The following is a 72,089-nucleotide window of genomic DNA, read 5'->3' on the forward strand; positions in this document are numbered from 1 at the left end:
GGAGGCTGAGGGTCAGGAGGAACAGATGTCTCTATAAACGATGTCCGTGCTTTTCTAAGTATGAGAAGTTGCAAAAACTGGGTTCAAAAATTTTCTCTGGGAGTTATCTAACTCTCTGCTGGCCTGCTGTGTCAGTTTTCCCAGCCTCGTTCCTGATCTCCCCTCTTAACTCCTATCAGGGAGTGCTGGAGGTCAGGGACTGCAGTGGGTATAGTGACTTCATTCGTGTAGAACAAGATGGCAAATGACATTTTAGTTGTCATCCTGAAGGAGAAACATCAGAGCTAAAATGGGTAGGTGCTTTTTCTTTGTTCTTAAAACTCACTGGAAAAGTCAAGAGTTAAAACGACAAAGATTTCAGGAGTCAGTCAGCTCCTGTAGGTTTAATAACATTATTTCACTAAATTTCATTGATGAAATAACTCATAAAATCTTAAGAGTTCTTGCTGTGTGGCTTGTGGGATCTCAGTTCCCCAGTCAGGGATTGAACCCGGCCTGCAGCAGTGAAAGTATAGGATCCTGATGACTAGACCTCTAGGAAACTCTAGGAAATGCTTTCTTTTTCTTCTTCATTTGGCAGAAATATCTAGTCTACTCTAACTACACAATAGTGATTTTGTGTTTTTGATTAGAACTTAGTTCTGTTCACTCAGACCACACCCGAATCACCCCACGAAACCATAGACAGTACCCTTTGGCATTTGTAGTGGATTAGGGCCCTCTGTCGGAGAAGGCAATGGCACCCCACTCCAGTACTCTTGCCTGGAAAATCCCGTGGACGGAGGAGCCTGGAAGGCTGCGGTCCATGGAGTCCTTGAGGGTTGGACATGACTGAGCGACTTCACTTTCACTTTTCACTTTCATGCCTTGGAGAAGGAAATGGCAACCCACCCCAGCGTTCTTGCCTGGAGAATCCCAGGGACGGCAGAGCCTGGTGGGCTGCCATCTCTGGGGTCACACAAAGTCGGACACGACTGAAGCAACTTAGTAGCAGCAGGAGCAGAAGGGTCCTCTGTTGTCTCACTCTCCTGGATCTACTTATTTCGCTCATTCCTAAATATCATCTTCAATTGAACGCTTGACTTTTTTGATGGGTTCTTTAAGAAAAATCATTGTAGAGCCACCAAGGTGTTCCCTTGTATCTTTGGTACATTAGGAATAGTTCAGTTGTCAAGATTTATGTTTCTCTCTAGTTGCATGGCTGACTATAACCTAATAGTGTTAATGAGAGGACTGAGTTAAAATTTGAAAGAACTTAGAAAAGTGGCTAGTCCATTAGTAGCAAGCAATAAAATTCAGTTATTATTTTTTAATATCACAATTACTATTATCTAGAATAAGATCAGAATCTTTAAAATCATCTAATTCCTTCCTTTTAATTCCAGCTTTCCCAAACATCTTCTCAGTGCCCAGGTGTATTTATCACCTACACAAATGCTCAGCAAAGCTAGATTCCATGATCTTGCCAGAGAGGGTTATTGTTCTAACAACTGGGTTCTGCTTGTCAGTCTCTTGTGAGCTGGTGGGTGTGTCTTATTCCTTCTTTCCTTATTACTGATCACATGTGGATTATATGAAGGAAACATCAAATGACTATTATACAAAGCTGAAAGCAGTCAATGGAGCCAGGGCTTGGCCTTTATTGAGCTTCTGTCAGAAGCAGCTGTGTCCCAGCCTTTCCTTGTTCACACTGGCCTCATCCTCCCCTCTGCCACAGCCCTGTCCCCAGCTGTGCTGCACTGAAGTTTGCTAGCTCAGAATACGTCACTGTGTCAAGGGAAAACCACTTCCCTTCTTCCACATTCATGACATTGAAGACTTACATTTGCTTTTTGTCCACAAAACACATCTCCAACTGCACTTTCTAGGCAACTTGCAAAGAGAAACAAAATCTAAAGTCTTGAAAGTGATAGAGATGCAGCCCCTATGCCTTTCTTTACTTTCCTTTATCTCATCATGAATTAGAACTAGATCAGGAGCACTGAGACAAATCTTGTCCAGTAAGTCACTAAGGGAATATAGGGTATTAAAAACTAAATGAAATATTACACTCAAGTAAAGGGGAAAAGGGTATTTCTCCTGACCTACTAGCCTGGTCCTCACTGCCCTGAATTCTCAGAGGAACAGAAATGCCCATGGAATTCAGCTGGCTTAATTCAGTTAGAACTGGACATGGATCAACAGACTGGTTTCAAATCGGGAAAGGAGTACGTCAAAGCTGTATACTGTCACTCTGCTTATTTAACTTATATACAGAGTACATCATGAGAAATTCTGGGAGGATGAAGCATAAGCTGGAATCAAGATTGCCAGGAGAACTATCAATAACCTCGATATACAGGTGACACCACCCTTATGGCAGAAAGTGAAGAAGAAGAACTAAAGAGTCTCTTGATGAAAGTGGAAGAGGAGAGTGAAAAAGTTGGCTTAAAGCTCAACATTCAGAAAACGAAGATCATGGCATCTGGTCCCACAACTTAATGGCACATAGATGGGGAAACAATGGAAACAGTGGCAGACTTTATTTTGGGGGGTTCCAAAATTGCTGCAGATGGTGAGTGCAGCCATGAAATAAAAAGACACTTTCTCCTTGGAAGAAAAGTTATGACCAACCTAGACAGCATATTAAAAAGCAGAGACATTACTTTACCAACAAAGGTCCATCTAGTCAAACAAAGCTATGGTTTTTCCAGTAGTCATGTATGGATGTGAGAGTTGGACTATAAAGAAAGCTGAGCACCAAAGAATTGATGCTCTTGAACTGTGGTGTTGGAGAAGACTCTTGAGAGTCTCTTGGACAGCAAGGAGATCGAACCAGTTCATCCTAAAGGAAATCAGTTCTGAATATTCATCGGAAGGACTGATGCTGAAGCTGAAACTCCAATACTTTGGCCACCTGATATGAAGAACTGACTTATTGGAAAAGACCCTGATGCTGGGAAAGATTGAAGGCAGGAGGAGAGGGGGATGACAGAGGATGAGATGGTTGGATGGCATCACTGACTCAATGGACATGAGTTTGAATAAGCTCCGGGAGTTGGTGATGGACAGGGAAGCCTGGTGTGCTGCAGTCCATGGGGTTGCAAAGATTCAGACACAACTAAGTGACTGAACTGAACTGAATGAACAAATGAAGCTCAACCCTTGGTTCTGTGAAATAGCTTCTAATCAGAAACAACATCATCATTGAATCTCCTACCTCAAGCTCAGAAAATTTCAGTAGAACAAGTGCTCAATAGTAAAAGGGTTGAATAATTAAATCTATACTTGGTCAAATAAAAATTATTTGTCTACTAAGGCTAGGACTTCCCTGGTAGCTCAGATGGCCAAGACTTGTTCTGTGAGGCAGGACACCCGGGTTCGATACCTGGGTCCTTTTTATTTTTATTAAGGTTAAGGGAGTGCAGTTGGATTAATTCCTCCGCTTACTTGCATGAATACACATTTGCTCTTAGCGTCTGAGGGCTGCTGACACTATGGACTCCTGAGGACACGGACCAGGAGAAGAGGAAGTCACCACAGAGTAACAGGGTCCTTCACACAAAGGGGAGGTCCTTCACTGCAGGGGAGAGGGAAGGGTTCTGGAAGATGAGTTTTTTCCCAACAAGTAAACAGGCCCTCCACAGAAAGGAGATTTTCAAGCCCTCAGGATTCTGAGGATTGAGCCTGCTCTCAGGGAGGGTATCCAGCAGGTTTGCAAGCAGACTCTGTCATTCTAGAGGACAGGATGAGGCTCCATGTCATCTCTCCCTTACGAGGTGCTGCTGGGAAAATACCATTGTCCTGGATTTAGAGTCTCCTCATCCATGTTCCCTGAGAAGAACCAGGATTCTGTTGGAATTATTGGCTCAGTATTGGAGGATGACAGGTCTCCATCAAGAAAATGGTGGAAAGAAAACGTGATGTCTGTAACAGTCCTGACCTCATGGTCCCCTGAAGCACAACCACAGGGACCTGCAGGAAATTGTTCTAGAAAGAACAGAAAGATGGAAAAAGATCTTGGACTCGTAATAATCAGCCTCTTCTGTAAATCAAACACTGAAGAAAACCCATCATTTGTTTTAAAGAGCTTAAATGCCAGAGTGATCTGGCAAATTCCTAATAAATACAGAAACCACAGAGCTGAGAGACACTAGATTCCCATGTAAAGTAAAAGGGGAAAATGGAGCCTAAGATAAGGGCTACAAATGTGTTCCTGGATAAGAGGAGAGCAACATTTATGCATTAGAGACAGTGAGCAATAATGTGTGTAATTACAGAAGTACATCTGACTTAAGACAAAGACTCTTCTTATTTCATTGATACATATTCACTTGGCTGGGAACATTTGAAGTTATTGGGAAATAGATAAAATTAATAGTTTAGATTCTTTTATTTGATCATATTGTGAATACTACTACTACTAAGTCACTTCAGTCCTGTCTGACTCTGTGCGACCCCAGAGACGGCAGCCCACCAGGCTCCCCCGTCCCTGGGATTCTCCAGGCAAGAACACTGGAGTGGGTTGCCATTTCCTTCTCCAATGCATGAAAGTGAAAAGTGAAAGTGAAGTTGCTCAGTTGTGTCCAACCCTCAACGACCCCATGGACTGCAGCCTTCCAGGCTCCTCCGTCCATGGGATTTTCCAGACAAGAGTACTGGAGTGGGGTGCCATTGCCTGTGAATATATACATGAAAATCAAAAAAAGGAAGTAAAAGTATATAGAAATGATTAGAAAATGAAAACTACCATGTTCCCTATTTAATGGCCTTGCTTAGAAAGAGTGGCATCAGAGAACCTACCTCAAGGTTCCACCAGACCCCGTCTCAGCCAGCCCAGCAGCAGCCTCATCTTCCCCATGGCCTTCGTGCTCTCTCTACTGATGGCCCTGGTGCTGGTCAGCTACGGCCCGGGAGGATCCCTGGGCTGTGACCTGTCTCAGAACCATGTGCTGGTTGGCAGGGAGAACCTCAGGTTCCTGGGCCAAATGAGGAGACTCTCCCCTCGCTTCTGTCTGCAGGAGAGAAAAGACTTCGCTTTCCCCCAGGAGATGGTGGAGGGTGGCCAGCTCCAGGAGGCCCAGGCCTTCTCTGTGCTCCACGAGATGCTGCAGCAGACCTTCAATCTTTTCAACACAGAGCATTCCTCTGCTGCCTGGGACACCACCCTCCTGGAGCAGCTCCGCACTGGACTCCATCAGCAGCTGGACGACCTGGACGCCTGCCTGGGGCAGGTGATGGGAGAGGAAGACTCTGCCCTGGGAAAGACGGGCCCCACACTGGCCATAAAGAGGTATTTCCAGGGCATCCATGTCTACCTGAAAGAGAAGGAATACAGCGACTGTGCCTGGGAAATTGTCAGAGTGGAAATCATGAGATCCTTGTCTTCATCAACCAACTTGCAAGAAAGGCTAAGAGTGATGGATGGAGACCTGAACTCACCTTGAGATGACTCTCACTGACTAAGTTGCCACATCATCCTTGTATACTCACCTGGGGTCATTTCAGAGGACTCTGAATTCTGCTTTAGCCTCCAAATTTATTGAATTAACTCAGCCAATACATGTCAGTAGTAATAAGCAAGATATATTACTTTTATATCCATAAAAGTAATCAAGTACAGGGATATCACTCCACAAGCGATGACGGCCCTGATGTTATTTATTTATTCTTTATTTAGTTAATGTAGTATTTTATCTCATCATATTTATATTTTCATATAAAAGATGTGTATGTTTACATTGTAGTAACATTTAGAAAATATATTTCCCTATTTCATTAAAATTGTTGTTTTACTTATTAAATAGTTATCAAGATAAATTTCTTGAGTTTTTATTTTGAAAACCTAAATCCTTATTTTGTCTACATATACCTATCACAAAATAGTATTTGTTCACTTTATACTGTGGAACATTTCTATTATTTTCTGGGAAATGTTTGTCAAAAGGTGAAATTCTGAGAGTTTTCTGTGGGTGCCATTGTTAGGACCCTGAGTTTTTCCTCAGGGAGCCTCGGGTAAGGAATTAAGATCCTCTAAGCTGTGGAGGGTGCCAAAAAAAAGTTAGAAAGGAAATTATGAAATTGTAGAAAAAGGTTAGTCTTGCTGTCATAGGCATAACCAATTTATACCCACTGATTAAAGAATGGTTGATAGACATATCTGAGGGAAGCAGTCACCTCCTGCTGGAAAGCTGATGCCATACGGTGTGGACTGGCTGCTCCTGACTCCTATTACTCTGCCTCCCACCTTCTCCTCAGCACTGCCTTACTGAGCAATTCATTCCCTTACACAATACCTTCACTGCCTCCACACAGGAGCTCTGTTCTGTGCTGGTTTCTTCTAGCTGCATGGTGTAGTCAGAGTGGAAGCCCAAGTGAAAGGAGAGTCCTAGAAATTCCAAAACCTCTGAATCCCAGCTCTGCTATTTACCAACAGTGTGACCCTGAAAAATCTCACAAACACAACAGGTCAGTTTCCTCATCTTTCATTTGAGGACAATAAGAGTAGTTTTCACAGGCTTACAGTTTGGATTCAATGAGTCCATATCACACAAGAGGCATCAAGCACTCCTGGCAGAAATCATCAGGACAGTGAGAATCACGGAGTGGCTGCCCTCAGGGAGGAGACAGGACAGCCACCCTGAGACAGTGACTGGAGGGCAGCATGGAAAGGTGCTGGCCCCTGACAAAGGTATTTTCTTTTCCACTTGGGTGCTAGTTTCACAGTGCTCTCAGTGTGAGAATGTTCCTTTGCTGTATGCTGAAGAGCATTCCAATTTCTGGGTTTCATACTTTTAAAAGCATTCCTATGAGTTCATAAAAAACTCTTTGAGAATGATGAATTAGTAGAAAATACTTGATCTAACATAAATACGATACTGGGCAAAGAATAGAGATCGCATATCAGTGCAGATAATCAAACATAGCAGAGGCAGGAAGGAAAGAGCAGGGGCTGTGAAGTGTGTGGTTCTGCTCTCCAGTTCTGGGCTGTCCCAGGTTGGATCCTAGTTCTCCTTTCCATAAAATCCCTTGTCCATACTTGCTGGCAATGTCACCTCCTGGAGCCTCTGTTCTGCTACTGAAAGAACAAAACCCAACAAATGGTTCAGAAGCCAGTTTTACCTCTTTTCATACTAAAGAAGTGAGAAACATGATTAATGAATGAGGTGCTTGATTTTCGGCAACCTCCAAGGAGACTCACACCAAGGGCCACCTTCCAGGATTGCTGCTGCTAGTACCCTTGTCCCCAGGGCAAGCCACTGCTGACCCACACTTCCCTAGGAGACTCCAACCTTAGGAGGTGGGTCTGGTTCAGTCTCCTGTGGGGTCACTGCTCCCTTCCCCTGGGTCTTGGTGCATGCAAGATTATGTTTGTCCCCTGCAAGAAGAGTCTCTCCCACAGTCCTGTGGAAGTCCTGTAATCAAATCCCACTGGTGTTCAGAGTCAGATTGCCTGGGGATTCCCACTCCCTTTGCAGGCTTGCAAGCATGGCATGAGGCTCAGAACCTTCACACCAGTGGGAGAACTTTTCTGGTATTATTGTTTTCCAGTTTGTTGGTTTCCCATCTGGCAGAGATGGGATTTATTTTTATTGTGCTTGAGCACCTCCTGCATCTCATTGTAGTTTCTTCTTTGTGTCTGGACATGGGACATCCTTTTTCGGCGGCTCCAGAGTCCTTCTCTGGATGGTTGTTCAACAGCTAGTTGTGATTCCAGTGCTCTTGCAGGAGATGAGTGCATGTCCTTCTACTCTGCCATCTTGAACCAGAAGCTAAGCCAAAACTTTGATATTTGACCATTTGAAATATGCTGAACTATCTCATTCACACCCACCATATATTTATTCACCACCACGGACATATGTGTGGCTAAGATTTGAACAGGGCATTAAAACTGGAAATAGGTATGTTGTCTGTCTTCAAACAGTATGATTTTCTAAGAAAGATTTTAAAAATCAATATGTCAATCTGCTGCACAGAAAACATTTTTATTGAGGTATATCCAAAAGTTCCTGCAGTAACAAGGGTTTATTTATAAAAATTGATCAACAAGGATCCCACCAATTTATACATTTCATTTACCATATTTCAACTTTATTATTTTAAGAATTTCCTATAATCTGTACTTTTCAAGATCAAAGTCTTTCTTTTCATTTTAAACACCCCTCTTCCACACACATCCTCCATCAGGACCTTCTAACTGAGAGTCACTTAAATGGGGAGGAATTGAATCCCCAGAGCAGGAGCAAGTCTCCATTTCTTATTCTGACCCAGCATCCTGCACAATGGTAGGATACTACTGGTCCTCAGGGTTGTCAATAAATTATAAGTGTAATAATGATAATAATAATAATGATAAGCTTAAAAGAGTTTTACCAGTTAAACTGTTGAAAATAAAAATCTTGCGGCATTTTTTTGTTTTTATTTTTTGTGGGTTACTCTTGTTTCTCAGGTGACCAGTATATTTGTTATCTGGGCACATCTTTAGTTTTCCCTCAATTTCCTGCATCATTTCGTCCAGTCAATTTTTCTGTCCTATGCTACTGTTTTCTCAGCTTTAAAATAAGGATATGGGAGTGGATATGTGTGTACTTATAGCTGGTTTACTTGTTGTACAGCAGAAATCAACACAACATTGTAAAGCAATTATTCTCCAATTAAAAACAAAATAGGGATAATGAGACTACTGTACTCCATTCAATATACCATCTCATGTTCTGTACTCTATATGATGTTAATATAACAACTTACAAAATTAACTTAAATGAGTAGATTATATAAAGCATCAGGGCCACATTAAACATGTGAGAGTTGTTACTGTGACAACAGTGTATATAAAGGTGTATACAAAGGTTTCGCCATTATTTCATGTCTACCCTAAAGATGATTATGCCTTATCTGTGCCTTGCTCAACTCTAATTTTTAATGCAAAAATTCTACCTCTGCAACTTAGAATAAGTTAATCTTTTCTAGTATTGTACAAAACATATCTATACATTTTGAAATTTTACTAGCAAATAAAATAATCACAGGAGTGTACCAAGCACACCGCGATGTTTAGTGGGCATCAAATCAATATGCAATCAGTGCATTTGGCATATAAGATGCTTATTAGGTAGGAAATGGTATGTTAAGTGTAAACCTACATTATGCTGAAATAAAAAACGTCTTGATTGTGAATTTTAAAGCACTTATCTGTATGAAATGACATTTTAAAAAAGTTAATAAAACTCTCCAATGCAAAACTATGTATAAATTTGAAAGCTTAACATAAGATCCTTAGTTAAAGGAAATGAAAAGAAAAAAAGATTTTGAAAATTGAGATTAATTATTTAAGGTATCTACTGGGTCATAAGTTTCTCAAATATGGCTTTCGCTCAGTTGAACTGAGATGAACAAAGAAGTAATTTTGAAAACATTACAGATGATTTTGCTTCCACTGAAGCAAGGAACTTAAAGTTTTGTTTTGGCATAAGGAATATTTAGATTTGGTGTGAGTTTCAGACTTCTTTATACATTTAAAAATATTTTCAACTACTTGAACGTTGCAGGAGAAATTAACCATTTATATTAAATAAAATCATTTTCCCTTTCCCCAGGGGCTCCTGTAAGTCTCAGTCTTGTTCTCAAGTCTTTCCACTGGATGGTCCCAATATCTAGATTACTGTCCAGAATGCATGTTGACGTCCATTAATGGACCGGAACCTGGTGGTCCGGAGTCGACCGATAAGAAAGTAAAGCAGAGAGAAAGAGGCTGATATTCCTTGGTTTACACAGAAAGCCAATAAAGTCCCTGACGCGGGGCTTGCTCTCATCACAGAGGCCTCAGGCGCCCTCTCCATGGGGTGAAGGCACAAGGCGCCTTCTCGAGAGGGTCTTAGAAGCCCGGGCAGACAAGTGAACTCAGAGAGCCTCTGCGCTCCAAAGAAATAGTCTGGGAGAGAGAGAGAGAAAGCAAGACATGGGGAGCAAAGCTCTAATGGATCAAGGATGTTTTATTCAACGTTGTGTAGGTATTTATACCATCTTACAAGATAGCTATTTTCAGCAGATATAAAAATCAAAACTTACAAGGAAACATGAGGTCATCCATATGAAAGAGAGAGGGTTGTAAATAACCACTTTTACCATACGGTTCATAAAAAGGAAGAGGGTACTTATCACGGAATAGAAAAACTAACTAAGGAAATGCCTGGATTCCTCGGCCCCCAGAAGAGGCTTGCCTCTCCACTAAATTCCTGAATATTCAGGAAATAACAAGGAACAGAGAATTCCTGACAGATCCAAAACAGCACACATGAAGCCTCCTGTTAAATGCGTTCTGACAAATGTAGATGCCTTTCCCCTTTCCCCCAATTAGTCTTTTCCCCCAGAAACAACCTGAAATCTGAAAACATACCACAATATGCTCAGATTTCCAGCCATCAGTCACAGCATAAATGGGCACCAGTGTAAACCTCTCTGGCTAAAATCTCCTCCCAGGAAGGGGAGGATGGACTCAGGGGCAGGTGCAGAAATCAAGTTCTGAGTGAAATCCCTGCAAAGCTCCCCTGGGCCATCTGGCCCAAAAGGAAGTTTCCTCACTGCTCCCGAGGCCCCAGGCTCTCCCTGGGCCTCAGCAGCACCTAGCTCAGCTGGAGGCTCCTGCCTACACAGACTCCCTGGTTCTCGGTTCTCTCGGTAGATGTGGCACTGGAGTTCCAGGCGGTGTACCTGGAGACAGGTCTGCTGGGGGAGCAAGGCCAGTTGCTCCATTTCAGGGAGTTCTGTGGTGCCCTCCCGGTCGCTGGGGCGCAGGAAAGACAGATTTGAGCATCTTGTTGAGCTGGAGCCGTGGGACCCAATTTCACTGAAGTGCTGATTTTGGTGGCTTCCTGGTCTCTCAGAGGGTGGCAATGGTGATGATCACCATTCTCCAGGGCTGGAGAACATCACCCTCCGTGTCATCAGGGAAGGGCTTGGCATCTGGTGAGCTTGGTGATGCTGCAGGTGTTGGGCTGTGTCAGCCTTTATCCAGCTTTTCCCAGCACCTTCCCCCAAATAAGATCTTTAAATAGGGCAGAAAGGTCACTTTCTACATTTTTCTCAATTTTGTCTCCACTGAAAACTTTTCCCTTCTATTCTGGGCATCAGAGAATGTCACAGCTTCGATGCTTCCTTTGTGTTATTACACTGGAAATGAAATATACTCATGGAAATGTCTCAATCCAAAAGGAGATATTCATCTATATGAGTCAACTCAGCTTGAAAGAAAAACCTGAGGCTCAATCTCTCTTCTTTAGTCTAAAAGAGAACTTAGAGGTGTGACTCCATAATCTATTGTGACAGTTTTTAAATTGCACCAATTTTTAAATTGCCACATCTCTCTGCATTTCCTTTTTACATGTCTAATACATAAGGTTTGAATTCTTCAGTTATTTACAGGACTATTGCTCCTGTGTTCTAGTGGTCTACAGATAATAGTGGCATAATAATGAACATGGGTTAATTCATAGAGTTCTCTTCATTATCTCATCAAACTGTGCTGACCACGTACACATATGTGACAATGTGCTTGGCGATGTGGATTCCAGGAGCATCAGGAGAGGATCATGACTCCTCTCCTGGGAGCAGGGGAGAAGACTTTGGAGGCAGGATGAAGAGGAATGAGGCAGCACGTGCTCAGAGCAGCTGAGGGCCGGTACTCAGAGCTGATGAAGAAGAGGGACTGGGAACAGCAGGAAGCTCTACTCTCACACAATCTAGGGCTCCTGAGTATAGCCAACACCGGAGGTTCATTTCGTTTTCTAAAACATCAAGACGACTTGAGTAGCAGTCACAGAGGACATCCTTTACTTCAAATAATACAAAGTTTACAAATTAGGCTGAGAATGTGGAACTTAGAGAATGATAGCAATCTTTCATGTCAATATAGCCAATAGTAACCTCTTTACTCCACCCTCAGTCCATCCAAGAGAAGCTTTGAGTGCAAGTTTCTTAACACAGTCAAGGGTCTGCATGTTGAATCCCTAAGTGTTCATTCTAGGAGAGGGAATGCCGCAGGACTATGAAGAGCCCAGGAGCCCAAGTTTCCTCCCTTTTGAGCAGGGCCTTGTACATAATGGAGAGAAATCCTACAGCACTTGAAGTTCTTTGCTGAGGAAGAAATTCTAGGAAAGTTGTCCACTCTCCTAGAATTTTGATGTCTTGTTCCTGGTCAGGGAACTAGATCCTACAGGCCACAACCAAGACTTCCCATGCCACAAGTAAAGATCCGATTTGAGGCAAGGAATATGGAAAAGCCAGCATGCCGCAACCAAGACCTGGCACAGCCAAATACATGCATAAAATAAATGCATTTAAAATTATTTAAAAAACAAAACAAAACAAAGAAACCCAACTCATCAATGTGATCATATCACAAGGTGGGATATTAGGGAGATTAGGGTTATAATCAATAAAATTCAGGTGTCATTTTTAATATCATAATTATTGTTACACAGATTAAGATCAGGATCTTTTGGAATCATTTCATTCCCTTTCATATTAGTTTTTTCAAAGCAACTTCTCATTGACCAGGTGGATTTGTCACAGATGCACAGCAAGGCTGGTCTCCTTGACCCTGTGAGAGAGGGTTAGTGTTCTAGCAGTGGGGGTTCTGATTGCTGTCTCCCATGAGCTGGTGCATGTGACTTCTTCGTTCTCCCCTTATACACACCACATATGGATTAAAGGAAAGAAAAATCAGGTGGCTGGTCTTACAAAGCTGAGGGCAGTCCACAGACTCAGGACTTGGCCTTCGTTGAGCTTCTGTTTGAAGCAGCCGTGTCCCAGCCTTTCTGTTGTTCATATTGACCTGATCCTTCCCCTCTGCCTCAGCCTAGGCCCCAGCTATGCTGCATGAAGTTTGCTAACCCAGAATACATCACTGTGTCAGGGAAAGCCACTTCCTTTCTTTCATATTCATGACATTGAGACTTACCCTTGTTTCCTAGTTGCCCACAAAACAACTATGGAACTTTACTTTCTAGCAAAATTGCAAAGAGAAACAAAAAAAATCTAACCTCTTGAAAGTGATGCAGCCCCTCTGCTTTTCTTTACTTCCCTTTCTTGTTCTCACCTCATACTGAATTACAACCAGAGGAGGAGCAGTGAAACGAATCTTGTCCAATAAGTCACTAAGTGAATATAAAAAGTTTAAATGAAAAATTACACTCAAGGAAAGAAGGCTATTTCTCATGATCTAGCATGCTGGGTCTCACTGCCCTGCATTCTCAGAGGAGACAGAGACAAAGGAACAGAGATGCCAGGTGGAATCAACTGCCTGAACAAACGGCTGTAACTCACTAGATACTGTTACATACGCTTCCAACAAGAGACAACACCAGCACTGAATCTCCTTCCTCCAGCTCAGAAACTCTGAGCAGAACAAGTGTTGAACAGTTTAAATAAAAGAGTTGAATAATAAAAACTATACTTGGCAAAGTAGATATTATTTATCTACTAAAAGCAAAGCAGAATGGGAAAGACTAGGGATCTCTTCAAGAAAATTAGAGATACCAAAGGAATATTTCATGCAAAGATGAGCTCAAGAAAGGACAGAAATGGTATGGACCTAACAGAAGCAGAAGATATTAAGAAGAGATGGCAAGAATACACAGAACTGTACAAAAAAGATCTTCATGACCCAGATAAGCACAATGGTGTGGTCACTGACCTAGAGCCAGACATCCTGGAATGTGAAGTCAAGTGGGCCTCAGAAAGCATCACTATGAACAAAGCTAGTGGAGGTGATGGAATTCCAGTTGAGCTATTCCAAATCCTGAAAGATGATGCTGTGAAAGTGCTGCACTCAATATGCCAGCAATTTGGAAAACTCAGCAGTGGCCACAGGACTGGAAAAGGTTAGTTTTCATTCCAATCCCAAAGAAAGGCAATGCCAAAGAATGCTCAAACTACCACACAATTGCACTCATCTCACACGCTAGTCAAGTAATGCTCAAAATTCTCCAAGTCAGGCTTCAGCAATATGTGAACCGTGAACTTCCTGATGTTCAAGCTGGTTTTAGAAAAGGCAGAGGAACCAGAGACCAAATTGCCAACATCCGCTGGATCATGGAAAAAGCAAGAGAGTTCTAGAAAAACAACTATTTCTGCTTTATTGACTATGCCAAAGCCTTTAACTGTGTGGATCACAATAAACTGTGGAAAATTCTGAAAGAGATGGGAATGCCAGACCACCTGATCTGCCTCTTGAGAAATTTGTATGCAGGTCAGGAAGGCAACAGTTAGAACTGGACATGGAACAACAGACTGGTTCCAAATAGGAAAAGGAATTCATCAAGGCAATATATTGTCACCCTGTTTATTTAACTTCTATGCAGAGTACATCATGAGAAACGCTGGACTGGAAGAAACACAAGCTGGAATCAAGATTGCCAGGAGAAATATCAATAACCTCAGATATGCAGATGACACCACCCTTATGGCAGAAAGTGAAGAAGAACCAAAGAGCCTCTTGAGGAAAGTGAAAGTGGAGAGTGAAAAAGTTGGCTTAAAGCTCAACATTCAGAAAACGAAGATCATGGCATCCGGTCCCACCACTTCATGGGAAATAGATGGGGAACAGTGGAAACAGTGTCAGACTTTACTTTTGGGGGCTCCAAAATCACTGCAGATGGTGACTGCAGCCATGAAATTAAAAGACACTTACTCCTTGGAAGGAAATTTATGACCAACCTAGATAGCATATTCAAAAGCAGAGACATTACTTTGCCAACAAAGGTTCGTCTAGTCAAGGCTATGCTTTTTCCTGTGGTCATGTATGGATGTGAGAGTTGGACTGTGAAGAAAGCTAAGCGTGGAAGAATTGATGCTTTTGAACTGTGCTGCTGGAGAATACTCTTGGGAATCTCTTGGACTGCAAGGAGATCCAACCAGTCCATCCTAAAGGAGAGCAGTCCTGGGTGTTCATTGGAAAGACTGATGCTGAGGCTGAAACTCCAATACTTTGGCCACCTCATGCGAAGAGTTGACTCATTGGGAAAGACTCCGATGCTGGGAGGGATTGGGGGCAGGAGGAGAAGGGGACGACAGAGGATGAGATGGCTGGATGGCATCACTGACTCGATGGACGTGGGTATGAGTGAACTCTGGGAGTTGGTGATGGACAGGGAGGCCTGGCGTGCTGCGATTCATGGGGTAGCAAAGAGTTGGACATGACTGAGCGACTGATCTGATCTGAAAAGCAAGATGATTGGATTTGGAAATTCTTTCACCAACTTACACAAACACATTTTTGCTCTCAGCATCTGAGCACTGCTGATATTTTGGACACCTTGGATCAGGAGAAGAGGAGGTCACCATCAAGAACTAGGGTCCTTCACAGAAACACTCCAGGGGAGAGGATGGGGTTCAGGAAGACAATTTATTTTCCCAACAAATAAACAAGCCCTACTCAGAAGGCGATTTTGAGGCCACAGGATGTGGTGAGCCTGTCCGAGAGAGGGAGTCCAGCAGGTGAGGAAGGGACTCTGTCACTCAGAGGAGAGGGGGTGGCTCCATGTGATCTCGCCCTTCTGAGTGAGGTGCTTCTAGAAAATCCTGGATGTAGAGACTCCTCACCTGCCAGGGTCCAGCCCCGGCTGATCCAGGGTATTCGAAGCGGGGATGGCGTCGGCGAGGATCAGGATACAATAGTTTCAATTAGATATTAATTAGAGATATAAAGAGTAATAGAATAAGGATAGCTCAGTAGGAAAATTCAGTGGAGAAAAGAGGCTGAGTAGCTTGGTCTACGCAGGAGACCAATAAAACTTCAAGATAAGAAGTTTGCACCACTTACGTAGGCCGCAGGCGTCCTTCTGTTCTCCTGAAGGAGAGGAGACACTGAGGCCTCCTCAGTCGGATCTTAGAAGCCCAGGCAAAATTAGTAAGCATGGCGGGTTCCGCGCTCCAGATGGAGACTCAGCCAGAGTGACAGAGAGAGCGACATGGGGAGACCAGTCTTTCGAGGAACTGATCCCAATTCTTTATTTTCCATGGTCTACTTTTATACACTGAGATGTTATGCAAAAGTCACGCAGGGTCAGCAGTCCTGACTTTTATCAAAGTCAGGTGCTTCATACAAATGTATACAGAGGTCTTAGGGGTGTTACATCATCTTCTGGCCAGGGGGCCTGCTGACAAGTTATTACCCTCTCCTTGTGACAGCGGTCAGTTAACCAGGACACTTATTTCTCCAGGGGTGATTATTCTTAAAACAGATGCCACCCAAATAAAGTAACATTCCTATAGGGTGAGGGTGTAGTGGGTTTTAGTTAAGGAAAGAATTTACTTAGCCTAAGGTCTAACGTGATTAATATCAAAGGTTAATACTTATTTCTTCTATATATTCATTAATGTGTGTAAGGGCAGGGGATGTGGAGACTTAGCAACAAACATTGGCTCAATAAATGAAAAACCTTTCACCAATACAATTTCTAATCAGCCCACTATACTTATACTAATAGTTTTCTAACTTCTCTAAAGAACCTGTTTTTTAGAAGGTTTAAAGCATCTCATGCCTCTCACGGTTGGGAGGCTGTGAGCAATCACATGTGGCCGGACAAGCCTGTCAGGCAGGCTAGAGAACCTTCAGAGGAGTTTGTAGGTTAAAACACTCTTGTCACGCCCAGGAGTTTTTATTAACTGGAGCTCTAAGTTAACTCCTTCTCCAAAAGAGGTGGTGGGGGACAACCCCCGTAAAGTCAGAGGTGTAGGTGAGAGCACAAAGTAGTAAAGTAGGCAGGCTCTGGTTATGGGGGTAGATGCTCGAGGATTTCCAGGGGGAATCCTGAGGCTCAATCCCGCCTTTGAGTATGTCAAGCCTCCTTCCTCATGACCTTTGCCACGGGCAGAGTGCCTCACGCTGGCCCCCAACACTCACCCATGTTCCCTGAGAGGAACCAGGATTCTGGTGGGGGTATTGGCCCAGTCTGTGGAGGACGACAGGTCTCCAGTAAGAAAATGGTGGAAAGAAAGGGTGATGTCTGTAATGGCCCTGACCTTGTGGTTCCCTGAAACACAACCACATGGACCTGTAGGAAAGTGTTCTAGAAGGAAGAAAAATGTGGGGTAAGCTCATGGACTGAAAATAATCAGCCTTTTCTCTAAATCAAACACTAAGGAAAATCTATCCTTTGTTTCAAAGAGATCAAGTGCCACAGTGATCTGGTAAATCCCTAAATAAATACAGAAACCATAGGGCTGAGGGAGCCTGGCTTCCTAGGTAAAGTGAGAGGGGAAAATGGAGCCTAAGATGAGGGCTACAAATGTGTTCCTGGAAAAGAGGAGAAGCACATTTATGCATGAGAGACAGGGAGCAATAATATGTGTAATTACAAATGTACTTCAATTCTAACATAAGACGAAGACCTTCTCATTTGATGATAAATATCCATTTGGATAGCACATCTGAAGTTACTGGGAAAAGGTAAAATTAATAGTTTAAATTGATGACAATTTCTTTGACCATATTCAGAATACTTAACAGAAAACCAAAATGGGAAGTAAAAGTGTATAGAAATGATTAGAAAATGAAAATGACTGTGTTCCCTATTTAATGGCCTTGCTTAGAAAGCATGGCATCAGAGAACCTACCTCAAGGTTCCACCAGACGTCTTCCCAGCCAGCCCAGCAGCAGCCTCATCTTCCCCATGGCCTGTGTGCTCTCTCTACTGATGGCCCTGGTGCTGGTCAGCTATGGCCCGGGAGGATCCCTGGGCTGTGACCTGTCTCAGAACCACGTGCTGGTTGGCAGGAAGAACCTTAGGCTCCTGGGCCAAATGAGGCGGCTCTCCCCTCGCTTCTGTCTGCAGGACAGAAAAGACTTCGCTTTCCCTCAGGAGATGGTGGAGGGCGGCCAGCTCCAGGAGGCCCAGGCCTTCTCTGTGCTCCACGAGATGCTCCAGCAGAGCTTCAACCTCTTCCACACAGAGCGCTCCTCTGCTGCCTGGGACACCACCCTCCTGGAGCAGCTCCACACTGGACTCCATCAGCAGCTGGACGACCTGGACGCCTGCCTGGGCCCGGTGACAGGAGAGGAAGACTCTGCCCTGGGAAGGATGGGCCCCACACTGGCCCTGAAGAGGTACTTCCAAGGAATCCATGTCTACCTGAAAGAGAAGGAATACAGCGACTGCGCCTGGGAAATCGTCAGAGTGGAAATCATGAGATCCTTGTCTTCATCAACCAGCTTGCAAGAAAGGTTAAAAATGAGGAATGGAGACCTGAACTCACCTTGACATGACTCTCATTGACTAATATTCCACATCACCCTTGTACACTCTGGTGTTGTCATTTCAGAAGACTCTGGTTTCTTCTTTAGCCACCAGATTTATTGAATTAGTTCAGCCAATATATAGTAATGCTGTATTAGTAAGCAAGTAGATGTAAAAGGGGTATCAGTCCATAAGCAAAGACTGTTTGATGTTATTTATTTATATTTTATTGATTTAATGTATTACTCTATCTCAATGTTATATTTTCATATAAAATATGTATATGCTTACATTGTATTAAGATTTAGAAAATATATTCCCCTTTCTATTTCATTAAAATTATTTGTTTTATTTATTAAATACTTATCAAGGTAAACTTCTTGAGTTTTTTTTAATTTTAAAAACTTAAATCCTTATTTTGTCTATATACCTATCACAAAACAGTATTTGTTCCCTTTATACTGTGGAACAGTTCTATCACTTTCCAACAAATGTCCGTCAAAAGGTGGACTTCTTCAAGTTCTCTGGTGGTACAGTTTTTAGGACTCTGAGTTTTCCCTCCAGGGAGCCTCCGTTAGGGAACTAAGTTCCTACAAGCTGTTGAGTGTGCCAAAAAGAAAACAGGTAGAAAGGAGATTATGAAATTGCAGAAAATGGTTAATTTTGATGTCATGCTGCTGCTGCTGCTGCTGCTAAGTCGCTTCAGTCGTGTCCGACTCTGTGTGATCCCACAGACGGCAGCCCACCAGGCTCCCCCATCCCTGGGATTCTCCAGGCAAGAACACTGGAGTGCATTGCCATTTCCTTGGTGTCATCAGATCAGATCAGTCTCAGTCATGTCCGACTCTTTGCGACCCCATGAATCGCAGCAAGCCAGGCCTCCCTGTCCATCACCAACTCCCCGAGTTCACTCAGACCCACGTCCATAGAGTCAGTGATGCCATCCAGCCATCTCATCCTCTGTCATCCCCTTCTCCTCCTGCCCCCAATCCCTCCCAGCATCAGAGTCTTTTCCAATGAGTCAACTCTTCACATGAGGTGGCCAAAGTACTGGAGTTTCAGCTTTAGAATCATTCCTTCCAAAGAAATCCCAGGGCTGATCTCCTTCAGAATGGACTGGTTGGATCTCCTTGCAGTCCAAGAGACTCTCAAGAGTCTTCTCCAACACCACAGTTCAAAAGCATCAATTCTTTGGCGCTCAGCTTTCTTCACAGTCCAACTCTCACATCCATACATGACCACAGGAAAAACCATAGCCTTGACTAGACGAATCTTTGTTGGCAAAGTAATGTCTCTGCTTTTGAATATGCTATCTTAATGTCATAGGCATAACTAATTTATACCCACAGATTGGTATCTGTGGGTATAAATTAGTTGATAGAATGGTTGATATACATATCTGAGGGAAGCAGTCACCTCCTGCAGGAAAGCTGATGACATACGGTGTTGACTGGCTGCTCCTGACTCCTATTACTCTGCCTCCCACCTTCTCCTCAGTACTGCCTTACTGAGCAATTCACTCCCTTCCACAATACCTTCACTGCCTCCAACACAGGAGCTCTGTTCTGTGCTGGTTTCTTCTAGCTGCATGGTGTAGTCAGAGTGGAAGCCACAGGAAAAGAGCCCAAGTGAAAGGAGAGTTCTAGAAATTCCAAAACCTCTGAATCCCAACTCTGCTATTTACCAGCAGTGACATCCTAAAAAATATCACAAACACTGTAGATCAGTTTCTTCATCTTTAATATGGGGACAGTAAGAGTAGTTTTCACAGGATTACTGTTTGGATTCATGAGTTTATATCACACAAGAGGCATCAAGTGCTCCTGGCAGAAATCATCAGGACTGTTAGAATCACAGAGTGACTGCCCTCAGGGAGGAGACAGGACAGCCGCCCTGAGACAGCGACTGGAGGGCAGCACTGGAAAGGTGCTTGCCCCTGACAAAGGTATTTTCTTTCAACTTCGGTGCTGGTTTCACAGTGTTTTCTGTGTGAGAACTTTCCTTTGCTGTATGCTGAAGAGAATTCCAATTTCTGGGTTTCATATTTCTAAAAGCATGAGTAGAAAATGCTTTGATGTAATACAAAGACGAATAATGGGGAAAGTATAGAGATCTCATATCAATGCAGAAAGTCAAACACATGCAGAGGCAGGAAGGAAAGAGCAGGCGCTGTGAAATGGACTTCTGCCCTCCAGTCCTACGCCGTCCCAGCTTGGATCCTAGTTCTCTTTTCAGTAAAGTCCCTTGTCCATACTTGCTGGCAAGATCACCTCCAGGAGCCTCTGCATTGCTACTGAAAGACCAAAACCCAACAAAGAGTTCCGAAACCAATTGTTACCCTTCTCATACTAAAGATGGGAGAAACATTATTAATGAATGAAGTGTGATTTTCTGAAACCCCCAGGGGACTCACGCCACGGGGCACCTTCCAGGATTGCTGCAGCTAGTGCCCTTGCCCCCACGGCAAGCCCCTGCTGACCCACCTCCACAGGAGACTCCACCTTTAGCAGGTAGGTCTGGTTCAGTCTCCTGTGGGGTCACTGCTGCTCAGTTCCCTTGCGTCTTGGTGCTTGCAAGATTTTGTTTGTCCCCTTTGAGAATGGAGTCTCTTTTCCATAGTCCTGTGGAAGACTTGTAATCAAATCTCCCTGGCCTTCAGAGTCAGATTCCCTGGGGATACCCAGTCCCTATGCTGGATCTGCAGACCCGGAAGACTGATGTGAGTCTTAGAACATTCACAACAGTGAGAGAACTTTTTTGGTAGTACTGTTTTCCAGTTTGTTGGTTTCCCACCTGGCAGATATGACATTTATTTTTATTGTGCTTGAGCCCCTTCTACTATCTCGTTGTAATTTCTTTTTTGTCTTTGGACATGGGGTATCTTTTTTGGGTGGGCTCCAGAGTCCTCCTGTGGACAGTTTTCAACAGCTTGTTGCGATTTTGGTGCTCTTGCAAGAGATGAGTGCATGTCCTTCTACTCCACCATCTTGAAACAGAAACTAAGCCAACTTCAATACTTGACCATTTGAAATATGTTGAAGCATCTCATGCACACCCACCATATCTTTTATTCAGCACCATGGACCTATGTTTGGCTGAGATTTGAACAGGAGGTTAATTACTGGAAATAGGTATATTCTCTATCTTCAAACAGTATGATTTTCTAAGAAGGAGTTTAATAATCAATATGTCAATGTGATGCACAGAAAATATCATTACTGAGGTATATCAAGTTCCTGCAGTAACAAGCCAGGGTTCATTTACAAAAATTGATCAACAAAGATTCCAGCAATTTATACATTTCATTTACCATATTTCAACTATTATTGTTTTAAGAATTTCCTACAGTCTGTACTTTTCAAGATCAAGGCCTTCCTGGAGAAGGAAATGGCAACACACTCAGTGTTCTTGCCTGGAAAAGTCCATGGACAGAGCAGCTTGGCGGACGGCAGTCCATGGGGTTACATGACTGAGCATGTGTGCATGAGGGTGGAGGGAGATGGGTTGGTAACAATAAACTGGTAGAACTAAAAGGAAAAAAAAAAAGATCAAGGCCTTGCTTTTTAGTTTTAAACACCCCTCCCCCACACACATCCTCCATCAGGACCTTCTAACCGAGAGCCCCTTGAATGGTGAGGAATTGACTCCCCAGAGCAGGACACGTCTCCATTTCTTATTCCCACCCAGCATCCTGCACAATGGTAGCATACTACTGGTCCTCAGGGTTGTCAATAAAAGTGTAAGTGTAATAATGATAATAATAATGATAAGCTTAAAAGAGTTTTACCAGTTAAACTGTTTGAAAATGACAATCTTGCTGCATTTTGTGTGTGTGTGTGTGTGTGTGGCTTACTCTTGTCTTCTTATGTGACCAGTAATTTGTTATCTGGGCATCTCTTTAGTCTTCCCTCAACTTTCGGCACTATTTAGTCCAGTAGTTTTTTCTGTCCTATACTACAGTTTTCTCAGCTTTAAAATAGGAATATGGGAGTGGATATATGTGTATTTATAGTTGATTTACATTGTTGTACAACAGAAACCAAGAAAACATTGTAAAGCAATCAGTGTCCAATTGAAAATAAAATAGAGATAATGAGAATACTGTACTCCATTCAATATACCATCTCATTTTATGTGCTTTATATAATGTTAATATAACAACTTACAAAGTTATCATAAATAGTAGATTATATAAAGCAGCAGGGACACATTAAACGTAACTCTGAGAGTTGTTCTGTGACAGGTGTATACAAAGGTTTCACCATTATTTCATGTCTACCCTAAGAATGGTTATGCCATATCTGTGCCTTGCTCAGCTCTAATTTTTAATGCAAAAATTCTACCTATGCAAATTAGAATAGGTTAATCTTTTCTATGGAGATAGAAATGGCAACCTACTCCAGTATTCTTGCCTAGAGAATCCTGTGGATAGAGGAGCCTGGTGGGCTGCTGTCCATGGGGTCGCACAGAGTCAGACACAACTGAAGTGACTTAACATGCATGCACTGGAGAAGGAAATGGCAACCCACTCCAGTGTTCTTGCCTGGAGAATCCCAGGAATGGAGGAGCCAGGTGGGCTGCTGTCTATGGGGTCACACAGAGTCAGACATGACTGAAGCGACTTAGCAGCAGAAATCTTTTTTTATATTGTACAAAGCATATCTATACATTTTTACATTTTACTAGCAAATTAAATAATCTCATAGCTGTACCAAGCACAGCGAGATATTTACTGGGCATCAAATCAACATGCAATCAGTGCATTTGGCATAAAAGATGCTTATTAAGTAGCAAATAGTATATTAAGTGTAAACTTACATTATGTTGAAATAAAAAACATCTTGATTATGAATTTTAAAGCAACTTATCTGTATGAAATGACATTTTAAAAAAGTTAGTAAAACTCTTCAGTGGAAAACTATGTATAAATTTGAAAGCTTAACATACAATCCCAGATTAAAAGAAATGAGAAGAAAGAAAGATTTTGAAAATTGAAATTATTTAAGGTAGTTAATGAGTCATAAGTTTTTCAACTACAGCTTTTGCTCAATTGAACTAAGATGAACAAAGAAGTAATTTTGAACACATTGCAGATGATTTTGCTTCCACTGAAGCCAGAACCTTAAAGTCTTGTTTTGGCTTAAGGAAAATATTTAAACTTGGTGTGAGTTTAAGACTTACCTATACATTTAAAAACATTTTTCAACTACTTGATCATTGCAGGAGAAATTAACCATTTAAATTAAATGACATCACTTTCCCTTTTGAGGGGCTCCTTGAAATCTCAGTCTTGTCCTCAAGTCTTCCCACTGGAGGGTTCCAATATCAGGTAGATGCCCTTCCAGACTGTAGATGCCTTTCAACTTTCCCTGAATCACTCCTTTCCCCAGAAACAACCCTGAATCTGAAAACACACCACAATATGCTCTGATTTCCAGCCACTAACCACTGCATAAACGGGCACCAGTGTAAACTGCTCTGGCTAAAATCTCATCCCAGGAAGGGGAGGATGGATATAGCTGCAGGTGCAGAAATCAAAGGCTCTGAGCAAAGCCACTAAAAAACACCCCTGGGCAGTCTAGTCCGAAAAGAAAGTTTCCTCACTGCTCCTGGGGCCCCACGAGCTCCTGGGGCCCCAGCGACGCCTTGCCCTGGCATGAGGCTCCTGTCAACCGGGACTCTCTGGTTATCCTTGGTGGTACCCATGCTCAAGTTCAAGGCTCTTGACCTGGAGTCGGTTTCCGCTAGGCGAGCAGGGCCAGTTGGTCTGTTACAGGGAGATCTGCGGTGCCCATCCCAGCCACAGAGGTGTAGGGAAGGCAGCTTGGAGCTCCTTGTTAAGCTGTAGCACTGGGACTCAGTTTCACTAAAGCTCTGAGTTTGGTGATTCCTCGTCTCTAGGAGGATGGCAATGGTGATGATCACCATTCTCCAGGGCTGGATAACTTCACCCTCTGTGTCATCAGGAAAGGGGTTGGCATCTGGTGAGCTTGGTGATGCTGCAGATGTCAGGTTGTGCCAGGCTTTATCCAGCTGTTTCCAGCAACTTCCTGCAAATAAGATCTTTAATAGGTCAAAACTGTCATTTTCCACACTTTTCTCTTTTGTTTCCACTGAAAAGATTTTCCCTTCTGTTCTGGGCATCAGAGAATGTCACAGCTTCGATGTTTCTTCTGTGTTATTACACTGGAAATGAAATATACTCATGGAAGTCTCAATCAAAAAGGAGATATTCATCTACATGAGTCAACTGAGCTTGAAATAAAAACCCAAAGCTCAATCTAATTATCTTCTTTAGTCTAAAAGAAGACTCAGAGGTGTGATGCCATAGTCTATTCTGACAGTTTAAATTGCACCAAGATAAATCCTGCCACAACTCTCTGCATTTCCTTTTTAAGATGTAATATATAAGGTTTGCATTCTTCCACGATTGATAGGACCATAGTTCCGATTTTCTGATGGTCTACAGAAAACAGTGGCATAATACTCAGTTCAGCTCAGTTCAGTCACTCAGTTGTGTCCAACTCTTTGCGACCCCATGGACTACAGCATGCCAGGCCTCCCTGTCCATCACCAACTCCTGGAGTCCACTCAAATTCATGGGCATTGAGTTGGTTTGCCATCCAACCATCTCATCCTCTGTAGTCCCCTTCTTCCCCTAATTTCAATCTTTCCCAGCATCAGGATCTTTTCCAAGGAGTCAGTTCTTCACATCAGGTGGCCAAAGTATTGGAGTTTCAGCTTCAGTATCAGTCCTTCCAATGAATATTCAGGATTGATTTCCTTTAGGATGGAGTGGCTGGATCTCCTTGCTGTCCAAAGGACTCTCGAGAATCTTCTCCAATACCATAGTTCAAAAGCACTAGTTCTTCCACGTTCAGTTTTCTTTATACTCCAACTCTCACATCCATACATGGCTACTGGAAAAACCATAGGCTTGACTAGATGGATCTTTGTTGGCAAAGTAATATCTCTGCTTTTTAATATGCTGTCTAGGTTGGTCATAGCTTTTCTTCCAAGGAGCAAGCGTCTTTTAATTTCATGGCTGCAATCACCATCTGCAGTGATTTTGGAGCCCCAAAATAAAGCCTCTGACTCTTTCCATTGTTTCCCTATCTATTTGCCATGAATGATAGGACTAGATGCCACGATCTTGGTTTTCTGAATGTTGAGCTTTAAGCCAATTTTTTTATTCACCTCTTTCACTTTCATCAAGAGGCTGTTTGGTTCTTCTTCACTTTCTGCTATAAGGGTGGTGTCATCTGCATATCTGAGGTTATTGATATTTCTCCCGACAATCTTGATTCCAGCTTGTGCTTCATCTAGTCCAGTATTTCTCATGATGTACTCTGCATATAAGTTAAACAAGCAGGGTGACAATATACAGCCTTGACAGACTCCTTTTCCTATTTGGAACCAATCTGTTGTTCTATGTTCAGTTCTAACTGTTGCTTCTTGACTTGCATACAGATTTCTCAGGAGGCAGATCAGGTGGTCTGCTATTCCCATCTCTTGAAGAATTTTCCACAATGTGTTGTGATCTATACAGTCAAAGGCTTTGGCATAGTCAATAAAGCAGAAGTACATGTTTTTCTGGAACTTTTCAATGATCCAACGGATGTTGGCAATTTGACCTCTGGTTCCTCTGCATTTTCTAAAACCAACTTGAACATTTGAAAGTTCACGGTTCACATACTGTTGAATCCTGGCTTGGAAAATTTTGAGCATTACTTTGCGAGTATGCGAGATGAATGCAATTATGCGGTAGTTTGAGCATTCTTTGGCACTGCCTTTCTTTGGGATTGGCATGAATTTTATACTTAGTTTATAATTTTTATTTTTCATTAAATTCTTACTATAAAAACATTCTTTATTTCTTTTTCTTTAAAACGAAACGCCAAGCTGAATGCATAACTTGATTAAACAATTCATTTTACAAGTCCTTGACCCCCTTTTTTGATTTTCAGATTTGAATAAAAAATACACTTCCTTTAGCCAGGTTGTGTGTTGCTCTCAAGACCTAGATGTAAATGTAACTAATTCAGTCATTTTTGTAGCTTTGATTTTTTAAAAAGAAATTAACCTCAAATCAATAATCAGTTAATTCATAATAAAATGTTCACTAAGGTCCATCTAGTGAAGGCTATGGTTTTTCCAGTGGTCATGTATGGATGTGAGAGTTGGACTGTGAAGAAAGCTGAGCGCCAAAGAATTGATGCTTTTGAACTGTGGTGTTGGAGAAGACTCTTGAGAGTCCCTTGGACTGCAAGGAGATTCAACCAGTCCATTCTGAAGGAGATCAGCCCTGGGATTTCTTTGGAAGGAATGATGCTGAAGTTGACACTCCAGTACTTTGGCCACCTGATGCGAAGAGTTGACTCATTGGAAAAGATTCTGATGCTGGGATGGATTGGAGGCAGGAGGAGAAGGGGATGACAGAGGATGAGATGGCTGGATGGCATCACCGACTTGATGGACATGAGTCTGAGTGAACTCGGGGAGTTGGTGATGGACAGGGAGGCCTGGCGTGCTGCAATTCATGGGGTCGCAAAGAGTCAGACACGACTGAGAGACTGAACTGAACTGAATTAGTAGCAGAAATGAATATCAGGTTGAATGCTACAATGAAATGGAGAAAACTGGAATTCTGCCAGTAGAATGTGGAGCAAGATGTGACAGGATATAAAAAGTTAACTACTACAATTAATTAGTAAACATTTCAGTGAAAATGCCCACTGGATGTTGGAGATGGCAATTTACAAGCAATTTCATGAAATGTAAAGCATGGAACAGAAAAACTGATCAAGTGGGAAATGAGTATCAAATGGGAAAAAGACTTCAAATTGAGTCCTATGACCTCAACCTTCAAAGGGAGGGAATGCCCCAACGGAAGCAGAGATGGAATGGCCGTGTGTTAGCAACACAAGAGAGAGTGGTGAAAAGACAGAGATGGAAGGGTTGCAACCCCTTAAGACTCAATGCATTCGTGGATATGTAGATGGAAAGTTCTTCCTACTTGGGAAAAGAGATGACACTGACCACCTTAGTGAGAGCTTGCTTGGTAGAATTAATCAACAGAAACCAGCAGGTTTCTTAATGAAGAAGGAATCAATGATGTGTTGAACATTATGGAAAATCACAGCACAGGCCCTTTAGGTTTACATTTTTACTTTCCTATTAAGCTAGGAATCTCAAGATGATACACAAAGTGGTTCAGAAGAAGCAAGACAATAGCAGCAAGTCCTCAGGACATGGAACAATACAGATGAGCAGAAATGAGGCAAGCATTTCTCTACAACATTCCTTTCCAGAGAATGAGAAGACTGAAGTGGATGCTGAGAGCACAGAGACAGCATGAAAGCCTAGCTACTAGCTGTGCCTCCAGCACAGGTGACATTCATACCACAGCAGGCTTCAGAGTCTCTGAAGGGAGGAGGGTCACGCCCATCACAGTTGCAGACTTGCTACCTCCTTAGGACCCAGCAAGTTATCACAGAGCAGGGCAAGACGTGCCTGGGGACAATGAAATGCAAGGAAGTTCTTTAACTCCATCATGATACCTTTGCCTCTTTCAGAGACAAGCAAAATTAAACAATCTTAAATAGAAGGGACACAGGCAGCGATTTTAATACACTTAGCAACTAGCGTGACAGAGCCTTCCTGAAAGGACACATATCAGTAATGTACACTCTGGAAGATCACAATTCCTAAAAGTAGCAAAGATCTTTGTGGAAATTCATGTATTTAATGTAGGCAATTTGGAAAAAGGACATTGATGAATCAATCGTCTTTTTCTTGTTTCCAGTTGGTACAAACAGCAGTGAGCAGGAACATTTAAAGTCAGTTCAGTTCAGTTCAGTCCAGTCCCTCAGTCGTGTCCGACTCTTTGCGACCCCATGAATCATCAGAGAGACATTTAAAGTACATTTAGAGGCTTGGAAACCTGTCTGAGGAATAGGGTCCTAAAAGAAGCAAAAACCATTCCTATATTACTGTTAAAATATCATTTTATTAACAAATGATTTCTTAAACAATATTTTTATTAAAGTTCTACAGTATTATTTTATAATGTTTAATACATTGAGGCTAGAACTTTAAATAAATTCAACTATACAAAACCATGAGGCTGACCCTGGAGTCCAAGGTAGTCTCTCCACGCTAAGGAGTCCTTTCAAAACCTTCCATAATTCTGTCCAGGAAGTATGTATGCTCTTCCATCTTGGTAATACATGAGGCTTTCTCAGTACCCACATCTGAATTCATGGTTGGAAAAATAAAAAAAAGAGGTTCTTCACTGGACTCTATCAGTAAACAATAGGATGACCCATCTGGACTGGAGGTGAGAAATGCAGGTGTCTTCACTATGAATGAGACCAGCAAGTTGACCTGAGGAGGTCTTCTGCAAAGGGTCCTTGTCAACTGAAAAATACTGACAACATGACTGCCAGAGTTCAGTTTTTTTGGAGGACTAGTGAGGACTATAACTGGAGGACGAACTCTCCTCAGCTCTGAGGAACTGCTCCAAGGACTTAGAGGGTGTCAGCACATACATGATTATGCTGAAGGGGTTACGTGCCATCACTTGGTAGAAGGTGGCTGAGAGTCAGGAGGTACAGATGTCTCTCTGAAAGATCTTACAGCGTTTCTAAGTATGAGAAGTTGCAAAAATTGGGTTCATAAATTTTTCTCAGAAAATTATCTAACTCTCTGCTGGCCTGTTGGACAGGAATAGATAGGGAAGCCTGGCGTGCAACTATCAATGGGGTTGCAAAGAGCTGGACACAATGGAGGGACCTGAACTGCCAGCCTGCTGTGTCAGTTTTCCTGCAGCACAGAGTGCCTCTTTCCTGATCTCCACCCTGAACTCCTATCAAGCGTGTGTTGGAGGTCAGGGACTGCAGTGGGTAGTGACTTCATTCAGGTAGAACCAGATGCGGAGTGTCATTTTAGTTGTAATCTTATAGGAGAAATGTCAGAGCTAAAATGGATGGAAATTCTTAGATGTTTTTCTTTTGTTCTTAAACTCATGAGAAAAGTCAAGAGTCTAAAATACAAAGATACCAGGGATACTATATTTCATTGAAGAAAGTGTGAAAGTGTTAGTCCCTAGTCATGTCCAACTCTTTGCAACTTCATGGACTATAGCTCTCCAAGCTTCGCTGTCCATGGAATTTTCCAGGGAAGAATATTGGAGTTGATTGCCATTCCCTTCACCAGTGGATCTTCCCTACCTTGGGATCGAACCCAGATCTCCTGCATGGCAGACAGATTCTTTACCATTGGAACCACCAGGGAAGCCCATATTTGACTGAAGAAATCACTCATAAAATCTTAGACCTACCACCTTGTGGCTTGTGGGATCCCATTTTTCATACCCAGGACTAAATCCAGGTCACAGTGTGAAAGGACCAGATCCTGACCAGTAGGAAAGTCCCGTTCGTTTTTATTTTTTTTTCAATTAGCAGAAAAATCTATTCCCCTCTAACTGCTGCTGCTGCTGCTAAGTCACTTCAGTCATGTCCGACTCTGTGCGACCCCAGAGACAGCAGCCCACCAGGCTCTACCGTCCCTGGGATTCTCCAGGCAAGAACACTGGAGTGGGTTGCCATTTCCTTCTCCAATGCATGAAAGTGAAAAGTGAAAGGGAAGTCGCTCAGTCGTGTCTGACTCTTATCGACCCCATGGACTACAGCCTACCAGGCTCCTCTATCCATGGGATTTTCCAGGCAAGAGTACTGGAGTGGGGTGCCATTGCCTTCTCCATCCCCTCTAACTACTTAATAGCAATTTTGTCTATTTTGATGAGACCTTAAAGAGATTTCTCTAGACTTAAGACCACCTCCCTTATTGCCCTTCAAAACTATTAACAGTGACCCTTTAGCATTTGCAGGGGATATTAGGGCTTTTGTCATCTTCAATTTATTTTGTTGGTTTCCCAGTATCATGTTCATTTGAACCCTTCACTCTTTTTAATGGGCTTGTTCAGATAAATCATTATAAAGCTCCTTTGTATTTGGTACATTGGGAATAGTTCAATGCTCCAGATTGATATTTCTCTCCAGTTGTATAAATGCTGTGATCCAAATAGGGTTAATGAGACCCTGAGTTAATATTTTAAAGAGCTTAAAATGTCAAGTCTATTAGCAGCAAACAAAATTCAGTTACTACTTTTTAATATTATGATTACTATTACCCAGATTAATATAATGATCTTTGGAATTATCTGATTCCCTTTTATTTAATTTTAGTTTTCGTAAAGCATCTTCTCATTGTTGAGAGATTTATCACTTAGACAGATGCTCAGGAAGGTTGGTCTCCACAATCCTGCCAGAGAGCATTAGTTTTCTAGCAACTGGGATTCCTTGTGAGCTGATGGGTGTGACTTCTTCCTTCTCTCCTAAAACTGATCTTACATGGATTAAATGAAAGAAAAATGAGGTAACTAATCCTGCAAAGCAAAGGGCAGTCAACTGACCCAGAACTTTTCCTTCATTGAGTTTCTGGCAGACGCAGCTGTGTCCCAGCCTTTCTGTTGTTCACACTGGCCTCATCCTTCCCCTCTGCCTCAGCGTGTCCCCAGCTGTGCTGCACTGAAGTTTGCTAACTCAGAAAACGTCATCGTGTCAGGGGAAAGCCACTTCCCTTTTTTCATATTCATGACGTTCAGATTTACATTTGTTTTCTTTTTGTCTACATTTGTTTTCTCATCTCGAATTTTACTTTCTAGGAAAGTTGCAAAGAAAAACAAATCTGAAGTTTTGAAAATGATAGAGATACAGCCCCTCTGGCTTTCTTTACTTCCTTTTATTGTTCTCACCTCATCATGAATTAGGACTAGAGCAGGAGCAGTGAGACCAATCTTGTCCAGTGTGTCAATATAAATTAAAACAACTTCAACTGAAGAATCACGCACAAGCAAAGAAAGAAGGCTATTTCCCCCTGACTGAGTAGTGTGAGTCTCACTGCCCTGCATTCTCAGGGGAAGACAGAGACAGAGGAACAAAGCCCAGTGGAATCAACTGACTGAATGAACAACTGAAGCTCACTAGGTTCTGTGACATGAACTTCTGATGAGAGACAGCAACACCGCTGAATCTCATTCCGCCAACTCAGAAACTCTGAACATCACACGTGTTCAAAACATTAAAAGAGTAGAATGATAAAATCTATATTTGGTAAAATAAAAATTATCTATTAAAGGTAAAATAATTGCAGTTGGATAATTCCTCTACTTGCACAAACACACTTTAGCTCTCAGCGCCTTAGCACTATTGACACTTAGGACGCCTGGAGACATGGGTCAGGAGAAGAGGGGTCACCACTGGGAACTTGGGAGTCCAGCAGGTGCGGAAGGGACTCTGTCACTCTAGAGGACAGGGGGTGGCTCCATGTGATCTCTCCCTGTGAGTGAGGTGCTGCTGGGGAAATACAATTATTCTGGAATTAGAGTCTCCTCACCCATGTTCCCCAAGAAGAACCAGGATTCTGGTGGGGATATTGGCCCAGTCTGTGGAGGAAAATAGGTGTCCAGGATGAAAATGGTGGAAAGAAAGGGCGATGTCTGTAATAGTCCTGACTTGATGGTTCCCTAAAACACAACTACAGGGCCTGAAGGAATATGTTCCAAAAGGAGGAGAAACGTGGGAAGAGCTCATGAACTTGTTATAATCAGACTCTTTTCTAAATCAAACACTAAAGATAATCCATCTTTTGTTTCAAAGACCGTATTTGCCAGAGTAATCTGGTAAATCGCTTATAAATACAGAAACCACAGGGCTGAGGGAGCCTGGTTTCCTATGTAAAGTAAGAGGGGAAAATGGAGGCTAAGATCAGGGCTACAGATGAGTTCATGGACAAGAACAGAGCAACATTTATGCATGAGAGACAAAAAGCAATAATGTGTGTAATTACAAACATACATCACTCCTGAGTTAAGAAAAAGACCTTTCTCATTTGATTGATAAATATCCATTTGGATGGGCACATAGGAAGTTATTGGGAAATACACAAAATTAATAGTTTAGATTTATGACATTTTATTTGATCATATTGTAAATACATAAAGGAAAATCAAAAAAGGAAGTAAAAGTGTATAGAAATGATTAGAAAATGAAAACTATCATGTTCCCTATTTAATGACCTCGCTTAGAAAGCATGGCATCAGAGAACCTACCTCAAGGTTCCACCAGACGCCGTCTCAGCCAGACCAGCAGCAGCCTCATCTTCCCCATGGCCTGTGTGCTCTCTCTACTGATGGCCCTGGTGCTGGTCAGCTATGGCCCGGGAGGATCCCTGGGCTGTGACCTGTCTCAGAACCACATGCTGGTTGGCAGGAAGAACCTTAGGCTGCTGGGCCAAATGAGGAGACTGTCCTCTCGCTTCTGTCTGCAAGACAGAAAAGACTTCACTTTCCCCCAGGAGATGGTGGAGGGCAGCCAGCTCCAGGAGGCCCAGGCCATCTCTGTGCTCCACGAGATGCTCCAGCAGACCTTCAACCTCTTCCACACAGAGCGCTCCTCTGCTGCCTGGGACACCACCCTCCTGGAGCAGCTCCACACTGGACTCCATCAGCAGCTGGATGACCTGGACGCCTGCCTGGGGCAGGTGATGGGAGAGGAAGACTCTGCCCTGGGAAGGATGGGCCCCACACTGGCCATGAAGAGGTACTTCCAGGGCATCCATGTCTACCTGAAAGAGAAGGAATACAGTGACTGCGCCTGGGAAATCGTCAGACTGGAAATCATGAGAGCCTTGTCTTCATCAACCAGCTTGCAAGAAAGGTTAAGAATGATGGATGGAGACCTGAACTCACCTTGAGATGACTCTCACTGACTAAGATGCCACATCACCCTTGTATGCTCACCTGTAGTCATTTCAGAAGACTGATTTCTGCTTTAATCACAAAATTTATTAAATTAATTCAACCAGTACTTTGTCGGTAGTAGGAAGTAAATGTATTCAATTTAGGGGGATTCAGTCCTAAGCAATGACTGCATTGATGTTATTTATTATTTGTTTGCTTATTTATTTAGTTATATTTATTCTTTTATCTCATCATATTTATTTTCTCATATAAAAGATTTTTTTACACTGTATTAAAATTTAGAAAATACATTTACATTTCCAGTTCATTAAATTTGTAATTTCTTTTATTTATTAAATCTTTATGAAGATGAATTTCCTGAGTTTTTATTGTTTTTATTTAGTTTGTAAGTCAAGTCCAACTCTTTTGTACCCCATAGATTGTAGCTTGCCAGGCTTCCCTTGTCCATGGGATTTCCCAGGCAAGAATACTGGTGTGGGTTGCCATTCCCTTCTCCAGAGGATCTTCCCAACCCATGGATCCAACACTCATCTCCCGCATGGACAGGTGCTTTCTTCACCCACTGAGCCACAAGGGAAGCCCATTTTCTACAGAGGCTCATGGAAATATTTGTAATCCAATCTCTTGCAGGGCCTATAACTCTCAGGGGTCTTATCTATCACATATCTCAAATTTATGGTGAGGACTAATTCAGCAATCTCTATAAATCTATATGGTCAGTTAAATATGATTATTTAATTATTATTAGAATTATTAATTTTGTCAATCACATTAGACTCTCAGAAATAATTACCAGTTGATAGTTTTATTTTGCTAATTATATGAACTCATCAGGATTATGTGTAAATTTGTAAACTGCTCAATTTATCTAGAAATTTGGAGATAGACAATAAACTAATGAAAATATAAAGTACTGTAACAGTGAGGTATAGACAACAAAGGCACAATGCATGTTAGTAAAACAGGAAAATAAGTGATGGTTCAATACATGCAGTTTGCACAGATGTTTATGGTGTTTAGGGAGGTGGGGCTTGGAATCTGACATATTAGGTTTTGAAACCTGGATTTGCCATTTTCTTATTACATTATTTCACTCAAATAAAGTCTTACCAGGTGGCTCTTGGAAATGAGAATATTTACAACTCAGTTTCAACTATGTTGGAAGGATTAAGTGTCCCTTTTAAGGGCTAAGGAATTTGTAGTTCCTGACAACATCATTTTTTTATAAAGACTGATCTGTGGAATTTTTCTGGTAGGTCCTTGGTAATTATGTTCACAGTAGCGTTGTAACATTTAGTTAGTAATCAATTCAGAACTAATGTGCCACAAAAAGTGATGGCAACATCAAGGAATGTGTTTTTTTATCCTCAAATAAATATCAAGAATGAAATATATTCTAATGAATCATTGCCATAAACACAACACGTCGGTATCTTCTTACCATGTTACGGACTTAATGCGTGTGTGTACCCAAAATTCGTATAATGAAAGGTACCCCCACCATGTGACCATAACAGAAGATGGGATATTACAGAGATCATTAGGTTTAGATGAGGTTCAGTTCAGTTCAGTTCAGTTGTGTCCAACTCTTTGTGACCCTATGGACTATAGCATGCCAGGCTTCCCTATCCTGCACCAACTCCCGGAGCTTACTTAAACTCATGTCCATTGACTAGGTGATGCCATGCAACCATCTCATCCTCTGTCGTCCCCTTCTACTCTACCTTCAATCTTTCCCAGCATCAGGGTCTTTTCAAATGAGTCAGTTCTTCACATCAGGTGGCCAAAGCATTGGAGTTTCAGCTTCAACATCAGTCCCTCCAATGAATATTCAGGACTGATTTCCTTTAGGATAGACTGGCTGGATCTCCTTGCAGTCCAAGGGACTCTCAAGAGTCTTCTCCAACAACACAGTTCAAAAGCATCAATTCTTCCATGCTCAGCTTTCTTTATAGTCCAACTTTCATATCCATACGTGACAATTGGAAAAACCATAGCCTTGACTAGATGGACCTTTGTTGGCAAAGTAATGTCTCTGCTTTTGAATATGCTATCTAGGTTGGTGATAGGTTTTCTTCCAAGGAGCAAGCATCTTTTAATATCATGGCTGCAATCACCATCTGCAGTGATTTTGGAGCCCAGAAAAATAAAGCCTCTCACTCTTTCCATTGTTTCCCTACCTATTTGCTATGAAGTAATGGGACCGGATGCCATGATCTTAGTTTTCTGAATGTTGAGGTTTAAGCCAACTTTTTCACTCTCCTGTTTCACTTTCATAAAGAGGCTCTTTAGTTCTTCTTTGCTTTCTCTCATAAGAGTGTCAGAGGTTATTGCGTATCTGAGGTTACGGATATTTCTCCTGACAATCTTGATTCTAACTTGTGTTTCATACAGTCCAGTATTTCTCATGATGTACTTTGCATATAAGTTAAACAAGCAGGGTGACAATATACAGCCTTGACATACTTCTTTTCCTATTTGGAACCAGTCTGTTGTTTCATGTTGTTCTAACTATTGCTTCTCGACCTGCATACAGATTTCTCAGGAGGCAGATCAGGGGGTCTGCTATTCCCATCTTTTGAAGAATTTTCCACAATTTGTTGTGGTCTACACAGTCAAAGGCTTTAGCATAGTCAATAAAGCAGAAGTAGATGTTTTTTCTGGAACTCTCTCGCTTTTTTGATGATCCAACGGATTTTGGCCATTTGATTTCTGGTTCCTCTGCCTTTCCTAAAACCAGCTTGAACATCTGGAAGTTCATGGTTCATGTACTGTTGAAGCCTGGCTTGGAGAATTTTGAGCATTACTTTGCTAGCGCGTGAGATGAATGCAATTGTGTGGTAGTTTGAACATTCTTTGGCATTGCCTTTCTTTGGGATTGGAATGAAAACTGACCTTTTCCAGTCCTGTGGCTACTGCTGAGTTTTCCCAATTTGCTAGCATATTGAGTGTAGCACTTTCACAGCATCATTTTTTAGGATTTGAAATAGCTCAACTGCAATTTCATCATCTCCACTAGCTTTGTTCATAGTGATGTTTCCTAAGGCCCACTTGACTTCACATTCCAGGATGTCTGGCTCTAGGTGAGTGATCACACCATCGTGGTTATCTGGGTCATGAAGATCTTTTTTGTACAGTTCTTCTGTGTATTCTTGCCACCTCTTATTATCTTCTGCTTCTGTTAGGTCCTTACCATTTCTGTTCTTAATTGTGCCCATCTTTGCATGAAATGTTCCCTTGGTATCTCTACTTTTCTTGAAGAGATCTCTAGTCTTTCCCATTCTATTGCTTTCCTCTGTTTCTTTGCATTGATCACCGAGAAAGGCTTTCTTATCTCTTCTTGCTATTCTTTGGAACTGCATTCAGATGGGTATATCTTTCCTTGTCCCCTTTGCCTTTCACTTCTCTTCTTTTAATAGCTATTTGTAAGGCCTCCTCAGTCAACCATTTTGCCTTTTTGCATTTCTTTTTCTTGGGGATGTTGTTGATCACTGCCTCCTGTACAAGGTCACAAACCTCCATCCATAGTTCTTCAGGCACTCTGTCTATCAGATCTAATCCCTTGAATCTATTTCTCACTTCTACTGTATAATCATAAGGGATTTGATTTAGGTCATACATGAATGGTCTAGTGTTTTTCCCTACTTTCTTCAATTTAAGTCTAAATTTGGCAATAAGGAGTTCATGATCTGAGCTACAGTCAGCTCCCAGTTTTGTTTTTGCTGTCTGTATAGAGCTTCTCCATCTTTGGTTGCAAAAAATGTAATCAATCTGATTTCAGTATTGACCATTTGGTGATGTCCATGTGTAGAGTCTTCTGGGTTTTTAGAAGAGTGTGTTTGCTATGACCAGTGAGTTCTCTTGGCAAAACTCTATTAGCCTTTACCCTGCTTCATTTTGGACTCCAAGGCCAAATTTGCCTATTATTCCAGGTGTTTCATGACTTCCTACTTTTGCATTCCAGTCCTATATAATGAAAAGGACATCTTTTGGGGGTGTTAGTTCTAGAAGGTCTTGTAGGTCTTCAAAGAACCATTCAACTTCAGCTTCTTCAGCATTACTGGTTGGGGCATAGACTTGGATTACTGTGATATTGAATGGTTTTCCTTGGAAATGAACAGAGGTCATTCTGTCATTTTGGGGATTGCATCCAAGTACTGCATCTCAGACTCTTTTGTTGACTATGATGGCTATTCCATTTCTTCTAAGGGATTCTTGCTCACAATAGTAGATATAATGGTCATCTGAGTCAAATGCATCCATTCCAGTCCTTTTTAGTTCACTGATTCCTAAAATGTCGATCTCCCCTCTTGCCATCTCGTTTGAACACTTCTAATTTGCTCATCCACTTCCAATAGATGACGTTATGAGGAGGGATTCCTTAAGCATGGGATTATTGTCTTTATGAGACTCACAAGACACTTTGCTTCCTCTTTCCTCTCCACCATAGGAGGACAGAGAGAAGCTGGCAGTTTGCAACCCAAAAGAGAGTTCTCACCAGAACTCAACCCTGCTGGTACCCTGATCTCACACTTCAGCCCCCACCATTCTGACAAATAAACTTCTATCACTGATGAGCCACCCAGGCTTTGGGACCTTGTTAGAGCAGCCTGAATTAAGACACAGGGCATGGCATTTTTAGCTCCTGCAATACACTAGTTGAAGTCGTACATAAATATTTCATGTTCAAAGCACACATGACAGAGAAGAAATTGTCATGTGTAATTATTCTCAACCTCCTTCTTAACAAAAAGGACTGGTAATCTGTGCTCACAAATAAAGATCATAGAGTCTGGATCAAACAGAGAGGAATGATGGCCCATCTTAAGGACATTAAAAGTATTTTGAGAGAAAAGAAACACCAAGAAATACAAGGCAACAGGAAAGAATGCTCTGCCTTCAGGTTCTTCCTAGGGGATAATGGGAAAAAATACTCAAAATAATTTTCTAAATTTTAATTTTTTTAATTTAATTTTTTCAAGGCATTTAATCTTTTAGCCAATTGTTCCCTATCCATGGCTTGGTCCAAATATTTGCATCAACCAATCTTTTAATCAGTAACAAGTCAGAGAGGGGGAATGAAATTAACCAATTTGCTTAACTTCATGTTATCGGCAGTCAATTTCAGCATCTTGACAATTAAAATATTTTCCCTTAATTCCTGAGTTTTCCTGCCAACTTGTTCAAGAAGAAATCTTTTAGTTCCATGTTCTAAATTACTTTTCTTTTCTTATTATCTGTGATAGGCCAAGAAGAAGATTTTTTAAAATGTAGTCTGCGCAGGGATAAATATTCTTAAAACAGGAAATCACAGCTCCCCTCCTTGGCCCTGGTGGTGGCCACCCTCTGACTCACCCCCAGGGCATCCCAGACACCTTCCAGAGGTCCCATTACCACTGCCAGGTTCCCCTGTCTCTGAGCTGTCACTGGATCACACCAGAAAGGATCCAGATCTGTAAAATCAACTCCAACTCGCTGACTCCCCACCTGAAACCCCTCAGTAAGTGGAATCCTTCCTGGAAAATAAAGCACAAAACTCTAGGGAAGGCTCAGAAAATGCAAGGTTCCATGCTTCCAACCAGAGAACACTGTCGCTGGCATGGCTATGACAAGACTCCCTGTGAAAAAGAAAGGTTTTTCCCGTGACAGTAAGTCAGTATCAAGAGGCTCACTGAGGATGCTATGCCCTGGTTGTCTGCAGAACCCAGAACTGCAAACTCTCCCAAGTGGGGCATTTCCCAAAGGAACCCAAGAAAAAGACCTCCCTCTTGCAGCTGCCTGGAGAAGCTTACCATTCAGGGTTCAATGGAAGGAAATTTTACTGTTATTTTTGAGCCACTAAATCCTGTCCTACTCTTTGCGACCCCATGGACTGCAGCACACCAGGATTCCCTGTCCTTCACTATCTCCTGGAGTTTGCTCAAATTCATTGCCATTGAGTTGGTAATGCCATCAAACCCTCATCCTCTGTCGCCCCCTTCTCCTCCTGCCCTCAATCTTCCCCAGCATCAGGGTCTTTTCCATTGAGTTGGCTCTGTACATCAGATGGCCAAAGTATAGGGCTTCCCTGGTAGCTCAGATGGTAAAGAATGTACTTGCAATGCAGGAGACCCAAGTTTGATCCCTGGGTCAGGAAGACCCCTGGAGAAGGGAATGGCAACCTACTCCAGTATTCTTGCCTGGAGAATTCCATGGACAGAAGAGCAACTGGCTGGCTAGAGTCCATGTGGTCGCAAAGATCAAGACACGACTGAGCAACTAACACTTATTTATTGGAGTTTCAGCTTCAGCGTCAGTCCTTCCAAAAATATTCAGGTTTGATTTCGTGACTGGTTTCATCTACTTGTTGACCAAAGGACCCTTAAGAGTCTTCTAAGGCAACACAATTTGAAAGTAAAATTCTACTGCGCTCAGCTTTCTTTGTGGTCCAACTCTCCCAAGATCATTGGAAATACCATAGCTTTGACTATACAGACCTTTGTCATCAAAGTGATGCCTATGCTTTTTAATATGCTGTCTAGTTCTGTCATAGCTTTTCTTCCAAGGAGCAACTGTCTTTTAATTTTGTAGCTGAAGTCACTGCCCACAGTGATTTTGGAGACAAAGAAAAGAAAATTTGTCATTTTCCACTTTTTCCCCATCTATTCGCCATAGGTGTCATAAGCTTAGGTTTTTAAATGTTGAGTGTTATCCCAGTCTTTCAGTCTCCTGTTTCACCTCATCATAAGGCTCTTTAGTTCCTCTTCACTTTCTTCCATTGGAGTGATATCATGGTATTTTATTACTTATCCCTATCAAAGTTGTCAAGAATACGCATAAAAGCATGTCAAGAGCTAAACAGAAAGAAATGTTGATAAAATAGAGATGAATATTGAGTAGCCAGGGAATTAAAAATTGGTTTCTGATTTGAAGGAAAGTTAAAAGTACCTCAAAATAAATAATAAGAAAATAATTTAAGATTTTCAATGATTTTGAGTTTTGAAAGATTTTTAAGTCTATCTATACTGTGGTATTATTATACATTTTTAAATGAATTTCATATGAATATGTAATTTGGTACATTACTATTTATATAAGTAAGTATCCTCCATTAAAAGTCATTCTTCAAACTCATTCATCAAGTTAAATAAAATTCAACAGCTTTTACATTTAATGTACACCTTTCATTTTATGGCATTGTTAACCCTAGGGTGAATACAACAAGGAAGCTTTGCACTTTCTTTTTCTATGTATAAAGATATGCATGGAGTACAAAGATGGATCCACAGCATAATCGTGTTGTTAAAATTTCATGGTCGGGGTAATAGGAAAAAAATATCTCAGAAGACTCTGTCAATAGGGGAAGGGGGGGGCAATAATGAAAACAACGTTTGTGAAATGCTGTCCTAACCCATTTGAAGAGTGCAAAATGAAAAGCAAAAACAAAAGTAGAAAGCAAAAGGGAACTTTCAGAAAATGGAAAGCATGGGCTCCTATTTAAGACACAGACCTGAAGGAAGGTCTTCAGAGAACCTAGAAAGCAGGTTCACAGAGTCACCCACCTCCCCAGGCCAGAAGTATCTGCAAGGTCCCCGATGGCCCCAGCCTGGTCCTTCCTCCTGTCCCTGCTGCTGCTCAGCTGCAATGCCATCTGCTCTCTGGGCTGCCACCTGCCTCACTCCTACAGCCTGCCCAACAGGAGGGTCCTGATGCTCCTGCGACAACTGAGGAGGGTCTCCCCTTCCTCCTGCCTGCAGGACAGAAATGACTTCGCATTCCCACAGGATGCGCTGGGTAGCAGCCAGTTGCAAAAGGCTCAAGCCATCTCTGTGCTCCACGAGGTGACCCAGCACACGTTCCAGCTCTTCAGCACAGAGGGCTCGGCTGCCACGTGGGATGAGAGCCTCCTGGACAAGCTCCACGCTGCACTGGATCAGCAGCTCACTGACCTGCAAGCCTGTCTGAGGCAGGAGGAGGGGCTGCGAGGGGCTCCCCTGCTCAAGGAGGATTCCAGCCTGGCTGTGAGGAAATACTTCCACAGACTCACTCTCTATCTGCGAGAGAAGAGACACAACCCTTGTGCCTGGGAGGTTGTCAGAGCAGAAGTCATGAGAGCCTTCTCTTCCTCAACAAACTTGCAGGAGAGATTCAGGAGAAAGGACTGACACACACCTGGTTCAACACGGAAATGACTGTCATGGACCAACAGACCACACTTCCTCCTGTGCTGCCATGTCAAGGACTCTCATTTCTGCTGTCATCCTGCCCTGAATTGATTCAATTTGTCAAAGGTTTTCAGGAATATTAAAGGATATCATGTTTTACTCTACAGGAACTACTCCCTCACAGATACTAAAGCTGATCTATCTACTTATTTATCTACATGGACATTTATCTACTTTAATATTTATTTATTTATTTATATTTACTTAAATTATTTTGTTTATATAATATTATGTATGTATACTTAAGGGAAAATACATATTTTGTATTTAGTCAGCTTATAATTTTTATTATTCATTAAATTATTACTATTAAAAAACATCCTTTGCTTTTTTCTTTAAAAAAGCAACACCGAGGTGAATGCACAACTTGATTAAAGAATTTATTTTACAAGTCCTTGACCCATTTTTTTGATATGCAGATTAGAGTGAAAAATACACTTCATTTAGCCAGGTTGTGTGTTGCCCTCAAGACCTAGATATAAACATAACTAATTCAATCATTTTTGTAACTTTGATTTTTTTTAAAAGGAAATTATATCAAATCAATAATCAGTTAATTCATATTAAAATGTTAACTATTTTTAAAATAGTACTAATTAGTAGTAGAAATGAGTATCAGTTAGGTTGAATTCTACAATAAAAGGGAGAAAATTAGAATACTGCCAGTAGAATATGGACCAAGCTGTGAGAGGATATAAATGTTAAGTACTATAGGGGTAATTAGTGAAATGTTGAATCACGCAAAGACGCCGGGATTCTTGGCCCTCGGAGGAGAAGAATTCAATCTGGGGCCAGAGATGAGGCTTGATCGCTCAGAGCTTTTGTGTAATAAAGTTTTATTAAAGTATAAAGGAGATAGAGAAAGCTTCTGACATAGGCATCAGAAGAGGGCAGAAAGAGTACCCCCCTGCTAGTCTTCAGCAGGATGTTATATAGTCACTAGCAGTCTGTTAATGAAAGAAAGGTATGTCTTAAAACTCAGAATGGCACCAGGCCCCTCACCCATAAGATGCATTTTGGGATAATCTTGGCACCAAATGGTTCATCCTGGGCCATAAAATGATTAACTTGAATATTGAAGAAGGGCAGATCACCATATAAATAGTTTCATTTACATAGATTAGGGGAACAATATCTGAGTATAACATACTGGTTTGTCAAGTAGGTTCTGAGCCAAGAGGCAGAACCAACTTGAAGACAGAGTTTGGGGTAAATGTATAGTATATTAGCATAGCTTAAGACAAACATTTCCATAAGAAAAAGGCATTGGTTATCTCTAAGTTTGAGAATAGTTAACTTCAGGTGAAACCAGATGTCATTATGGCAACACAGTATTTTAAGAGAAACCTCCTTTTAAATTTGTATAGAGAAGGAAAAAATATCGCTAGTTTGTTTCCTCCTGCCGCTTAAGAGAGAGAAAAATGTCTGACATGTGCAGGCTATTTCCTCCCTTTGGAGACCCCTGACCTTCCTGCCTGTTACCCTCTCATTAGTAAATATATCAGTGCAAATGTCCATTGGATATTGGAGTTGGAAATTTACAAGCAATTCCATTAAACATAAAGCATGGAACAGAAAAACTGATCAAATGGGAAAAGAGTATAAAATGAGAAAAGGACTTAAAATTGAGTCCTATGACCTCAACCTTAAAAGGGAGGGAGTACCACAAAGGATTCTTGGCAACTGAAAAAATACTGGCAACCTGACTGCCGGGACTTCAGTTTTTTGGGTGGGCTTACTGAGGATTCTAGCCAAGAGGACAGACTCTACTCAGCTCTGAGGAACTGCTTCAAGGTTTTAGAGGGGGTCAGTATATAAATGTGATTATGCTAAAGGGGTTACATGCCATCACTTGGTAGGTGGCTGAGAGTCAGTAGGAACAGATAAATCCATGAATGATTTTAGTGCTCTTCTACCTATGAGGAGTTGCAAAAACTGGGTTCATAACTTTTTCTCAGGAAAATTGTCTAACTCTCTGCTGGTCTGTTGTGTTAGTTTCCCAGAGCACAGAGTGCCTCTTTCCAATCTCCATCCTGAACTTCTATCAGAGCCTGCTGGAGGCCAGGAAACACAATGGGTAGTGACTTCATTCCCACTTGTTTACTTGTTGGGAACAAGATGCCAAGTGACATTTTAGCTGTCATCTCAAAGGGGAAAAGTCAGAGTTCATGTGGCTAGAAATTGATACTCTCCCTTCGTTCTTAAACTCACGAGAAAAGTCCAGAATTTAAAATACAAAGATCCCAGGGCTCAGCTCTTATAGGGCTAATAAAGTTATTTTACTATATCTCATTGAAGAAATCACTCATAAAATCTTAGATTTACCACCTCATGGCTTGCGGGACCTAATTTTTCATACCAGGGACTGAATCCAGGTCACAGTGAGAAGGGCCAGATCCTGACCTGTAGGAAAGTCCCTCATTTATTTTTATTTTTCAATTAGCAGAAACATCTGTTCCCCTCTAACTACTTAATAGCAATTTTGTCTATTTTGATTAGACCTTAAAGAGATTTCTCTAGACTTAAGACCACCTCCCTTATTGCCCTACAAAGCCATTTAGCATTTGCAAGGGATTTAAGGGCTTTTGTCATCTCATTCTCCTCCTCCAATTTATTTTGTTGGTTTCCCAGTATCATGTTCATTTGAACCCTTCACTCTTTTTAATGGGCTTGTTCAGACAAATCATTGTAAAGCTCCTTAGGTGTACCTTTGTATTTGGTACATTGGGAATAGTTCAGTGCTCCAGATTGATATTTCTCTCCAGTTGTATAAATGCTGTGATCCAAATAGGGTTAATGAGAGAACTGAGTTAATATTTTAAAGAGCTTAAAATGGAAAGTCCATTAGTAGCAAACAAAATCCAGTTATTACTTTTCAATATTATGATTACTATTACCCAGATTAACAAAAGGATCTTTGGAATTATCTGATTCCCTTTTATTTAATTCTAGCTTTCACAAAGCATCTTCTCATTGTTGAGTGGATTTATCACGAGGACAGATGCTCAGCAAGGCTGGTCTCCACGATTCTGCCACAGAGAGTTAGTGTTATACCAACTGAGGTTCCGCTTATCAGTTTCATATGAGCTGATGGGTGTGACTTCTTCCTTCTCTCCTAAAACTGATCTTACATGGATTAAATGAAAGAAAAATGAGGTAACTAATCCTGCAAAGCAAAGGGCAGTCAACTGACCCAGAACTTTTCCTTCATTGAGTTTCTGGCAGACGCAGCTGTGTCCCAGCCTTTCTGTTGTTCACACTGGCCTCATCCTTCCCCTCTGCCTCAGCGTGTCCCCAGCTGTGCTGCACTGAAGTTTGCTAACTCAGAAAACGTCATCGTGTCAGGGGAAAGCCACTTCCCTTTTTTCATATTCATGACGTTCAGATTTACATTTGTTTTCTTTTTGTCTACATTTGTTTTCTCATCTCGAATTTTACTTTCTAGGAAAGTTGCAAAGAAAAACAAAAAAATCTAAAGTCTTGAAAATGATAGAGATACAGCCCCTCTGGCTTTCTTTACTTCCTTTTATTGTTCTCACCTCATCATGAATTAGGACTAGAGCAGGAGCAGTGAGACTAATCTTGTCCAGTATGTCAATATAAATTAAAACAACTTCAACTGAAGAATCACGCACAAGCAAAGAAAGAAGGCTATTTCCCCCCGACTGAGTAGTGTGAGTCTCACTGCCCTGCATTCTCAGAGGAAGACAGAGACAGAGGTACAAAGCCCAGTGGAATCAATTGACTGAATGAACAACTGAAGCTCATGAGGTTCTGTGACATGAACTTCTGATGAGAGACAGCAACACCGCTGAATCTCATTCCGCCAACCCAGAAACTCTGAACATCACACGTGTTCAAAAAATTAAGAGAGTTGAATGATAAATCTATACTATACAGATAAATCTATACTATAAATAAAAATTATCTCTCTACTAAAGGTAAAACAATTGTAGTTGGATAATTCCTCTCTCTACTTGCACAAACACACCTTACTCTCAGCATGTGAGCAATACTGACACTTAGGACACTTGGGGATATGGGTCAGGAGAAGAGGGATCACCACTGGGAACTCGGGTCCTTCACACAAACATTCCAGAGGAGAAGGTGGGGGTTTAGGAAGACAATCTATTTTCCCAACAAGTAAACAAGCCCTCCACAGAAAGATTTTTCACGTTCTCAGGCTGTGGTGAGCCTGTCTGCAGGGAGGGAACCCAGCAGGTGAGCAAGGGGACTCAGTCACTCCAAAGGACAGGGGGTGGCTCCATGTGATCTCTCCCATGTGAGTGATGTACACCTGGGGAAATACAATTATCCTGGAATTAGAGTCTCCTTACCATGTTCCCTGAGAAGAACCAGGATTCTGGTGGGGTACTGGCCCAGCCAGTGAAGGACAATACGTCTCCAGCATGAAAATGGTGGAAAGAAAGCGTGATGTCTGTAATAGTCCTGACTTCGTGGTTCCCTGAAGCACAACCACGTGGACCTGCAGGAATGTGTTCTAGAAGGAAGAGAAACATGGGAGGAGCTCATGGACTCACAATAATCAGAATCTTCTCTAAATCGAACACTGAAGATAAACCATCATTTATTTCAAAGAGCTTAATTACCAGAGTGAACTGGTAAATACTTTATAAACACAGAAACATAGAGATGAGGGAGCCTGGCTTCCTATGTAAAGTAAGAGGGAAAAGTGGAGCCTAAGATCAAGGCTACAGATGAGTTCATGAACAAGAGCAGAGCAACATTTATGCATAAGACACAAAAAGCAATAATGTGTGTAATTACAAATATACATCGCTCCTGAGTTAAGTAAAAGACCTTTCTCATTTGATTGATAAATATCCATTTGGATGGGTACATTTTAAGTTATTGGGAAATAGATAAAATTAATAGTTTAGACTGATGACAATTTCTTTGACCATATTCAGAATAAATACAGGAAAATCAAAAAAGGAACTAAAAGTGTATAGAAATGACTAGAAAATAAAAACTACCATGTTCCCTATTTAATGGCCTTGCTTAGAAAGAGTGGCATCAGAGAACCTACCTCAAGGTTCCTCCAGACGCCGTCCCAGCCAGCCCAGCAGCAGCCTCATCTTCCCCATGGCCTTCGTGCTCTCTCTACTGATGGCCCTGGTGCTGGTCAGCTACAGCCCGGGAGGATCCCTGGGCTGTGACCTGTCTCAGAACCACATGCTGGTTGGCAGGCAGAACCTCAGGCTCCTGGGCCAAATGAGGAGACTGTCCTCTCGCTTCTGTCTGCAGGACAGAAAAGACTTCGCTTTCCCCCAGGAGACGGTGGAGGGCAGCCAGCTCCAGGAGGCCCAGGCCATCTCTGTGCTCCATGAGATGCTCCAGCAGAGCTTCAACCTCTTCCACACAGAGCGCTCCTCTGCTGCCTGGGACACCACCCTGCTGGAGCAGCTCTGCACTGGACTCCATCAGCAGCTGGACGATCTGGATGCCTGCCTGGGGCAGGTGATGGAAGAGGAAGACTCTGCCCTGGGAAGGACGGGCCCCACACTGGCTGTGAAGGGGTACTTCCAGGGAATCCATGTCTACCTGCAAGAGAAGGAATACAGCGACTGCGCCTGGGAAATCGTCAGAGTGGAGATGATGAGAGCCCTCTCGTCATCAACCAGCTTGCAAGAAAGGTTAAGAAAGATGGGTGGAGATCTGAACTCACCTTGAAATGACTCTCACTGACTAAGATGTCACATCAGCCTTGCACATTCACCTGTGGTCATTTCAGAAGTTTCTGATTTCTGCTTTAGCCACAAAATTTACCGAATTACTTAAGCATATATTTTGTAGTATTAAGCAAGGATGTTAAAAACTTAGCTCTAGGGTCATCATTCCTTAAGTGATTATTTCCCTGATTTATTTATTGTTTATTTATATTTGTTCTTGTCATATTTATATTTTCATATAAGGATGTTTGCCTTCACATTGTATTAAGATTTAGGAAATATGTTCAGCTTTCCATTTCATTAACTATGATTTTTTATTTATTAAATTCTTATCAAACTCTTTTAGTTTTCTTTTTTTGTGTGTGAGATCAAATTTATTCTGCTCTCTTTTAGTGAATGGCATTTCCAAACATATTTTTACTGAATGATTGAATACACACAAAAATGAACTAATCCAGCAATGAGTATTTAAGTAGAAAATCCTGTGTTTTGAGCAAAGAAATCTCCACAGGTGACACTGCCTCACTGGAAACATATTTGTGCAGTGGTCTCTGTGTAGAAATCCAGACCCTTAGTCTGTTTATTCTTAACACCTAAATTCAATCTTCAGTATTCTAAACAAAAGTGAGTAATTGATGGTAACACTTATCTACTCATTCATTCATTCAGTTCATGTCACATGTATTAATTGAGTATCAAAGTGGCAGATTGTGGAATTGCCTTTAAGAAACACTGGTAAATAAATCTAATTCAGTACCTTCTACGTTGAAACTTTCAGTCTCATAGAGAACGATACATAAAAATAATGTATTTTTAAAAATTTTCAATTATATTAAAAAATACAAAAAGAAGTAATGGAAAACTGGGTTCTCACATCAGAAGATACTTACAGGTAATTTTTACAGGTAATTTTCAGGGAAAAAAGAGGGATACCTTTTCTATGGTACCTGGGAGGTATGTAATTGTAGAAGCCTGATTGGCTTTTGGCCAAGTGGGTCTACAATAAACAAACGCCACAGGTAAAAGTACTGATTTGAAATTCTTTATTGTGTGTCTCGGAGAGGGAAATGGCAACCCACTCCAGTGTTCTTGCCTAGAGAATCCCAGGGACAGAGGAGCCTGGTGGGCTGCCGTCTATGGGGTCACACAGTTGGACACAACTGAAGAGACTTAGCAGCAGCAGCAGCAGCATTGTGTGTCTGGTAATAAGGAAATGGGGATGGATGTGGTCGCTTATAAACAGAATAGACAATGAGAAGAGGCCCCTCAGTATTTAAGGGTCAGGCAGATGCGAGTCTGCAACAGGCACTGAGGTAGGGGGCAGTGCAGTGAGAAGGACACAAGGATGAACAGGGGAGAGACTATTGAAGGAAAGGAGTGTGTTTCAAAGACACGGTGGGACTTGCAGGGTGAGTGAGGACTGACCTGTCCCAGAGGACCTGAAACATACGCCACCAGTGACCGTAGCAGGATCTTGTTTATTAGAATTAATGGGGCAGAAACCAGATGCGAGTAAGTGAAGAAGGGGAATTAAGGGTACTGTGTACAGACAACGATTTTGCAAACTTGTTTGTGAAGCAGAGGAGAGAAATAGGTGGAACTTTGAGGAAAGTGTAGCTTACTATCTCTGTGCATATCTTGTTCTGTTTTTGCAATATGTTTTCTGAGAATTATTTTGAAGAATGTAGGAAATGACAGAAACATGATTATTTTAAATATTTTACTATTTTAAATCATTATTTGGCTAAAATAGCAATTTCTCATTTTTGTAAATAATATTACTTTGTGGTGGACTTGTCAGAGTGGAAAGACAGAGAAGTGCATGCAATGATGAACAATTCATTATTTCCCTCAAGAATCATTATGCTAAATTTGTGCCTTATTCAACTCATAGTTTTAGTTCAATCATCAACATATTGCTTTTGTGACTTGACATATGATAAGTTTTTTTAGTACTGTACAGAGGATAAATGTATTTTTTCAGTTTTCCTATTCTAAAATCCATATTAATAACATAAATAGACATCTGATGGGTATCAAGGTCATGTGTAATCGTGGCACTTCACACATAAAGTAAAGATGTCTGCCAAATATTAAAAGATATAGTATCAAGTGACAATGTACGTTGTGCTGAAATTTAAAGCATTTTGGCACAAAAAGATTATACATTTTCATGCAGTTTAATTTGGCAGGATGCTATTTTAAACCAAATGGTAAAAGTTAATAAAGCTCTACTAAAACCCTCCATAAACCCATCTAGAAATAAAACAGCTTGTTCAGGGAATTCCCTGGCGGTCCAGTAGCTTAGACTCCGAGCTCCCAGTGCAGGGGGCCCGGGTTTCATCCTCGTCAGGGAACTAGGTCCCACAAGCGAAACTAAAGATCACACTGCAAGGATGTTGGAAGACCGTGCATGCAGTAACTAAGACCCACCACAGCCAAATAAATAAATAAACAAAACAAAAACAAAACAGCTTACTCATAGGAGGACTACCATTTTGCTTACAACAAATGAAACACAGTGAGTTTGAAAGTATGTTGCACGCATGCTTCAGTTCAGTTCAGTTCAGTCGCTCAGTCGTGTCTGATTCTTTGTGACCCCATGAATTGCAGCACACCAGCCCTCCCTGTCCATCACCAACTCCCGGAGTTCACTCAAACTCACGTCCATCGAGTCGGTGATGCCACCCAGCCATCTCATCCTCTGTCATCCCCTTCTCCTCCTGCCCCCAATCCCTCCTAGCATCAGTCTTTAAAAGCAGTCAACTCTTCGCATGAGGTGGCCAGAGTACTGGAGTTCCAGCTTCAGCATCAGTCCTTCCAAAGAACACCCAGGACTGATCTCCTTTAGAATGGACTGGTTGGATCTCCTTGCAGTCCAAGGGACTCTCAAGAGTCTTCTCCAACACCACAGTTCAAAAACATCAGTTCTTCGGGTGCTCAGCTTTCTTCCACAGTCCAACTCTCACATCCATACATAACCACTGGAAAAACCATAGCCTTGACTAGATGGACCTTTGTTGGCAAAGTAATGTCTCTGCTTTTGAATATGCTATCTAGGTTGGTCATAACTTTCCTTCCAAGGAGTAAACGTCTTTTAATTTCATGGCTGCAGTCACCATCTGCAGTGATTTTGGAGCCCCCAAAAGTAAAGTCTGACACTGTTTCCACTGTTTCCCCATCTATTTCCCATGAAGTGATGGGACCAGATGCCATGATCTTAGTTTTCTGAATATTGAGCTTTAAGCCAACTTTTTCACTCTCCTCTTTCACTTTTATCAAGAGGCTTTTTAGTTCCTCTTTACTCTCTGCCATAAGGGTGGTGTCATCTGCATACCTGAGGTTATTGAGATTTCTCCCGGCAATCTTGATTCCAGCTTGTGCTTCTTCCAGCCCAGTGTTTCTCATGATGTACTCTGCAGGGTGACAATATACAGTCTTGATGTACTCCTTTTCCTATTTGGAACCAGTCTGTTATTCCATGTCCAGTTCTAACCATTGCTTCCTGACCTGCATACAGGTTTAGTGGTGTTCAACTCTTGCTTGAATTCTTTGTGACCTCTTGGATTTACCCACCATGCTCCTCTGTCCATGGGATTATCCCACCAAGAATACTGCAGTGTGTTACCATTTCCTCCTCCAAGGAATCTTCCCAATCCAGGAACTAAACCCCTGTTTCCTGTGGCTCCTACATTGTCAGGTGGATTCTTTACCACTGAGCCACCTGGGAAGCCCTGAAAGTACGTTAATAAATGTAAAATGCTTGGGATAGATATGCACGCACTTTCTGAACTTGAAAATATATGGACAAACAGGAATTAGAAATCGGAAATGCAGGAATAACTGGATGAAAGTATCAATTATTTTGGGCTATAAGCATATTTTTAAAGTTAGATTATAGACATCCTGATTTCAACTTTGAAATTTAGATATGAATATAAAAATCTAAACTAAGTGCATTCACATTTTGAGTATTTAACAAAGGAACTTTATTTTCATGTAAATACATCTGATATGCAAAAAGCAGCCACTGACTTGGCTCTTACGTATTTTAATGATTTAAGTTCTGCAGAAATTTATTTTAAGTAGTTTTAAGCAAGATGTACAGCTTCTTTGGTGGTCAGGTGGTAAAGAATCTCCCTGCAATATGGGAGACCTGGGTTCAATCCCTGGGTTGGGAATATTCTCTAAAGAAGGGAATAGCAATCCATTCCAATATTCTTGCCTGGAGAATTCCATGGGCAGAAGAGCCTGGCAAACTACAATCCGTGGTCTCACAAAGAGTCAGACATGACTGGGCGACTAACACACACACACACCCACACACACACAAACACACGCAAGCAAGATGCAACATCAGTAATTTGTAATATAAAATCAGTTTTGTGTTTCGATCTTCTCAAGTGACTCATAAATTTGGTTTAGTGCAATCTTAAGCAAAATCAGAAGTGGCCTTGAAAATTTTATAGAAAATACTAGTCACAGTGGGATGCTGCAAAAGGAATTCCAGCGAGCTGAAGTTAATTAAAAATTCTTTAAAACCACAAAAAATGTCAAAATAGTGATTCTTAATAATGAAAACAAGATAATTAAAGAAGCATATTTTGAAAACTGACTAGTTTCCTTTTATTTGAATGAAGAAAAATTATAATGAATTCTGGTTTGGGTATAAATAAAACGTAAATTTTAAAAGGTGCTGTGAATTTTAATATTAATAATTGATACTGTATAATAATTATTCAGCTATTAATAAATAATAGCTTCAATATTTAAAATTTTAATGTTAATTAATAGTATTTTAAATAATAGTTTCAATATTTCAAATGGTGCTGTGAATTTTAATGTTAATAGTTTATAATAATTACATGGTTATTAATAATGATATTTTCAATAAGTTTCAATATTTCTCCACCAATTTAAAACTGTAGGAAAAATAAACCATTAAAAATCATAAAAGGAAACATATAGAAACAAAGCTTACCTTTTGCCTCAGGCTCCAGTAAGTTTGAGCCGCGCATCAGCCGTGTCTCTAAATCATTCCACTCGCAGGACTGGGGGATCCCATTACTTGGTAGATACCTGTCCAGATTGTAGATGCCTTTCCCCTTTCCCTGAATTAGTCTTTTCCCCCAGAAACAACCTTGAATCTGAAAACATACCACGACATGCTCTGATTTCAAGCCATCAATCGCAGCATTAACAGGCACGGTGTAAACCGCTCTGGCTAAAATCTTTTCCCAGGAAGGGGAGGATGAACGCAAGAACAGGTGCAGAAATCAAAGGCTCTGAGCGAAGCCGCGGCAAAGCTGCCCTGGGCAGTAGGGCCCGAAAAGGAAATTTCCTCACGGCTCCGTCGGCCCCACGCGCTCCCTGGGCCCCGGCGGCGCCTCGCCCAGGGGCGAGGCTCCTGCTGACTGGGACCCCTGGGTTCTCCCGGTGGATCCCGCGCTAGAGTTCGTGGCGCTGAACCTGGAAGCGGGTCCCGCTGGGTGGGCGGTGCTGTCGGTGCGTTACGGCGAATTCGGGTGCCCCCTCCCGGCCGCTGGGGCGCAGCCAAAGGAGCTTTGGGCTCACTTGAACCGCAGCAGCGCGTGCCATTTCTCCGTGGTCCGCTGAATCACTGAGCTGAATGGCACGATCTATTTGCTAATGGTGCTAGGGATACCTTGCTTCAGCCTCTCCTAGGCTCAAAGCCAGGCTCAAAGCTGTGAAAAGCAGGAAATCCTCAGTTTTGAGATATGAGATCAATCACGCAAGCACGACAGGACTGGCTTTCATTTTCTTTTTTTTCACTACAACGTAGGAGATATCAACATCTAGAAGACACAAGCCACCAGTTTCTATCGTTGGATTCTCAATCTGTTCCAGATCTTAAACCTGTTCCACTCAGAAAACTACAGTATAGTTTGGAGTAAGACCTGCTTGTTAAATTACTCTCTAGCCAGTCTGGAGCTGGAGCAGAAGATGAAAATAGACAATCTTCTAGCTTGTCCTTACTTGGGAAAGTTGTCCCAAAAGTGCCTCCAAGGACTCAGCAGCTATTTAGAAGAGGAGGACTATAGCTGCCTTGCCTTGGAGATTGTCCAAAGGATGAGTGAAGTGTGCTTTCCTCAATGAATAAATTTCACAGGAAATTCAGAAAATAATAAAATTATTTTCATAATTCTCTAATCAATTATGTTAATACTACTGTTCGTCAAATCCAAGCAAGCAATCTGCATTGTATTTTCTGTATCAGCTATGAAAAATCTGAAATTCAAGGCTTTATATTTAAAATACATAGGGTTTCCAAAAAAGAAAGTTTCAGAAATGTAAATGACTTATGCTTTTTTTTTTAAACCTATGCTTTTTTAAATAACCTGGTTATAATAAATCATTTATCTTTTTTGTTTTTTTGGAAGGTATATGCTGTCTCTTGTGTCAACTTTAAAACTATTCATGTCCTAAAAACTGAGAGTTATGTTTTATTCAATGGGAATTTTTAGGACTTAAAGCCTGGGAGACATCTTAAGTCATCCTGAGAGGACTGCCCCGAGGAGGCATGGGGAAGACCCAGGTTACCTAGAAGTTTTGCAACAAAGGGAAGGTAGTCTGAACATCAAGATTATCGAGAACTAAAATTAGATATGCCAAGTAAAGGAATTCAGCAGTTTTCTATGTATGGAAGATGCAAGAGTCTGGGCTGACTGGAATCATTCCTTTGCTATGCACCTTAGCTGTCTGGGGCCAATTTCTTGTGTTTACACATCCTGATCTTCTTTTCCTCAGGGCTCACTGTAGGGAGTGGCTACAGTATGAGGGCTGCTAGATGGCGTGTGTTCTCCTTCCGGAGTTCCCTCAGGGCTCACTAGCTCATGGGAAGGGCTGCAATCACTGATGATTGTAACATTCTTCTTTACTAATATGGCAAGAAATATTCTATTTCTTACTAAAAGCTGAGATGTAACTTTTCATGGCAAACTTTCTTCATTATTTTGTTACAGACTTCGGTCTGTTAAGGTAATTAATATTAGCTGCTCAAACAGAAAAACATTATAACTGCATTTTGAACACAATAGAGGTTTATCTTCCATCCGTGTTAACACGGATGTGTTAACAGGATGTTAACAGGAGTGTAAACATTCCTGATCAGATGGTTCTCTTCCAAACAGTGAATCAGGGACACTTCTATACAATGCTCTTGCTATCAACAATATGTGATTTTAAATGTCTCTGTGGTGCTTGGGTTTATTCCTCTCCGTTGTAAAGGGGAAAAGCCTGATGGAGTACGTGGCTGTGTTTTCAAGGGCCAGACCTGTGCAAGGAAAACATGACTTCCAACCATGTTCAACTGGCAAGAATTCATTCACATGACCATTCCTCACTGTAAAGAGACTAGGAACGGGAGTCATTTTGTGGCTGGTGGGAAGAAGATTCAAGCTTCCTAAAGAAGAACCCTGTTCATTTTTAAACTATGTGCACTAATGCTGTTTTTAGAAGAAAGAGCTAATTTTCTTGCTGGTGTACATTTTAGCCAAGAAATTCTGACTGCAGATCTGATTCCACAAATTAAAACCAGTCAAGGAATGTGAGAATGAGAGAAGAATGCACAGGCGTTTACAACATTGTTGGCCCTGTGGGTTCCCAAGGGCATAGGTTAAAGTTGAAACACACCTGCTTCTGGGTTGGGAGTATGTGTGTGCATGTGCTTAGTCACTCGGTCATATCCAACTCTTAGGTGGGGTCCTTACAAATCAGTCTCTGCTGGCTTGTAGCCATGCTGATTATCCTACAGCTCTTCCATACCATTCTACCTCTCAGCAAGGCCCTGGCAGAATGCTTCTGGCCTATTATTAATTACTTGTAAGCTGTAGGCTAAGATCTTATCCATTCATCTGTGCTCCCCGGGCAATGTATAGGGTAGAAGGGGTTAGTCAGGATGGACTACCTTGAGTTTCAATCTTGACTTCATCACTTGGTAACTGTTGCCCCAGACAAATTACGTACTATTTCTAAAGCTTTTTGTCTTTATTGGAAAGTGTACATAATAAAAATGATACATCTACATTATAGAAGTGTTGCCGTACACTTTACAATCAGATGAATTTACAGTAAGATGAAAAATGAAAGTAGAAATCCGAACCCTTCAGGAGCTCTGCAATGTTGCTGTCACCAGTGTCCCTGCTTTAGTTTTCCACAGGATGGAGGCTTTAGGAACTGGACAAGGTAGATGGTAATTGTTGCCAGTATTTTTATCCTCAGGGTTCTGTGTACTTTGGTTTCTAAAATTCATCTGTCTCTGAGCCCATCAAACAGGACCAGTAGAACCTTAGAGACAATCAGACATGAGTAGGAAATTGTTACTGATGAGAAAATACAGACTCAACTTCAGTAATTTTCCTTACAGCTCAAATGGTTGGAAATAGTACTCAGAATTGAATCCAAGTCTTTCTGACTTCAAATCCAGCATCTTGCCGCTTGATCTGCTGCCCTTCTATGGTGGGAAACACAAGCAAGTCTACTATACTGTAGATGATGTGGACAACAGCTTTCAACACAGGCATTTTGTTAATGTGACTGCAGCCTTGGAGTCCAGATGAGGACAGATATTATAACTGGGAAGAATTAATTTTAAATTTGCACTGGATCTGCTTCTGTGACTTTAACCCATTTTTGTTATTATAAACATCCATAATGGCCTGCCTCAGGGAGATAACCTGACCCCACCCATCTGTGAAGGACTGACTGTAAGGAAGTAAAACTAACACATTCCCCTGCCTGGGGCTTGTTATTCTAGGGGACATTTGCAAGTCTGCAGAGTTAAAAGTCTTTTTACTCTGTTTCTTCCCGTGCATCTCTGTTCCATAAAAGAACCTGGCATCTAGGCCCTAAACAAGATGTTTATTTTGAGGCGCTAGCCTCCCATCTTCTCTGGCTGCCGGCTCCCCAATTTAAGTCTCTTCCTTGCCTCAACACTTCCTCCCTCGGATTCGCTGGCCTGTTGTGTGGTGAGCAGAGCAAGCATGGACTCGGTAACAATATGAAATTTAGACCTACCGAAGATCCTTGACAAGGGTGTTGTTGTGCCTGATTCTTCCAGCTTAATAGCCCTCATGAATGGGACTCAGGCATGACAAAATGAAAGCCTAGTTATGTTTCTCCCCTTGATATCACTGAGTAGGTGAAAGGTTTCATCATCCTACCATCTTCCAAGCTAGAAGTATCACTGCCATCCCCCTCAGTACCCTTCAGATGCAACAGGTCACCATATCCCAGGAAACAGGTCACCACATTCCAGAAGCAGAAATCTGCTCAAATCCTGACACAAATCTGAATTCTGGGTCAGCAGAACTATGGAAGAAAGGGCGGATTGCTCACTCATCATACTCCTATCTTTTCCGCCTCAGAGTTCTACAAAGGGACAGGAACTCAGCCTGGGCTAGGCTAAGATGGTCATCTCAGGAGAGGGCTGTGGGGCAACCTCTTGGGGAAGGAATGTCAGCAGGTATAGTCAGGTCCAACTTCCTTGAAAGGGGCCTGGAAACAGCTCAAAGAGATGGAGCTGATACCTGGCTTTCTGTAGTCCAGAGATTTGGAATGATTACAGGAAGGTTGTTGAATTTGGCTGGAAAAATTACATTTCTAGCCTCATCATGAGCTACTTATATCACTGTGTATTTTTTTTTTTCCACAGTGAATTTCCTTTTGTCTCTTAAAACTGTGGTGCTTGTCATCATGACATAGGTCCTGTGAGCCTACGGAGAGAAAAAAATATCCAGTGAGCATATGCTTTCAAGGAATTCTTTCTAAGAAAGAAATTATCAGACTTCCCTAGTGGTACAGTGGTTAAGAATTCACCTCCCAGTGCAGGGGATATGGACTGGATCCCTGGTCTGGAAGATCCCACAAGCCCTGAGGCAACTAAGCCTGTGTCCCATAACTATTGAGCCCATGCTCTACAGCCCATGAGTCACAAGAGAAGCCACCACAGTGAGAAACTTCCTTATCACAACAAAGAATAGTATCCCTTGCTGCAATTAGATAAAGTCCAAGCACAGCAATATGACACAGAGCAGCCAAAATATTAATTAAAAAATTTAAAAATTGTATGTTTAAAAAGAAAGAAATTATTAATGTGCAGAACTTGCAGGTAATTGATCATAGAGGTGGGTGAGTAAATTTGCATTACAGAATTCAAGGATCCTTTGAGAAAGCAAAAAACAAAAACCCAATGCCTTCCTCCCAAGAGTCAGTTATTACAGCTTGTCTTTACATGGTGCTAGACACAATGTAAGTCAGCTCAGGGATAACATTCACAAATAATTTGTTAATTAAATATGTGTCTCTTTTTGGGTTTAAATTATACACATATGCCAGTTATATGTGTAAACCTACTTTGGAGTAAGATGAATATGTGCATCCAAAAGCCTACTTTTCGCATTACTAGGATCACTACTATGAATAAGAATATTTTTTGTTTTATTTCTACATTTGTTTCATTTGTTTTTTTTTTGCTTTTAAATTAGTAGGACATCAAAATGTTCTTTGATTTCTAATTTCCTGCCTTCTTCCCAGCTGAAGTTCGAGACCAATATGGCCAGTCTCTAAGCCAGTAATTGACTACATCCCACCAGAGATCAGATCAGTTGCTCAGTCATGTCTGACTCTTTGCGACCCCATGAATCGCAGCATGCCAGGCCTACCTGTCCATCACCAGCTCCCAGAGTTCACTCAGACTCACATCCATCGAGTCAGTGATGCCATCCAGCCATCTCATCCTCTGTTGTCCCCTTCTCCTCCTGCCCCCAATCCCTCCCAGCATCAGAGTCTTTTCCAATGAGTCAACTCTTCACATGAGGTGGCCAAAGTACTGGAGTTTCAGCTTTAGAATCATTCCTTCCAAAGAAATCCCAGGGCTCATCTCCTTCAGAATGGACTGGTTGGATCTTCTTGCAGTCCAAGGGACTCTCAAGAGTCTTCTCCAACACCACAGTTCAAAAGCATCAATTCTTTGGCGCTCAGCTTTCTTCACAGTCCAACTCTCACATCCATACATGACCACAGGAAAAACCATAGCCTTGACTAGATGGACCTTTGTTGGCAAAGTAATGTCTCTGCTTTTGAATATGCTATCTAGGTTGGTCATAACTTTCCTTCCAAGGAGTAAGCGTCTTTTAATTTCATGGCTGCCGTCACCATCTGTAGTGATTTTGGAGCCCAGAAACATAAAGTCTGACACTGTTTCCACTGTTTCCCCATCTATTTCCCATGAAGTGGTGGGACCGGATGCCATGATCTTCATTTTCTGAATGTTGAGCTTTAAGCCAACTTTTTCACTCTCCACTTTCATTTTCATCAAGAGGCTTTTGAGTTCCTCTTCACTTTCTGCCTAAGGGTGGTGTTATCTGCATATCTGAGGTTATTGATATTTCTCCTGGCAATCTTGACTCCAGCTTGTGTTTCTTAAAACACAAGTCCAGTGTTTCTCATGATGTACTCTGCATAGAAGTTAAATAAACAGGGTGACAATATACAGCCTTGACATATTCCTTTTCCTATTTGGAACCAGTCTGTTGTTCCATGTCCAGTTCTAACTGTTGCTTCCTGACCTGCATACAAATTTCTCAAGAGGCAGATCAGGTGGTCTGGGATTCCCATCTCTTTCAGAATTTTCCACAGTTTATTGTGATCCACACAGTCAAAGGCTTTGGCATAGTCAATAAAGCAGAAATAGGTGTTTTTCTGGAACTCTCTTGCTTTTTCCATGATCCAGAGGATGTTGGCAATTTGATCTCTGGTTCCTTTGCCTTTTCTAAAACCAGCTTGAGCATCAGGAATTTCACGGTTCACATATTGCTGAAGCCTGGCTTGGAGAATTTTGAGCATTACTTTACTAGCGTGTGAGATGAGTGCTATTGTACAGTAGTTTGAGCATTCTTTGGCATTGCCTTTCTTTGGGATTGGAATGAAAACTGAGCTTTTCCAGTCCTGTGGCCACTGCTGAGTTTTCCTAATTTGCTGGCATATTGAGTGCAGCACTTTCACAGCATCATCCCATAGGTGGCAGTAAAACTCCAATTTCATATCTTTTGTTCAGGAATGTATTACTCACTAGTCAAGTAAGACTCCAAAGCTGAGGGCCTGGAGCACAGGGAGGAGGTTTGCCTAAATCTTCCTCTCCCTGCTTTAGCTTGCTCCAGTTCAATGCTGGATAATGGATCCGTAAAGATAGGCCATGAAAGGCTCCCAGGAACAGATGGAGAGCATGGTGCCCTGCCCTTATGCTCTCCCTCAGACCTAACTTGATCCACCTGCTTTCTTGGTTAAAGCTCCAGGGTAGCCATCAAAAAAGAGTAGTTTATGTGACACTCTGGTAGATCTTCTAGTTGTTTCCTTAACTGTATTCGTGCCTGGATGCAGATTCAGTATGTCTTGAAAAACAGGTCAGAAGCTGTAATCATTAATGATAGACGACAGTATCATCAGCATTCAAAAAGATTTTGATTCCCAGGATGAGATGAGAACTGTCTTCAGAGCAAGTTTACAAGCTAGATAAGAATACCAGACTCCTTGCTATATCCTCATATGCTTCACCTTACAATGAGAATTGTTTAAGTTGATTATGCCCTTACTGACCACAGGACTCCAAAAAATTTTCCAGTCATCACATTTGAAATACATGGCAGTAATTTTGCCTACTGCATTCAACTTACCATCATGACTTACTACTGCTAAGTCACTTCAGTCGTGTCCAACTCTGTGCGACCCCATAGACGGCAGCCCAGCAGGCTCCCCCTTCCCTGGGATTCTCCAGGAAAGAACACTGGAGTGGGTTGCCCTTTCCTTCTCCAAAGCATGAAAGTGAAAACTGAAAGGGAAGTCATTCAGTCGTGCCCGACCCTCTGCGACACCATGGACTGCAGCCTTCCAGGCTCTTCCATCCATTGGATTTTCCAGGCAAGAGTACTGGAGTGGGGTGCCATTGCCTTCTACGACCATCATGCTAAGCACATTGAAAATTAACATGCTTTTGAACTGTGGTGTTGGAGAAGACTCTTGAAAGTCCCTTGGACTGCAAGGAGATCCAACCAGTCCATTCTGAAGGAGATCAGCCCTGGGATTACTTTGGAAGGAATGATTCTAAAGCTGAAACTCCAGTACTTTGGCCACTTCATGCGAAGAGTTGACTCATTGGAAAAGACTCTGATGCTGGGAGGGATTGGGGGCAAGAGGAGAAGGGGACGACAGAGGATGAGATGGCTGGATGGCATCACTAACTCGATGGACGTGAGTCTGAGTGAACTCCGGGAGTTGGTGATGGACAGGGAGGCCTGGCATGCTGCGATTCATGGGGTCGCAAAGAGTCAGACATGACTGAACGACTGATCTGATCTGATTTTCTTAAATAAACCGTCAATTTATTTTCACTAATCTTTTAGAACCTCTTGTCTGTTTATACTTGAACATAAATTCATGTGATATCTATTCCTATCATGTCTCCTATGAACACTTACTATATTGGCTAAAAGCAAGAGCCCTAATAAGAACTAGAAGGAAACAGTAAAATTGGTTAAAATTACTTTTAAAAATATATTTATTTATTTTTGGCTGTGCCATGCAGGTTGTGGGATTTTAGCTTCATGACTAGGGATTGAACCCAGGCCCACAGTAGTGGAAGTCCTAACCACTGGACCACCAGTTCAGTTCAGTTCAATTGCTCAGTCCTGTCCAACTCTTTGCGACCCCATGAATCGCAGCATACCAGGCCTCCCTGTCCATCACCAATTCCCGGAGTCCACCCAAACCCATGTCCATCGAGTCAGTGGTGCCATCCAGCCATCTCATCCTCTGTCATCCCCTTCTCCTCCTGCCCCCAATCCCTCCCAGCATCAGGGTCTTTTCCAATGAGTCAGCTCTTTGCATCAGGTGGCCAAAGTATTGGAGTTTCAGCTTCAACATCAGTCCTTCCAATGAACACCAAGGACTGATCTCCTTTAGGATGGACTGGTTGGATCTCCTTGTAGTCCAAGGGACTCTCAAGAGTCTTCTCCAGCACCACAGTTCAAAAGCATCAATTCTTTGGTGCTCAGCTTTCTTCACGGTCCAACTCTCACATCCATACATGACCACTGGAAAAACCATAGCCTTGACTAGATGGACCTTTGTTGGCAAATAATGGCTCTGCTTTTGAATATGCTATCTAGGTTGGTCATAACTTTCCTTCCAAGGAGTAAGCATCTTTTAAGTTCATGGCTGCAATCACCATCTGCAGTGATTTTGGACCACCAGGGAACTCCCCCAATAGTTTAATTTTTGCAGTTTTAATTTTGCAATTTTTCATTCAAAACTTAAGAGAAACTCTAAATGGCTTTCAAAAGTATACTGGGTTTAAATCAATGGCAATGGAGAATTGAAAGGAGTATGACAAGTGTCAAAAAAAAAATATGTAAAAGGGCTTCCCTGGTGGTCCAGTGGTTAAGAATCTGCCTTGTAATGCAAGGAACACCGGTTTGATCTCTGGTCCAAGAAGATCTCACATGCCTCAGAGCAACGAAGTGCGTAAACCACAACTACTGAGCCTGTGCTCCAGAGTCTGGGAGTTGCAACAACTCAGCCCATGAGCCAAAACTACTGAAGCCTGTGTACCTGGAGCCCATGCTCCACAATTAGAGAAGCTGCTGCAATGAGAAGCCCAGGCACCACAACTAGAGAAAGCCCACACAGCAACAAAGACCCAGCACAGCCAAATAAATAATAAAATAAACTAATTCAGTAGCTTTAAAAAAATGTAAAAGTAATAGTAACAGTAAAGCAGAAATCAATGTACTTAAGACCCAAATATACAGCACTCAAGATAATAAATGCAAGCTACTTATGAATGAAAAAATCTGTTGATGGCTTTAAACATAAACCCCACTATTACCTTGAAAAGGAAGAAAAGCCTAAATTCAAATAATACTAAATACTTATTAATACTAAAACTACAATAACAAAAAAGATGGGCAAATACAGAGCAAGAAAATATAATGAAGGATATAATTAGAGGTGGCAATGTTAACGTCAATGAGATCTTGATAAATAATTAATATCAATATTAATGTCATTAACATCCAGGACAATTCAATAAAAACATGCTAAATTTGAGAAAAAAGGTCAATATACATAGAAATGCAATTGGATCTATAATTAAATTTTAAAAGCATGGAACTAAATTTCAAATATTATAAGAGATTTAGTGGAAAAAAATGTAGCAATATGTAGTAATGCAAACAGAAACATGGTAGCACTGAAATTTTAGTACAGTGCAATAAGTTGGTAAAAAAAAATATAGAAAAATAATAGAGAAAAGAAGGACTGAAATATGATGTAAAAGACTATAAACCAGAGGTTTATATATAGGGCCACTATAACCTAGAATAGGAAATATAACTTCTATCAAATATTTGTAAATCATCCATGAAAATTATCATTTATTAGACTACCCAGAAAATATCTATAATTCCTCCAGAGCAAACATGCATGCTCACATCACAATGCCTGCAATTAATATTAAAATAGGTGGTGCTAGTGGTAAAGAACCTGCCTACCAATGAAGATAGACATAAAAGACCTGGATTCCATCCCTAGGTCGGGAAGATCCCTTCGAGGAGGGCACAGCAACCCACTCCAGTATTCTTGCCTGGAGAATCCCTTGGACAAAGGAGCCTGGCAGCTCATAGGGTCGCAAAGAGTCAGACACAAATGAAGCAACTTAGCACAAAAGCAATCATTTAGAGATTTTAAATCATCCTGATAAATTATGGTCAAGTCAGAATTTAAAAATGAAATGAGAAATTTAGTAAGTAACGGAAATTCAATCACTATTCTTCAAATTTGCAGAAGCAAAGTTGCATACTGAGGTAAATTCACAGCCTTGAGTGTGTGGAGGCTAAGTTTCTTCAGTTGTGTCTGACTCTTTTGCGATCCCATGGACTGTAGCCCGCCAGTCTGGCTAGTCCTTGCCACTAGCGCCATCTGGGAAGCCCAAATTGACAGCTTTAGGAAACATGAATTGAAAATAGATTGGCCTCACTCATTAAAGGGCTTCCCAGGTGACTCATTAGTAAAGAACTAGTCTGCCAACACAGGAGATACAGGAGACGCCAGTTCCATCCCTGGGTCGGGAAAATCCCCTGGAGGAGGAAACGGCAATCCATTTCAGTATTCTTGCCTGGACAATTCCATGGACAGAGGAGCCTGGCAAACTACAGTCCATGGGGTTGCAAAGAGTAGGACACTACTGAGCAACTGAGCAAGCACGCACACACTCGTTCAAGTCAGTAAGAGAATTCAAATAACATTAAAAGAGATAGGAAAAGGTAACATTCATTAAATACTCCCTCTGCATCTGGGACTGTGCTAAACACTTTACAGGAAGTATTTCTATCTTCTAAACAACCCTACCAAGTCATTAAACAATAACTGGTTCTCTTCAGCGTGTCCTTTGATATCCTCATTTACTGAGTCCCTACGATGTGCAAGAACACCAGAAGTGCACACTATGAAGTAGCAGAAATGTGATTCAATTACAGTCAGAATTTTCCCAAATCTATACACATTCCAGTGTGACAGAATTCAAAATCAGATTAATAAACTAATTCATCATGATTAAGAGTATCTTAGAAATATAAAGATGATTCGACACCAGAAAGTATATATACATATATAAGTGAAGACGCTCAGTGGTGTCCAGCTCTTTGCAACCCCATGGACTGTAACCTACCAGGCTCCTCCGTCCATGTATATATACATATACATGTATGTATGTATGTATATGAAATGCATCATTTACAAAAATAGACTTTGATAAGTGGCAGTTTCTCAAGGATTAGTCAAAAACCCAAAAAGTGTACTTTTAAAATTCAGTTACATAACAACATATCAATCTGACTTGCCCCTTGAATAGGTCTCTTTAACCTATGCATGATTTTGTAGTATATACATGAGTCATTTTTAAAACACTGGTGCAGAGATATTCAGATCTTAGAAAATCTACATCTATTTCAATATATAGACTCAAGTAACTTATTTGTTAATATCTTCATTGCTGTCATCATAAAAGTCTTTAAGTTTTGGGAGATTGTCAGGATCACAGTGGTAGATTTTTTAAAATTCTACTTTTATATTGAAAGCCCAACTGTTATCACTGGCAACAAATGTCCTCCTTGAAGTGACAGTTTCATGTTATAAATATCTCAAGAAAATATCTGTCAGATACCAAATTCTGAATAGCCATAGTTTGTCTGTCATGGTTTGGAGTAAAAATGGAGTTTGTGAAAAGAGTGGCTAATTTAGCTCAAAGCTCATACAGTCATCAATCTATGTGCTTCTCAGAACAATCATCATGCATGCAGCAGAAATGCTTGTCACACAGCACATTAAAAATCTATCACAGAGAATAGTTTTTAAATGCATACTCAAAAGTTAAGATTCCATAAAATTCATAATCTTACTGTTTCTCTAAAGGTATTCTTAAGTGAAACTGGAACTTCTACTTCAAGAAGATTACGGTGAAAACTATGAGAATTACTAGGACATTTAGGTGCCGTGGCTTTGATCGACACAGGCACCTGCAGTCTTACCCACTACTGTTTTTGCACCACCCGTAGGAGTTGTTAATGTGGTGAAAAAGCAAATAAGGTCTTGATATCGTTATATGAAGATATAACAATCATTTTGACTTCATGAATCCCCTTAAAGTGCCTTGGGGATCCACAGGGCTCTACAGACCACACTTAAACAACTGCTGGTTTAATGAATTTCCTTGCACCTGCTCTGGTTAAAGTCACTTTAACCTTTAAATTGTAGAGTAACTTCCTTGGCTCTTAAGAGAAAATCTAACATCTTTCACAAAGTTTACCAGTGGGCCCTTTTCCATATCTCCAGGGCCATTACATGTCATATTTCTATGCATCAATACTGCCCAACTCTGTGGGCTCGTTCCAGAAATTATTGTCACTGTTCAGTTGCTAAGTCCTGTTTGAACTTTGTGACCCCATGAACTATAGCCCACCAGATTCCTCTGTCCATGGGGGTTTTCCAGGCAAGAATACTAGAGGGGGTTGCCATTTACTTCTCTAAGGGATCTTCCAGGATCAGGGATCGAACTTGTATCTCCTGCATTGGCAGGTGGATTCTCTACCACTGAGGCACCAGGGAAGCCCTACAGAAACTGTTATGCAGCCATTAAGTCATGTCCAACTCTTCACGACCCCATGGACTACAGCACACCAGGCTTCCCTGTCCTTCACTATCTCCTGGAGTTTGCTCAAACTCATGTCCATTGAGTTGGTGATGCCATCCAACCATCTCATCCTCTGTCATCCCCTTCTCCTGCCTTCAATCTTTCCCATCATCAAGATCTTTTCCAATGAGTCAGCTCTTCTCATCAGATAACCATAGTATTGTAGCTTCAGCTTTAGCATCAGTCCTTCCAATGAATATTCAGGACTGAATCCTTTAGGATGGACTGGTTTGATTCCCCTGAAGTCCAAAGGGGTCTCAAGAGTCTTCTCCAGCACCACAGTTCAAAAGCATCAATTCTTTGGCACCCAGGAACTGATGAGCTACTGAGGATACTCACAGCCATAAGCATCTTTTACTTCTCCTGCGTGGCTCAGATCCTGAATGTAAATACCTAATTACTTTGTAACTACTTTTTTCACAGCGGTGGCCTTTGCTCCAATGTAAGCGTTGTAAGTTCAGGGCCTCTGCCTCTCATACTCAAGACTCTCTCCCCAAGGCCAACAAGTAAAGGAATGAACTGCACAACACCCTTCTATAAAAGTAGTTTGCAGCAGAAGGACTTTGGGAAAGGTTTCAAAAAGAGGAAGCAGAAAAATATCTTAAAATAAATTTAAAAAGTAAAAATGTAACAGTTTTATTTTTAAAATGTGGCATAACCTTATATTAAAAATACAACCAATAAATGCACATACCATAAACATGAATAAATTAATGCAAATAAGTAAATAACATACATACATACAAATATACATTTTTTCTACAATGAGATTCAGTCACAGGACATCAGTTAAATTTCCTCCAACTCTGAGAAGAGTTGGATATCAATGTTTTCCATATTACTGCAGATACCAAGTGTGACTCAAACTACTTCATAGCTGAGGCAGAAATCACAGCTTTGGAAATGACTGAACAATGAAGAGTCTGAGCTAGGACACGAGTCACTGAGAATCAAGTTCCTTCTTCAGTTCAGTTCAGTCACTCAGTTGTGTCCAACTCTTTGCGACCCCATGGACTGCAGCACACCAGGCCTCTCTGTCCATCACCAACTCCTGGAGCCCACTCAAACTCATATCCATTGAGTCGGTGATGCCATCCAACCATCTCATCTTCTGTCATCCTCTTCTCCTCCCACCTTCAATCTTTCCCAGCATCAGGGTCTTTTCTAATGAGTCAGCTCTTTGCATCAGGTGGCCAAAGGATTGGAGTTTCAGAACAAGTTTCAGAACAAGACCCAGCTTCCCCCTCAGTCAGTCTCTCCCATCAGGAAGCTTCCATAAACCTCTTATCCTTCTCCATAAGAGGGCAGACAGAAAACCACAATCACAGAAAACTAACCAATCTTATCACATGGACCATAGCCTCTCTAACTCAGTGAAACTATGAGCCATGCTGTGTAGGCCCACCCAAGACGGACAGGTCATGGTGGAGAGTTCTGACAAAACGTGGTCCACTGGAGAAGGGAATGGCAAACCACTTTAGTATTCTTGCCTTGAGAACCCCATGAACAGTATGAAAGGCAAAAAGATAGGTTCCTTCTTACTTCTGAGTTTTCTTAGGAGTTTGTTAACACACAGAAAGTGCCGCATGATTTCCAATCTGACAATTTCCCGGGCGCAGTCACTGTATTCCTTCTCTTTCAGGTAGACATGGATTCCCTGAAGTACCTCTTCACAGCCAGTGTGGGGCCCATCCTTCCCAGGGCAGAGTCTTCCTCTCCCATCAGGCAGGCATCCAGGGTCTAATTCAATGGAATGCTTATCATTTTAACAACTTTGAATTAGTGATAGTTCGAAAAGGAAAGGAGAAAAGGAAAGATATTCCCATCTGAATGCAGAGTTCCAAAGAATTGCAAGAGTGATAAGAAAGCCTTCCTCAGCAATCAATGCAAAGAAATAGAGGAAAACAACAGAATGGGAAAGACTAGAGATCTCTTCAAGAAAATTAGAGATACCAAGGGAACATTTCATGCAAAGACGGGCCCAATAAAGGACAGAAATGGTATGGACCTAACAGAAGCAGAAGATATTAAGAAGAGATGGCAAGAATACACAGAAGAACTGTACAAAAAAGATCTTCACAACCCAGATAATCACGATGGGGTGATCACTCACCTAGAGCCAGACATCCTGGAATGTGAAATAATGTGACCTTAGAAAGCATCACTATGAACAAAGCTAGTAGAGGTGATGGAATTCCAGTTGAGCTATTTCAAATCCTGAAAGATGATGCTGTCAAAGTACTGCACTCAATCTGCCAGCAAATTTGGAAAACTCAGTAGTGGCCACAGAACTGGAAAAGGTCAGTTTTCATTCCAATCCCAAAGAAAGGCAATGCCAAAGAATGCTCAAGCTACCACACAATTGCACTCATCTCACACGCTAGTAAAGTAATGCTCAAAATTCTCCAAGACAATCTTCAGCAATACGTGAACTGTGAATTTCCAGATGTTCAGGCTGGTTTTTGAAAAGGCAGAGGAACCAGAGATCAAATTGCCAACATCCACTGGATCATCGAAAAACTCAAGAGAGTTCCAGAAAAACACCTATTTCTGCTTTATTGACTATGCCAAAGCCTTTGACTGCGTAGATCACAATAAACTGGAAAATCTGAAAGAGATGGGAATAGCAGACCACCTGACCTGCCTCCTGAAAAATCTGTATGCAGGTCAGGAAGCAACAGTTAGAACTGGACATGGAACAACAGACTGGTTCCAAATAAGAAAAGGAGTAGGTCAAGGCTGTCTATTGTCACCCTGCTTATTTAACTTATATGCAGAGTACATCATGAGAAACGCTGGGCTGGAAGAAGCACAAGCTGGAATCAAGATTGCCGGGAGAAATATCAATAACCTCATATACGCAAATGACATCACCCTTATGGCAGAAAGTGAAAAGGAACTAAAAAGCCTGTTGATGAAAGTGAAAGAGGAGAGTGAAAAGGTTGGTTTAAAGCTCAACATTCAGAAAACGAAGATTGTGGCATCCGGTCCCATCACTTCATGGCAGATAGATGGGGAAACAGTGGAAACAGTGTCAGACTTTATTTTGGGGGGCTTCAAAATCACTGCAGATGGTGATTGCAGCTATGAAATTAAAAGATGCTTACTCCTTGGAAGAAAAGTTATGACCAACCTAGATAGCATATTCAAAAGCAAAGATATTACTTTGCCAACAAAGGTCCATCTAGTTAAGGCTTTTCCAGTGGTCATGTATGGACGTGAGAGTTGGACTGTGAAGAAAGCTGAGCACCAAAGAATTGATGCTTTTGAACTGTGGTGTTGGAGAAGACTCTTGTGAGTCCCTTGGACTGCAAGGAGATCCAACCAGTCCATCCTAAAGGAGACCAATCCTGGGTGTTCATTGGAGGACTGATGCTGAGGCTGAAACTCCAATACTTTGGCCACCTCATGTGAAGAGTTGACCCATTGGAAAAGACCCTGATGCTGGGAGGGATTGGGGGCAGGAGGAGAAGGGGACGACAGAGGATGAGATGGCTGGATGGCATCACCAACTTGATGCACATGAGTTTGGGTGAACTCCGGGAGTTGGTGATGGACAGGGAGGCCAGGTGTGTGATTCATGGGGTCGCAGAGTTGGACACCACTGAGCGACTGAACTGAACTAATATGGATCTTACTTCCTGATAAGATCAACTTTGAAGGAAACTTTGCTAGGCTTCTTTTAAAAGGTCTTCTTTCTCCTGCCTCTAGAGACCCTCTTGGAAGAGCTGATTAGGTGTGAATGATACCTGAGCTTTATATGCATGGATCTCACCTTTGGCTCTGCTGCAGAATTTATATTTTGTCAAATTTGGTTTCATTTACCCTCTTCAATTGAAAAAATTTCTGAGCACTTACTCTGTGCCACTCATTATGCTGAACTCAGGCTATATCAAGATTATTAAACCTCCAATGTTACCCTCGAGAAGAGTAAAGTGTAGCCTCCACTCCTGTCCAGGTGTTCAAGTGGTTAGAATGTCTTGCTGCTTTTTGGGAACCTCTTTGTCTTAGCCAGCACCAATGTCCTAGCTGTGTCCATGCAATGGTTGTTGTTGATTTTCAGTCACTAAGTCATGTCCAACTCCTTGGGATCCCATGGACTGCAGTCTGCCAGGCTCCTCTGTCCATAGGGTTCTCTCAGCAACAGTAGTGGAGTGGATTGTCATTTCCTTCTCCAGGGGATCTTTCCAATGGTTAAGCAGCCAATTTTTTATTTGCTACATTTATATAATTTTCATATTGTTACCTCTTGCTTGGCATTTGTAGTTTTAATTTGTAAAAGTGGTCGTAAGGATCCTGCAATCCTTTCTATTTCCACTTTGAGGTTTGTTGAAAAAAAAGGGAGGAGAAAATGTAAGTGAAAAGAAGAGGTAATATATTTCCTGTTATTTTTCAAGATATCAAATCTTTCCTCCCTCACTGAACATTGCTGCTGCTGCTGCTAAGTCACTTCAGTCGTGTCCGACTCTGTGCGACCCCATAGACGGCAGCCCACCAGGCTCCACCATCCCTGGGATTCTCCAGACAAGAACACTGGAGTGGGTTGCCATTTTCTTCTCCAATGCATGAAAGTGAAAAGTGAAAGTGAAGTTGGTCAGTCATGTCCGACTCTTCACGACCCCATGGACTGCAGCCCACCAGGCTCCTCTGTCCACGAGAGTTTCCAGGCAAGAGTACTGGAGTGGGGTGCCATAGAAAGTAAAATTAACTTGTGATCAAACTGCCAACATCTGATGGATCATCAAAAAATCAAGAGAGTTCCAGAAAAACATCTATTTCTGCTTTATTGACTATGCTTAAGCCTTTGACTGTGTGGATCACAATAAACTGTAGAAAATTCTGAAAGAGATGGGCATACCAGACCATCTGATCTGCCTCTTGAGAAACCTGTATGCAGGTCAGGAAGCAACAGTTAGAACTGGACATGGAACAACAGACTGGTTCCAAATAGGAAAAGGAGTACATCAAGGCTGTATATTGTCACCCTGCTAATTTAACTTATATGCAGAGTACATCATGAGAAATGCTGGGCTGGAAGAAGCACAAGCTGGAATTAAGATTGCCAGGAGAAATATCAATAACCTCAGATATGCAGATGACACCACCCTTATGGCAGAAAATGAAGAACTAAAGAGCCTGTTGATGAAAGTGAAAGCAGAGAGTGAAAAAGTTTGCTTAAAGCTCAACATTCAGAAAACTAAGATCATGGCATCTGGTCCCATCACTTCATGGCAGATAGATGGGGGAATCAGTGGAAACAGTGTCAGACTTTATTTTTCTGGGCTGCAAAATCACTGCAGATGGTGATTGCAGCCATGAAATTAAAAGACATTTACTCCATGGAAGGAAAGTTATGACGTACCTAGACAGCATATTAAAAAGCAGAGACATTACTTTGCCAACAAAGGTCCGTCTAGTCAAGGCTATGGTTTTTCCAGTGGTCATGTATGGATGTGAGAGTTGGACTATAAAGAAAGCTGAGTGCCGAAGAATTGATGCTTTTGACCTGTGGTGTTGGAGAAGACTCTTGAGAGTCCCTTGGACTACAAGGAGATCCAACCAGTCCCTCCTAAAGGAGATCAGTCCTTGGTGTTCATTGGAAGCACTGATGTTGAAGCTGAAACTCCAATACTTTGGCCACCTGATGCGAAGAGCTGACTCATTGGAAAAGAGTCTGATGCTGGCTAAGATTGAGGATAGGAGGAGAAGGGGACAACAGAGCATAAGATGGTTGGATGGCATCATCGACTCGATGGACATGGGTTTGGGTGGACTCTGGGAATTGCTGACGGACAGGGAGGCCTGGCGTGCTGCAGTTTATGGGGTCACAAAGAGTCGGAGACAACTGACCGACTGACCTGAATGCACAAAGGCAAATGAAAGTAAACACTGATGTTGGGGAAAAAAAGTGGTAAAGTCTTCTCTGTGCAAGTGACAAAATGTCACTTAACTACAAATCAGGGATGAAGCGCTCTACAGTGCGACAGATTTTAGACCACCCCATGTTGTCATGGACTTTGTAGACTGGGACCTGGGGACTGGAGTCAACGAGAAGAGGGATGCAGGGGACCCAAGTCTCGAGTGAAACAAGGGTGCTTTATTTGCAGAAATGCATGTTTATATATCTTCATACAAGGCAGCTTTAGGCAGTAAAAAAAATTGAGCAAAAACAAAGCCAAGCAAATAACAATCTTCAAAGGCCAGAAAGCATTCAATATCTTGAATAAGAGGGGTATAACCTAATAGATTACATTTAATTAAGGTCACTGCAGGGAGTCACTGAAGGGAGTCCAAGTAGGTGCCCTCTCTCATGATCTCAGTCGTGAGAACTGCATGCAGCTCTGCTCGCTCCTGTTTTCCAGGAACTGATAAGGAATAGAAAATCCTTGAGAAACGGCACACAAAGGAAAAGAATAACATATTGGATCCCTTAAAGCTGAATGTCCCCCAACACCAGGTGAGCTGGTTTAGCTGCAGACAGAGCCAGAGCAGGGCAGCAGGCTCCTGGGCAGTGTTAACCTAAAAGGCTAGTTGTCAGCTTTGCCAAATCTAAGAATCTATTTACTTATTTGTCTGTTTACATTTTTCACTCTCTATGGAGGTTATCAGATTCTGAGGATGTAGTCCTATTAACTCACATTGAAAAGAGACTGGGGTACAGACTGGACAGCCACTTTATTGATGTGCGAGAGGTCAGCTGTTATCTGGAAACATCTAGATGTTAGTCATTTGGACAGGGCGCCAGGTTCACATAAGAGATGAGATCAGAAGTGAGCTGAGAAAGGAAGGGAAGAGGTCATCTCAGGGAAATTCTATCCAGTGCCCATAGCTGGATGTGTGAATTTTGCCCCACATGGGAACAGCTAAATAATGCTTGCTTATTTGTCC

At 41.7% G+C, this 72,089-nt stretch overlaps 5 protein-coding genes across 5 annotated transcripts; all 5 read left to right on the forward strand.

The window, feature by feature from the left end:
- Positions 1–4,832: 4,832 nt before the first annotated feature.
- Positions 4,833–6,019, forward strand: LOC113896987 (interferon omega-1-like). Its single transcript, XM_027549139.1, has one exon. The coding sequence runs from the start codon at positions 4,839–4,841 to the stop codon at positions 5,424–5,426; it is 588 nt and encodes a 195-aa protein (XP_027404940.1). The 5' UTR covers positions 4,833–4,838; the 3' UTR covers positions 5,427–6,019.
- An 11,612-nt stretch (positions 6,020–17,631) lies between these two features.
- Positions 17,632–18,242, forward strand: LOC113897797 (interferon omega-1-like). The gene has a single exon (XM_027550774.1). It carries the CDS (start codon positions 17,655–17,657, stop codon positions 18,240–18,242), a length of 588 nt encoding a protein of 195 aa, XP_027406575.1. The 5' UTR covers positions 17,632–17,654.
- Positions 18,243–32,414: 14,172 nt separating this feature from the next.
- On the forward strand, positions 32,415–33,035 carry LOC113897798 (interferon omega-1-like). The gene has a single exon (XM_027550775.1). The coding sequence runs from the start codon at positions 32,448–32,450 to the stop codon at positions 33,033–33,035; it is 588 nt and encodes a 195-aa protein (XP_027406576.1). The 5' UTR covers positions 32,415–32,447.
- Positions 33,036–40,616: 7,581 nt separating this feature from the next.
- LOC113897799 (interferon alpha-H-like) lies at positions 40,617–41,276 on the forward strand. The gene has a single exon (XM_027550776.1). It carries the CDS (start codon positions 40,617–40,619, stop codon positions 41,184–41,186), a length of 570 nt encoding a protein of 189 aa, XP_027406577.1. The 3' UTR covers positions 41,187–41,276.
- Positions 41,277–46,298: 5,022 nt separating this feature from the next.
- On the forward strand, positions 46,299–46,940 carry LOC113897800 (interferon omega-1-like). The gene has a single exon (XM_027550777.1). It carries the CDS (start codon positions 46,353–46,355, stop codon positions 46,938–46,940), a length of 588 nt encoding a protein of 195 aa, XP_027406578.1. The 5' UTR covers positions 46,299–46,352.
- The last annotated feature ends 25,149 nt before the right edge of the window (positions 46,941–72,089 follow it).

This window comes from Bos indicus x Bos taurus, chromosome 8, assembly GCF_003369695.1.
Source record: "Bos indicus x Bos taurus breed Angus x Brahman F1 hybrid chromosome 8, Bos_hybrid_MaternalHap_v2.0, whole genome shotgun sequence".
NCBI classification, from domain to species: domain Eukaryota; kingdom Metazoa; phylum Chordata; class Mammalia; order Artiodactyla; family Bovidae; genus Bos; species Bos indicus x Bos taurus.

What these genes read in the sequence shown, in the direction of transcription:
- LOC113897800 (XM_027550777.1), top strand. Translation starts at nt 46,353, where the DNA reads ATGGCCTTCGTGCTCTCTCTACTGATGGCCCTGGTGCTGGTCAGCTAC.
- LOC113896987 (XM_027549139.1), top strand. Translation starts at nt 4,839, where the DNA reads ATGGCCTTCGTGCTCTCTCTACTGATGGCCCTGGTGCTGGTCAGCTAC.
- LOC113897799 (XM_027550776.1), top strand. Translation starts at nt 40,617, where the DNA reads ATGGCCCCAGCCTGGTCCTTCCTCCTGTCCCTGCTGCTGCTCAGCTGC.
- LOC113897797 (XM_027550774.1), top strand. Translation starts at nt 17,655, where the DNA reads ATGGCCTGTGTGCTCTCTCTACTGATGGCCCTGGTGCTGGTCAGCTAT.
- LOC113897798 (XM_027550775.1), top strand. Translation starts at nt 32,448, where the DNA reads ATGGCCTGTGTGCTCTCTCTACTGATGGCCCTGGTGCTGGTCAGCTAT.